Source organism: Leguminivora glycinivorella, chromosome 26 (assembly GCF_023078275.1).
Source record: "Leguminivora glycinivorella isolate SPB_JAAS2020 chromosome 26, LegGlyc_1.1, whole genome shotgun sequence".
Lineage (NCBI taxonomy): Eukaryota > Metazoa > Arthropoda > Insecta > Lepidoptera > Tortricidae > Leguminivora > Leguminivora glycinivorella.
In genome coordinates this window covers 3,501,230-3,573,318 of record NC_062996.1, presented here as the reverse complement: position 1 = coordinate 3,573,318, position 72,089 = coordinate 3,501,230, and the positions used below count along the sequence as shown (strand labels likewise).

Genomic DNA, 72,089 nt, shown 5'->3' with positions numbered 1-72,089 from the left:
GGAAAGAGGGGAAACATTGACAGCTCGGCGTGTTTCTACTTCTATTTTTTCTTATAACCCTATAAGCTACATACATGCCCTATAAGCTACATAAATTTCATGCTTTCTGCCAGACGGGACTGGTTAAGAACTCGTACTAAATCGCATATCAAACACACAGAGCCCGTTTCTTAACCGCAATTGATGTAACATCTATTGCAGGTGTATGGGATTTTTCAAAAAAAGTTACGAAATAAAAAAAACTAACCATGCTATTCTGTTTCCTATAATGGACCTAACCACAGATATAAACCATAGATCAAGCAAACGTATCTACTTAGCGTGTCAAATGAACTCAGTGAAATCCACTGAGTTGTCCGTCTTTACTCGCAGCTTGCAGCTTTCAAGCGTCAATTTTTGTAAGTTGAAGTCAACCAAAACATAAAAAATGCCTTGTTACGTGATATTCAATTGCAACAACACAAAAATTATGAACAATCAAGAGCCTGAGACATATTCAAAATTACAGGCAAGAATCAACTTCAGTACAAAATTTGACACGCTCGGCCCCTATACAAATATATGAATTTGTTTCTTCTATCTAAATTAAGTTCTGTGGACCTAACTATATGCCGAAGTTAACGGAATTCAATAAAAATATGGTGTATAATTATTTACCCACCTTCAAAATTCACACATGCCACCGGGCATGCTACTTTTTGCTCTGGTGTAATGTAAAGTGATGGTCACAAACCTTTTTATATATCTTCCAAGGGTCAGTCTCCTTCAGTTTCTATCCAGCAATTGACAGCCAAATAGCAAATAACTCGACTTTTCTTTCCGGATGAGGAATACCGTGCATGGGTGCACCTGCAACATATGTGGTGGTAAACCGTCTTGTTTAATCTTATAAGAAAAATTATAAATATCCAAAACGCATAGGCCAAGTGTATGCACCACAACGCAATAAATATGAAGAAATAATTACCACGCAAATGGAAAATGTATCAAAAACTACTTTACTTACCCAAATCCGCACAGCTGAAAATGCAATACCGTTTATTTCTGCCGGGTTCACTCATTTTTAACAAGAAATTAACAAAATCACAATTTCGAATTTGAATTGAAAAAAAAAATGGAACATTTAATTTTTATTTAATAAAGTGATAAAAAAGACATCAAAAATAATAAACTAATAAATAAATTATAAAATAATAAACCAAGTAAATTAACCTAAAAAAAATATGACTTTTGTAACGCCATTTTTCCAAACGTTTCGTTTTACGGTGGGCATATTCGGACATTGTTTGTAATAAGTAATAAATGTTAATAATGATAATTCTAAAATACTGATATTTAACTTCTCAGTAAAAAAATAATTTTTCAATAAAAATCTTTGTTACAAAATAACATTAAATGTTCTGTGCTTGAAATGGAATATTTCATATAGAAACTTTTAGAAACGTATTTTAGTGACCCCGCCATCTAGTAGCTATAGTTGAAAGTACCAACTTAAGAAATTTTGGTACCAAAACTTACACGATGTAGCCACTTTCTATGCAAAAAGGGGCCTCTTCTAAGTTTCCTGCCCCTGCACGCAATGACAAGTCTAAAGCGCGCGCGCCCTCTGGTGACAGATAATTCGTTCAGAAACGCTAAAAACGTTCAGAAATCGAATAAAAATATCTGACAATAGGTGAGAAAATACATTGCATCTTCATAAAGCGACGCTGTGCTTTCCTAAGGCACATAATAGAATTCTAGTTTCTTTAAATAAAAATACTAAATCCCGATCAATTCAATGGAGACCGTTCAGTTTCCACAAAAGATACCTACGACACTGTTGCGATTATTGTTTAAAATTACTTTAAAATATCATGCAATTTCTTGTTACTTTAGTGACGAAATATTATTTTAATACATATTTACAAATAACAATGGAGTGTTTTTTTAATGATTTGTTTACAATATGTGGTCATTTCCAAACGCTCCTTATTTATTTATTTTTTTACAAATCGTTGTTGCGATGATTTGCGCTGCACTAGCTAATACCGGTTTTATTAGTCAATTTGCAAAATAATATTTTGATCACGTGAAAAAATTCTGTTAACTTTCTTTAATTACAAAAATTCTTGTGTACACTTCTATTTTACAATACTAGGACGATATTATTTATCTTATGTAGAAAAGGGATACTTGGCGTTCATCTTGGCTATAATGGTACCTCCCTACACAAACTGTTTCCTTTTCTTGTCATTCTTATCTTGTCATGTCAACTGTCGCCACTGTCGGACAGTCTGATCTGATTGTCAACTATTTTTTTTCCGTAAAATAATTTCGCTATTTCATATTTATTCGTAAATTGATTTAGTGTTACAATGAAAATGAGCAATTCGTGTCGTTGTTGCTTGCTGCGGCCTCCTGAAAAGAATTTGAGAACCCCATATACACGATCGGACAAAACAGAAATATATTCGAATATGCTTAAGGAATGTTTTGAGATAAATGTAAGTAACCAGTTTTAATTATTGATTTGATATTTTTGAGCGTCACATTTGATTTGGGCTAACGTGTGGGTGTTGAAAGTAACAACTTAGATGAACTCGGCCGTGGTAGTATACTCTCCCAACGTTAAAGCGTTCGCTGCCTTTAGGCTCGTCTACATTGGCAATTTGCCGTAAATGGGAATTGCCTTGCGACGATGCTCGCTCTGTGTGGCTGTGGACCCGCCTAATATAAATATATTAACATTGTTTGCCCCATTACTAATGTTAAAAAACCTAAAGTATTATCTTAGTGTTATCAGAGCTCAATGGTAAGCATTTACTGAATCATAGCAATGTCACTGAGTCATAGCAAGCTGTTGATGTTTGAATGTTCTCATTTAGGGTGGTCACATTTGTCAGCATCAAGCCACATTTATCTATGAGAAATAATTTGTTTTTTATTTAGTATGAAGACGCTTACACATCAGAAAGCTGAAAGCATGCATACACAATTACACATGTTCATACTAACAAGTGATTTCTCATACACAATATGCGGCTCGGCGCTGATAGATGGGATTCTGCCCTTATCTTTAACCAATTTTTATAATTATGAAATTGGTGACCAAAACTACATTCTATGAGATTTTAATTTGACCTGTATTTTATTGTTTATTAACTTTTTAATGATGGTAGTGATCATCATTGACATTAATATTATTGTATCTATATGTTTGCATGCCAAATTATAATTATCATTATTGGCGATCATAATGTTAATTCATATAGGTTAATGTAGATTAATTTATACTGTAATTTATCATTATGTAATAAATAAACTAAACTATGATTTACGACAACACAAACAAGCTGTAAGCCAAGTTGGAAGACATAGACTAAAAAGTAATTTAATATTCTACCCAATCTTAGTAGTCTTACATTGTCTTAAACCTTATCCACAGTCATCAATACTTGAGTTATAATTGGTATTATTTAATGCTATGTTTATTCCCTTATAGAAGAGAGAAAAACGTAAGCTTAGTGAAAGGAAAATAAAGAAAAAAATGTACCTCAGCACCGTAAAGAAACTGGCGGCACCACACCTTTGGATGATTCTTGATAGATAGTACAGTCAACCAGTTGGAGCCCTGGGCCACTCTACAACCAAGTCAAAATGACAAGCAGTAAGGGATTTCTTACAATCTGATTTATAATGTCACTATGACAGTTCTACAGTGGCCTCGGTTTCCAAATGGTTAACTGTAGCTATTCAGAGCGTATTTTTGATATTTCCTCATATTTAAAGGTTTATAAGGTTTTGCCTGTGTGGTGACGGGTTAAGGATTTCACCACCCCATTTTTCCCGTGGGTGTCGTAGAAGGCGACTATGGGATTTGGGATAAATTGTGGCGTAGGCGAGAGGCTGGCAACCTGTCACTGCAATGCCACAGTTTCGTTTTCTTTCAACCCCTTATTTTGTCAAGAGTGGCACTGAAGCTTTAGTAGTTTCATGTGCTCTGCCTACCCCTTTACGGGATACAGGCGTGATTGTATATATGTTTGTATGTACAATATAATATTTCACTAATTTCACACCTGTTTCATGATTTACATTTTTTTAAATAGAACACTTGACAGGCGTCTATCGTCATGATAGGCGTAATATTAGGTACTTATTGATGATAACTGATTGTATCAGCCCTACTTCATTTTATGCACCTATCTAATGCAATTCATAATACTTACAGATATTATAATGTTTAGTTACATTCACTCATAAATTTAATTATAAATTATGCCTAAATTCGACCTTTTTCTGACTAGAATAAATAATCTGAAACCTACCCTCATTGTTATTACAGAAACATGGCTAAAACCAATTATTCCCGACTCTATGATAAAAATACCAGGCTATGACTTATACAGGGATGACCGGACTAAAAAACGTAGTGGTGGAGTAGCAATATATGCTGCAAATGAACTGGATATTACAATGAGAACGAAACTTAACAGCAAGTATAACACTAAACATACATCTTTGGAATGCCTATTCTTGGACGTAGAAATTGGTAGCTACAAGTTCATATTGTGTGGTATATATAGGGGACAGGACTCAACAATTGATCAGGACAATATCCTACTTAATATGCTGAACGAAGCTTCGGAGTCTAATCTGCTAATCGTAATGGGGGATTTTAACTACAGGGGCGTCAAATGGCCAGTGGAAAGTTCAGGATACCTGACACCTAGAGAGAACAACTTCGTGCAGTGGTACAACAACTCCAACTTCCATCAACTAGTAAATAAAGACACCAGATATCGCCAGGGCAACCAGCCATCCTGCTTAGATCTTATACTAACTAATGATGATATACTCATATCAAATGTAGACCACCAAGCTCCTATTGGTAAAAGTGATCATACCTGCCTGCAAGCTACCATACAGTTCCAAACAAAGATACCTAACGCTACAAGACATTTTCGATACAACTACAATAAAGCAGATTTTAACAAAATAAATGACACACTATTACCTAGGTTACCACACAGAATGGACTCAGTGGAGAATGTCACATCACAATACGATATTTTCCTTGCTGAAGTGAAGAATGCCATGGCCCTACATGTGCCGCAGACTAAAACAAATACTGTTGTACGTGATAAACCGTGGATCTGTAAAGAGACTCGAGATATGATAAAGCAGAAAACAGAACTTTGGGATAAATATGTGCTAACTGGTTTGGAAGAATATCACAAAGATTACCGAAGGCTTAATAACAAGTTAACTAACCGTATAAAAGCGTGCCGAATTAAATATGAAACTAGCTTATTGAAAACTGGCCCAAAGCGATTTTACTCCTACATTCGCCAGCAAATAGCATCGAAAGTGAGCACACCCAGCGTTGTCTGCAACAAACAAGGACTTACTGTAACGTGTGCCCCTGACATTGCTGAGGCCTTTGCGGACCAATTTGAGGATGTCTTTCAGATAGAACCCCAGGGACAGCTACCACAACTAGATCCATCACTCAGAGTTCAGGAGAGCATTACAGATGTTACCTTTTCAGTAGATAAACTTAAACAAGTCATTAAAGATATGAAAACAGATTCTGCACCAGGACCAGATGGCATCCCAGTTATACTACTGCAAAAGTGTGACGCCTTACTCGGCCCATTAGCATTGATAATGCAGACATCATATGACACAGGCATTTTACCAGAGCAATGGAAAACAGCTACTGTCACTCCAATATACAAAAAGGGCAACAAGCTTGAACCATCGAACTACAGGCCGATAAGTCTTACTAGTGTAGCATCCAAAGCTATGGAAAAAATTATAGTTAAACACATGAGAGGATTTCTTGCCCTGCACAGTGTAATAGGTGACCAACAGCATGGTTTCTGCCCTCATCGATCTACAGTATCCAACTTGTTATCTTGCCTCTCTTCCTGGACAAAAAGCTTTGACAACAGAGACCCTACGGATGTAATTTATCTTGATTATGAAAAGGCATTTGACAAAGTTCCCACAGAAAGGCTACTTCTTAAACTAGAACACTTGGGAATCCGTGGGAAACTGTTACTATGGATAAGGGCTTTCCTGCAACAAAGAACCTTTGAAGTTAGAGTTGGTTTGACCAAGTCTCGGCAAAGACGGATCAATAGTGGAGTACCACAAGGTTCAGTCCTAGGCCCGGTGCTTTACATACTGTACACAGTTGACCTTCCACAGCGCATCAAGTGCAGTATTAGTACTTTTGCGGATGATACTAAGATATTTTCTAACCCATTTGTTGACTATAACCAACTACAAAGTGATCTAGATGCCATAGCAAGCTGGTCTAAAGAATGGTTAATCAATCTAAACTCTGCTAAATGTACAGTACTCCATATAGGAAATAGGAATCCCCGTCTGACTTATCACTTGGAAGGCAATCCACTAACGGTTGTACAAACGCAAACTGACCTGGGCGTTAAGATCTCCGAAAACTTGAAATGGGAGGAGCACATATCTACAATCGTCAAAAAAGCCAGAAGTATAATTTATCTGATCAGAAAAGCTTTCAAGACTTTGACACCAGATATGATGCTAAAAATATACAAAACTTATGTCAGACCTATACTGGAGTACGCTTTTCAAGCCTGGAGTCCCTACTTTGCCAAAGATATTGATATGCTAGAGAAAGTCCAACGTAGCTTCACTAAACTGCCAAGACAACTTAAAAACAAGCCATATGAGGAAAGGCTAAAAGAACTAAAGCTCACTACTCTAAAAGACCGCAGAGAACGTGGGGATTTAATAGAGACATTCAAAATACTAACTGGACATTACGACCTCAAGGAATTTCAAGAGATATTCAAGCGTAATAACAACACTCGTTTGAGAGGTCACCTCTTAAAGCTAGAGAGAGATAGATCTCACAGTAACCCTTATAAACACTTTTTGAGCAATCGAGTAGTGAGATCTTGGAACAAACTCCCAGAAGACGTGGTCTCAGCACAAAATGTGAATCAGTTTAAAAATAGACTAGACAAGCACATCACATCTACAACTCGGCTATGATTACTGTCACAATGATCACTGGATACAGGCTATATCAGTTCTTTAACTGCCTGCCTGCTTATTAAATAATAATAATAATAATAAATTGCATTGCATATTAATACTTTTATTGCATTTCATTGTAATACATAGAGACACAATATCGAATATGCTATTAGTAGAGTGGCGAGAGGGTCTCGGAAAAAGTTGATGTGACTGGAGAGTATACTGCTGACAAGTGGTATCGTTGTGATCAGTAGACTTTACTGAGTACGAAATAATGACTTGTCGCATTCTTAGACTGTGGGGGGGTTAACTATGACGTCACAAAGATCCCGGTCCCGGGTTTCAATTTTTTGCCAATTTGTCTAGAACCCCTTAACCAATTTTGAAAAATGAGGTGTCGATTGAAAGCGTATAACATGCTAATTAAGATTTCTTATATGTGAAAAGTATAGTTTTGTTAGTTATTTTTTAATTAACAATAATGCAAGAAATACTTTTTTTTACTCTCTTTTTTTGATTTTTGTGACTCAAAAAGGCAATGAAAACGGCCACTTAGCTAAAAAATATGTTATATAAATCATTTAACTACATTATTAAGCTATCTGTTGCTTTTTAAATTTCTACGATCGGATAATAAATAAGCAAACTACAACCACATACCTGTAGGCGGGGAGTACCGCTTGATACGAGTTCCCATACATTCGGCGTCTACCAAATTACACCTTGCGCAAAATTCGTTTCAAGCAGATATACCTCTAATCTTATTCATCGTAACCTATCAATATTGGTATCATTTGAAAGTACAATTAAAGTACTTTAAGAAACAATGTCAATCATTTTCTTAAAATCCATAATCGCCAGTCTGCGGTGGTTACAAAGGAAAAAAGTGGGTATGCAATTTGTCTGGTTTCCTAGGTTTGATACCCTAGACGAATAATCGATGGAATCAGGCGTTACTTTGCGGAAATCCATGTTAATCGTAAACTAGAACTTTCCTTTGCTAATCCGCGAATAGATAACGTGCAAGTCAATCAGTGCTAACCTGTTATAATTACTTGCGTATTTTTTACATGCAATTAATTTTCCCACCCTCCCACCGCAAAAATAAAAATAAATACGCAAATAAATATAACAACCCACCACCAAAAATACAAAACTCGACACGTGTTTCGCCTCTCTACGAGGCATCCTCAGGAGCTGATGTTGACGGTCCGAAGTCCCGCAACTGACCAGTTAATTTTCCCACCCTCCCACCGCAAAAATAAAAATAAATACGCAAATAAATATAACAACCCACCACCAAAAATACAAAACTCGACACGTGTTTCGCCTCTCTACGAGGCATCCTCAGGAGCTGATGTTGACGGTCCGAAGTCCCGCAACTGACCAGTTGCGGGACTTCGGACCGTCAACATCAGCTCCTGAGGATGCCTCGTAGAGAGGCGAAACACGTGTCGAGTTTTGTATTTTTGGTGGTGGGTTGTTATATTTATTTGCGTATTTATTTTTATTTTTGCGGTGGGAGGGTGGGAAAATTAATTGCATGTAAAAAATACGCAAGTAATTATAACAGGTTAGCACTGATTGACTTGCACGTTATCTATTCGCGGATTAGCAAAGGAAAGTTCTAGTTTACGATTACCCTAGACGAGTTTAAAAGGGGAGGTAAAGGTGACATGTGGGTTTTTCTCTGGCCTAAAAGCTACACAGAGGGTCAGGGGAGAAAAAACTAGGGTTTAAGTTTAGTTTTAAGTTATTTTTTCTTTTATTTGTTGATTTTATTGTGTTTAATTTTTTTGTAATTTTATCAAGGATACACGTTGGTTTCTTTTGCTAAAAATTCCCTTTTTTATGAGAAATGTTATGAATTTCATGGCATTTTCCGATAGAGACTAAAATTAAATTTCAAATAAGGCCACATAGTCGTACTTTTACTTATATAATATTAAGGGTAATAGCCCCGGCGAAGTAGTGCAAGCGGGACAGCAGGTAGCAATCCATAGACCTGACTTCACTGGTTCCGCAGTGCCACACATAGTCTTACGAGGCGGCCTGCGTGCTCTCTAATATGTGGGTCAATACAGCTTCAACACAAACGATTGAGATGTGTGATTTTTTTGACACTGAGTGTATTTGCAGGAGCTGCATGTACTTAACAAGTGTACATCAACAACTATTTCATATTTATAACGCATTATTAATAATAAATATGCTCTTAATGTTATCTTGACTTCTGATGTTGAATAATTATGTTTTGAGAAAAGTGACTAAAAGTGAGGATTATAATTACTTAAACATTATAGGTAACTTCATTTTAGTGATTTAATGTGTATAACGACCGAAGACCAATCGCTTTGATTTTACGATTACTTTTTAATACCTACTGGGTCAAAAAACCGCACCTCTAAGTCGTTTGAGTTCAAGCGGTCAAGCATTACCCTTAATATTATACATATAAGTAAAAGTATGACTATGTGGCCTTATTTGAAAGTTAATTTTAGTCTCTATCGGAAAATGCCATGAAATTCATAACAGTTCTCATAAAAAAGGGAATTTTCAGCAAAAGAAACCAACGTGTATCCTTGATAAAATTACAAAAAAATTAAACACAATAAAATCAACAAATAAAAGAAAAAATAACTTAAAACTAAACTTAAACCCTAGTTTTTTCTCCCCTGACCCTCTGTGTAGCTTTTAGGCCAGAGAAAAACCCACATGTCACCTTTACCTCCTCTTTTAAACTCGTCTAGGGTGTCAAACCTAGGAAACCAGACAAATTGCATACCCACTTTTTTCCTTTGTAACCACCGCAGACTGGCGATTATTGATTTTAAGAATGTAGTTAAATGATTTATATAACATATTTTTTAGCTAAGTGGCCGTTATCATTGCCTTTTTGAGTCACAAAAATCAAAAAAGAGAGTAAAAAAAAAGCATTTCTTGCATTATTGTTAATTAAAAAATAACTAACAAAACTATACTTTTCACATATAAGAAATCTTAATTAGCATGTTATACGCTTTCAATCGACATCTCATTTTTCAAAATTGGATAAGGGGTTCTAGACAAATTGGCAAAAAATTGAAACCCGGGACCGCGATCTTTGTGACGTCATAGTTAACCCCCCCACAGTCTGAGAATGCGACAAGTCATTATTTCGTACTCAGTAAAGTCTACCGATCACAACGATACCACTTGTCAGCAGTATACTCTCCAGTCACATCAACTTCAAAACTAGACGACTTTTTTCAATTCCGCCGCCTTACTATATTGCATATTACAGGATCCGATTAAGTGTCTCGTATCCAAACATTCACTTTATCGTTGTATTATTGATTCTATTTCATTGTGATCAGCTTACTTTCCCGTAGATACTTTATACCAATCGGTCTGACTCAGTCGGTAGTGACCCTTCCTGCTAAGCCGCGGTCCTGGGTCCGAATCGCAGTAAGGCCATTTATTTGTGTGATGAGCACAGATATTTGTTCCTGAGTCATAGATGTTTTCTAAGTATATAAGTATGTATTTATCTATTTAAGTATGTATATCGTCGCTTAGCACCCATAGTACAAGCTTTGCTTAGTTTGGGGCTAAGTTGATCTGTGTAAGGTGTCCCCAATATTTATTATTTATTTATTTATTTATTAGTATAAGCCCTATGGAACAAAGTTTCATATGATTTAATTAAAAAATCTTTTTCCTCGGTTCTTCATAGCTGAGGGTCGCGACCACATGAGGTCGTCATCTTTCGCACTAAAGCTCTCCATTCCGTCCATGGTCTTCTGCAGTCCTAATAGGCTACTTGCCTAGTCAAATCAGCTTCTTTTTAAGAACTGTCATAACGAATTTGAACGACTTGCTGATATGGAATTAATATGAAATTGAATTTAGTGACGTCACGGTCAATTCAGTTACGTTATATATTTCTACCTCACTTATTAAATAGAAATTGGATTTAGAAATAACTTCTGTCCATGTTTTTCTTATAATTATCTGATGCTTTATTTCGTGCAAGGTATACATTATTTTATTTTAAGAACAGTCTAGTTCCCTATGATAGGTGCCTGTGTTCATCCCTGGCAGGCCTTCTTAACGCTGTCCACCCAGCGGGCAATTAAAAAATACTTGTTTTATTTTTTCATACAAAATAATTCAGCACGCAACGAATGCTATTTTCGTTAGCTGACTTGACGTACAAACTGTCAAGCTGTACACAATAAATCGCTGCTCACCGTTTTTTTTTTATTAATTTACAATTTTAGTTAACACTGGCAGTTAGGACCACACTTAAATTACTTGTTGTATAAGTTCTTAGCACTAAAACCTTGATCTGGTTAAAATTAATATAAAAAATACGCCCTGTATTGTATTTTAGTACGGGCGATTTTCCGTAACTCGACGTCTTGCGGCTATTTTGCGTGATAAAATACGCCCTGTATTAATATTTCGAGGGTTTACTGGTGAAACCCGATAAATCGAGATAATTTGTCCTTGAAATAACAATATTGTGGAAATTACACATAGTTCGAATTTCAAAAACCGGTAAAGGTTATGAGTCAAATTCTCAAAACTGTTTTAATCCTGTGTCCAAACCAAAAGATGGCAGTCTATGCACTATGACTACACATTTTCTATATACTTGATTCTCTTTGCTTATAGCTAACCTACCTGCCAAGTGATGATGAGTGTGGGATCTGCGAGGTGTGTGTGAGACGGCTGCGGGACGCCAGTGACTTCAAGGTGCAAGTGCAACGCAGCCAGGAGGTATTGCAGGCGTGGCTAAGGAGGCAGTGCCATGTCAAAGGTATTGTTCAATAGTTATGTTCTGTTTTTATGTGTGTGATCATTTTAGTAAATTAAAGTTAGTTTTAGAATAATTTTATATAAACTTGGTTTGTGTGGTAACAATAACACTGTTTTGATAACTACCCGCTTCCCACTGATGAAGTAGTGGAAAGACGGGGGTTATAACCAGCTGTTGGGAAGGACGAGCGGCAGTTGTTATCGGGCATTTGTCGAGGGCAAGTGCTGCTGGCGAGTGTATTAAAGTTCACCAGTTCTTGTTTAGAAATCCTGTTAAAAGTTCTAGATTAAGTGTCAATATTGTATAATGATATTTCTGTATTTGGGAAGTAATAATTAATGCAAAGAGGATCGAGTATTAAAGAGAGTTACTGTCAAAGTAAAATGTGTAATCACAGTGCATAGACTGCCATCTCTCGACAGCCTTAAAACTTTTGAACCTCAGTTTTGACAATTTGGCCCATATTCTTAGCTTGATATGTTTTAAAATGTCAAATATTAATATTAGCGCCATCTAGCCGAGCGTACCCCAAAGGTGTATCGTCATCTAGCTCACCGTACCTTTTTCTGTATGGTTTTGGGGTACGTTTTTTTCTTAGACTTTATCGGTCTATACGAAGTTATATAGGTCTTTGATTAATGTAAACAAGTTAGCTACAAGACATACGGTCAGATTACGGGTGGTCCGTATGTCATAGCCATTTTATTAAAATAACATAAAGGTTGCTATTGAAATGGAATTGTAAATTAATAGTCATAGTAGTTTGATGTAATAAACTGTATTGAATGTGAATACTGGAGTTTTTATTAAATGTGCTGTGGAAACTTAATGGAAACTCAATTTTAAATATTATGTATTTTATACACACATGACTATGATAGCCATATCTTACTTGCAATCTCATGTTAATAAATAAAATATTATAAGGACATTCTTACACAGATTGCCTGCCAAAAAAAAGTTTTTGAATCTTCGCGAAAATGGCCATTTGCTAACAGCTATCTTGTAGTCAATGACGGGAAAAAAATCAAACATTACACATTTGTTTCAGAAGAAGAAGACTTACCGAAGGTGGAAAAGTCAACAAACGATGTTGATGAGGAGTTAGTGCGTACGTATTTTGCTACCCATTTCTATTTCAAATTAGTTGTAGGTAAAGACGGTTGTAAGGTTGGATAACTTCGTACTCAGGAGGGGGGAGAGTCATGCGGTCCATTTTTTTTATAGGGTTCCGTAGTCGACTAGGAACCCTTATAGTTTCGCCATGTCTGTCCGTCCGTCCGTTCGACCGTCCGCGGATAATCTCAGTGACCGTTAGCACTAGAAAGCTGAAATTTGGTACCGATATGTATATCAATCACGCCGACAAAGTGGTAAAATAAAAAGAAGAAAAAATGTTTTGTTGGGGTACCCCTACCCATGTAAAGTGAGAATTTTTTTCTTTCATTCCGACCCCAACGTGTGATATATTGTTAAATAGGTATTTAAAAATTAATTGGGGTTTACTAAATTGTTTTTTGATATAATTAATATTTTCCGAAATAATCGCTCCTAAAGTAAAAAAAGTGCCCCCCCCCCCCCCTCTAACTTTTGAACCATATGTTTAAAAAATATGAAAAAAATCACAAAAGTAGAACTTTATAAAGACTTTCTAGGAAAATTAAGTTGATCTTGAAAGGTTGAACAGTTTTTGAAAAAAATACGGGAAACTGCAGAACCTACACTTAGCGTGGCCCGACACGCTCTTGGCCGGTTTTTTTTTACGCCGCATGCTCTTGATATAATTTGACCAAGTCTCATACTAACGTCAATCTGATCTGTAGTTGTATAATTTAGTATCGCTTTTCCCATATTCATTACATTATGCCATATTCATCTAAGGGTACACACGGAAATGTTTTTATTTATTGATTGCATTGTTTTCAGATTTTGAGATACCAATAAAGATAGAGATCTCGGATCCCTTGCCGACCCAGGAGGAGGATTTCAAGCTATTTATGACGGGTAAGTGAGAACACCGACGCCTAACACATCTCCGCTTTGCAGACGATATTATTTTATTCGCAGAGTCAGGTCACAAATTGGAATACATGATCAACGATTTAAACGAAGCTTGCCAACGTATAGGACTAGAGATGAACTTCGATAAGACAAAAGTAATGACGAACAGTTTCAAAACGCCGATCAAAGCTTGTCAAATAAATATAGAATATGTAGAGTCATATATTTACCTAGGAAAAAGGATTTCTTTTGACCCAAATAGTGCTGCCGATGAAATCAAGCGTAGAATAAACCTATCGTGGAAAAAGTTTTGGGCCCAAAAGGACATTTTTAAAAGCGATTTGCCCTTATCAATAAAGAAAAAAGTTATGGACAGTTGTATTTTACCACAGAGAACCTCCTATAGAGTAGCAATCTTGTATATTTTGTTCGCGATACGAGTCACCAGTGCCAGGGGTGCGAGGAGCGGGCGGGGAATGTGTTAAGCGCGCTGTGATTGGCCGTTTCAAGGACGGCGGGCAGTCGCGCCAGATGAAAGGGACTGTCCCTCTACTGACGCGTAAGTGGCCAATGTAAGTTGACCTATGCCAGCTCTGAATAAATTATAAATATGACTTTTATGTGGAATGTAATGACGTCTGTTTTTAAATTTGAGCTTTTTGTTACCTTTCCACACCATTTCACACTACAGGTGGACATCTTTAAGACATCAAAATATCCTTTTTCAATTTTTTTACTGCGAAAAACACGCGCTGCTTTCGGGTCTGTTACTTGGTCGCTACTGATCGGGCACGGCGAGCGCCCGCGCTTATATCAGTGCAAATACTAGGAAGGCTGGCGACCGCGAGTCGTCTTGTAATGGATGTCTATAGGGGTTGGTCTGTGTATTTTACCCTGCCTTACATATAGCGCGCAAACATGGCCACTAACAAATTATATGAAGCAGAGCATACGTTCATGTCAATCAGCGATGGAAAGGTCAGTACTAAAAATCAGGAGAATAGACAAGGTGCGCAACGCAAAAATAAGAGAAAAAAACCAAATTCCTAGATTTTTTGGTACAGGCACTCAAGTTGAAATGGAGATGGGCAGGCCACCTGGCACGGCTGCAGGATGGTCGTTGGACAAAAGAAGCTACGGTGTGGACCGGGCCCACGGGTAAGCGCGGCAGAGGCAAGCCGCGCACGCGCTGGTCAGACGACCTCGCCGCCGCCGCCGGCCCCAACTGGATAACGACAGCTTCAGACAGAGAACTCTGGAGATCCTTGGAGGAGGCCTATACCCTATAAAAAGGGGTTCTCACTCAGGAAAAAGACTCCTGAACTTACCTTACTTAGTTACTAATTAGTGTTATTGTGAATTCGTTATAATGTTAATTATTCTGGTGAGAAATAAACGGCTTTTTTATTTTATTTTGTTTATTTATAAGTGAGAACGAAGGACGTACTTTCTCAAGCGGGGCCGGTAGACTCGATTTTTCATTAGATTATAAACTCTGTCAAACAAGTCTGTCAGTAAATAAGAACAAAGAAAACTATAGGTATCCTTCTCTCTAGCACCCTAAAGAAAAGGATACATATATTTATTTATTTATTTATTTTATCAAGGAGATAACACAGAAACATACATGAAAAATAAGTACAGTAAAATGTTGGTTACATGTTTGAATACAGATGTTTCCTTAAAAGTATCTCACTGTGAACACAAAATACCATAATAGAAGTTATACAAGTGCAAGCTTAAGTATGAAATAATTTACACATATGTATGTGTGTATATATAAGGTCCTAATTTATTAGATGCAGATATTTTTACAGCTGATAGTACTCGGTCTCTGGAGTATATTAAACCGTGAAACATTACAGCTTTTACGATGTTTTTTTGGAGAAAACGGAAAAACAAATTTGCTACGTAAAAACACCCTGTTTATGTGATAATTAAATGAAAACTTATTGAACAGATTCTAGTACCTCTTTTACGTACCACTTAACTATAACTGGCCACTTCAATGACATGTGCAGTTTTTCCGCCGAACCTTTACGACATTTACAACAAACAATTGTTGACATGACAGACAGTGTTATTGTGACATGTGATAATGCACATGATGATTTTTTTTAGACGAAATTATGTGTGATACTATACAGCACGACCACGGATGATTTTATTAATTCTGATGCGGTACAAATTCACGAAAAAAAAAGTACTTTTTTGTACTGACGTTTAAAAAAAATGTACCCTTATGATTTTGGAGTTTCGACATAGGGCCCGTGGTCGTGCTAGGTAGGTACTCCCTGGCACGACCACACTATATTTAATGAGATTTTAAATTTCTGTTGCAGTACAAATTCACGAAAAAAAATGTACTTTTTTGTACTTACCTTTTAAAAAAAAATACTCTCATGGTTTCAGAGTTTTGACATGGGGTGTGGTCGTGCTAGATAGGTGGTACTTCCTGGCACGACCACACTATATTTAATGATTTTTTTAATTTCTGTAGTGGTACAAATTCACGAAAAAAAATGTACTTTTCTGTACTTACCTTTTTATAAAAATTACCCTCATGGTTTCGGAGTTTCGACATGGGTTGTGGTCGTGCTCGATAGGTACTCCCTGGCACGACCGCACTAAGTTTTTGAAGTAATTTACATAGTACAATTTCAAAACACTTGTTTAGTATTCATTTGACCATCAAATTAAACATAAGTATAGTGTGGTCGTGCCAGGAAGTACCACCTATCTAGCACGACCACACCCCATGTCAAAACTCCGAAACCATGAGGGTATTTTTTTTTTAAAGGTAAGTACAAAAAAGTACATTTTTTTTCGTGAATTTGTACTGCAACAGAAATTTAAAATTTCATTAAATATAGTGTGGTCGTGCCAGGGAGTACCTACCTAGCACGACCCCGGGCCCTATGTCGAAACTCCAAAATCATAAGGGTACATTTTTTTTAAACGTCAGTACAAAAAAGTACATTTTTTTTCGTGAATTTGTACCGCATCAGAATTAATAAAATCATCCGTGGTCGTGCTGTATAGTATCACACGAAATTATAATTAATTTTTTTGTTAGGAAAATGAAATCAAAAAAGTTACATGAACAGATTTCTTAATTTATATTTAAAGTTAATTATTTTAATGTAAAGTATCATGTGTTAAAATATCTGCAACTAATAAATTAGGACCTTATATATATTTCTTTGTTCTTATTTACTGACAGACTTGTTTGACAGAGTATATTTTAACTAGCTGTTGCTTTCGCTCGCGTTAAATTCGTAAATTGCGGAATGTTTCATACAAACTTCCACCCCCCAGTTTAGGGAAATGGGTGGTTAGAGACAAAAAGTAGCCTATGTCACTCTCCATCCCTTCAACTATATCCACTTAAAATATCACGCCAATTCGTCGCTCCGTTTTGCCGTGAAAGACGGACAAACAAACAGACACACACACTTTCCCATTTATAATATTAGTATAGATACGGTAGATGTTGTATATGTTTACTAAGTACTCTGGTACAGTTTCCAATCTATCTCCTAACATCTCACAATCTCCGAGATATATGCTATATATATAATTAACCTACATGCTACCAAATGCATATGTAACTCCATATAGACAGCTACATTCTAAGAAAAAATGTAACTTAGAACCAAATAGGAAAAGGTATGGTGGCCAAGATGGCGTTACACCTTTGAGGAACGCTCGGCTAGACGGCGCTAATATTAATATTTGACATTTTACAACATACCAAGCTAAGAATATGGGTCAAAACTGAGGTTCAAAAGTTTTAATCTCGTGTCGAGAGATGGCAGTCTATGCACTGTGGTTACACATTTTACTTTGATAGTCTCTATAATACTCGATCCTCTTTCTAGGTTGGTTGGTCTATTTAACCTCCATGCTACTGAGAGACAATCCTTTTTCGCATAGAGAGGTGTTTTATGTATCATATCACTAATACAATACGTTATCTAGTTGTATACTAGCCTATCACAAAGAGGATCGAGTATTATAGAGAGGTACTGTCGAAGTAAAATGTGTAATCACAGTGCATGGACTGCCATCTCTTGACACTGGCTTAAAACTTTTGACCTCAGTTTTGACAATTTGGCCCATATTCTTAGCTTGAAATGTGTTAAAATGTCAAATATTAATATTAGCGCCACCATGCTAAGCGTACCCCAATTTTCTGTATGGTACTGAGGTACGTTTATTTCTTTGTTTTATCTGTCTATACGGAGTTATATATGTCTTTGATATAAGTCAATACATTTCGTGCCCCACGCGGTATGATTTAAATAATTATATGATACGAGTTCTTCACGTTCTATTTTTGGAGTTGGTGACTTCATTACTTTTACGTGGCGACTATAATGTGTGCCCTTTAGGTATTAGCCCTAAGAAATAACAGTAGTAGTCCTGGCCACGCTCAATGTCATCTTTTAGAGGTAACTTAACTCTCTCTCAAGAATGATAAAGCCATGCGCACTGTTTCATCCTCTCAGATAGTAAAAAAGTACCATTTCCAGTTATTTTATTTATTCAACACAAGACTTTTGTTTCAGACCTAGAAAACCAGACACTAGACGAATGCAAGCAAGAACCCCTTGAAATGCCTGTACGAGTAATTGAACAAAGCCCCCATGCGACCTCGGTAAAGAGCTGCATCGATGAGTTTGGTCCCGGCGTGAAGCCGAAAAAGGAACGAAAATATCGCATAAGGAAAAACAAAAACAAAATATACAATTGCGACACTTGCGGAAAGAAATTTGGACGGGAAGTCGGGTTAAACATTCACAAAAAATGTCACATTAGACAAGAATTAGTTTGTGAAATATGCAAAAAACAATTTAAAATAAAATCACGCTTAGACGAGCATAAAAAAACACACGCCGGTGAAAAACCTTTTTGGTGTAAAAAATGTAACACATTTTTTTCAGACAAGTTTAACTTCAACAAACATAAACGTACACATAGGAGAGACAAACCATTCGCTTGCGATATATGCAAGGCAAGATACACTATAAAGGAAAACCTCGTTTCGCATATGTCGTCACATTCGGATTTTGGACATTTTCGCTGCAAATTATGTCCAGTAAAGTTCCCGACTCATAAAAGTTTAAGGGCGCATATTAGAGAAACTCACATAACTCAAACGTATACCTGCGATGTATGTCAGCGAGTATTTTATTATAAAGCTGAATTAATTCAGCATCTGAATACGCATTTCAAGTGGACTATTTATGCTTGCGATATTTGCGGTTTGACGCTTGCGACGAAGAGTAGTTTGCGACGGCATACAATGGTGCACACGGGTGAGAAATCATACGCGTGTAAAATCTGTAATAAACAGTTTAGATACACGCACACACTGAAAACACACATGCGCACACACACTGGGGAGAGGCCTCACTGCTGCGAAGTTTGTGGCAAAAAATTTGCAGAAATGACCAATTTGAAGAAGCATTTAGAAATACACGTGGAAGGAAAAGTATACTCGTGTGAGTTATGTACCAAATCGTATTCTACTTCTGAAGGTTTGAGGCAGCACAGACGAACACACACGAAGAATAAACTTCAAGTCAAACCTAAAGTCAAAAAGGAAAAGAAAAATACGTCATTTCTGTCGTAACGTATTCGCTTACACACTAATTGTTATAGTGAAATATAATTATTATTCATTACATTAATATTGTTTCATTATTCATCCTACTCATATCATTTCTTTTGTTGTAGAAAGGTAATATACTTTTCACCACACCAACTGGTAAAGGCTTTCTTTGCTATTTGAAAACAGATAGCAAAATTGCATTTTATCCACAAGGGGGCAAAGTAATTTCATTCAAATTTTAACTCGATGTCTTAATCTGGCTGCTAGATTTTACCAATAAATGATTATTTTGAATCATAAATATTGAATAAATTGATGGATTTCATATACTTTGATGTTTTATAGGCAGTATTTTGTTCGTGTTGGTGTGGTGAAAAATTTTGTGTTTCACTCGGTGGCAAAGTTTGTTCAATCTTCGTGCCTTGATACCCTCGCAACGCTCAAGGTTCCACTTTTTGAACCACTCGCTACGCTCGCGGTTCAATATTGAAATCTTTCGCTTGCTCGGGTATCAATATTGGCACGTGCGGTTAAACAACAACTTTGCCCCCTAGTAAAACAAATAACTATTTGATAGTCCTGCCTGTGCAAAAGTTAAAAGTAAAGGTCATTCAAAGTGTAACGTTTAAAATAACGTTTGAATTGAAATGGAATAAAATGTATTCCAAACAACACGTTACATCTTGGCAGTTACATCAGTGGTAAATGTACAGATTGTTGTTCCAAAGAGGATGCCACTCAGCGTGTGTCGAAGCACTTAGCGCCACGACGCTGATTTTCAGTGGACCCTCGAACTTATATGATAAAAAATGAAAATAACATATGAAAGTAATAAAAATAACTAAGCACAATCGAATGATAGTCAAACAAAAAAAAACAGAAAAGACATTTAAAATATTGAGACAAAATTAGAATATTAAAATATTATTAAACAGGTAGACTGGGGTGGGGGAAGAGATATAAATGAGTCACAATCAACATTCGGTGTGATACTATACAGCACGACCACGGATGATTTTATTAATTCTGATGCGGTACAAATTCACGAAAAAAAAAGTACTTTTTTGTACTGACGTTTAAAAAAAATGTACCCTTATGATTTTGGAGTTTCGACATAGGGCCCGTGGTCGTGCTAGGTAGGTACTCCCTGGCACGACCACACTATATTTAATGAGATTTTAAATTTCTGTTGCAGTACAAATTCACGAAAAAAAATGTACTTTTTTGTACTTACCTTTTAAAAAAAATACTCTCATGGTTTCAGAGTTTTGACATGGGGTGTGGTCGTGCTAGATAGGTGGTACTTCCTGGCACGACCACACTATATTTAATGATTTTTTTAATTTCTGTAGTGGTACAAATTCACGAAAAAAAATGTACTTTTCTGTACTTACCTTTTTATAAAAATTACCCTCATGGTTTCGGAGTTTCGACATGGGTTGTGGTCGTGCTCGATAGGTACTCCCTGGCACGACCGCACTAAGTTTTTGAAGTAATTTACATAGTACAATTTCAAAACACTTGTTTAGTATTCATTTGACCATCAAATTAAACATAAGTATAGTGTGGTCGTGCCAGGAAGTACCACCTATCTAGCACGACCACACCCCATGTCAAAACTCCGAAACCATGAGGGTATTTTTTTTTTAAAGGTAAGTACAAAAAAGTACATTTTTTTTCGTGAATTTGTACTGCAACAGAAATTTAAAATTTCATTAAATATAGTGTGGTCGTGCCAGGGAGTACCTACCTAGCACGACCCCGGGCCCTATGTCGAAACTCCAAAATCATAAGGGTACATTTTTTTTAAACGTCAGTACAAAAAAGTACATTTTTTTTCGTGAATTTGTACCGCATCAGAATTAATAAAATCATCCGTGGTCGTGCTGTATAGTATCACACAACATTCGCACCCATTCGCTCCCCCCCCCCCTATTATCAACCCTCCTACTTTTGCTGCAGGTATTCAATATAGACGCGCTAGACGGAATTATGTTTATGTGTTGGAACAGTGTTGATTCAAGAGTTGGCTGATTGAGCAAGTTTTTTATGACACAAAAGCATTTTTTGCTAGTTAATAAGATACCTATGTATGTAATGTGAGATAATAAGCTTAGTTATAAAATGGGTAGGTTACCTACCATAATTGTACGCCCTAGCAGGCAACTGTTGATACTTATTGTATAAAAAAAAACACCTATGCATGCACCTAGTTATACAATAAAATTCTATTCTATCACACTTTTTTCACGTGACAACGTCTAATAACTCGTTACGGCTGCATGCATTGCACAAAAAAGATGACGTCATTGTCCCGTTCCGCAAGCGATAGGCTTGTGCCGTTTCGTTCGTTGATCGGAGCGCTCCGATCTCGTTCAATCGCTCCCACGAACTAGTTCGCTCTTTTAGGTCTTTTGCTCATTTAGTTCAGCCAGACCAGCGACCACTGCGGTCGGAATGATCAGAACGAATGGGACCGAATAGTGTCAAAATGATACGAATAGTCCACAGATAGTTACATTCCGGGCCGAAAGGTTGTAAGTAACCGAAGTTTAATATGAAAACTTGACTTTTTTTGTTGCTATGCTAAAGTAGCTCTCGCTCTCGGTCGGCGCAGTCACACATTCGTTCTCGATCCAAACCGCTCGCGCTCGCCGATCCTATAATGAACTAAATGAGCAAAGACCGATTCTCAGACCACGGAAAGATTCAGTTCATTTCGGTCATTGATGGGATTTTATTCCTAACAGTTCATAGTTCGTGAACGACACAAGCCTAGCAAGCGAGAGCGCGGCACGAAACGAACGAGAGAGAAGCGTGATCGGCTCAGTTCGGTTCGTGCTGCATCTATCTCCCTTCCACTCGATTAGCCTAGCGCAAAAGATACACGTGAACTGTTTTCGTTAAATAATATTGTCTTCGGTTACCGCGATAGTTACTCATGAAATAAAACTATGGAAACGGATTAAATCGCGTATAATGAATTTAAAATACATCCCGACGTTTCGAACTCTTTACAGCGTTCGTGGTCAACGGGTGACTGAGGAAAAATTAAAATGTGCAAAAGCTACCCACTTACAAGAAATATTAACGAACCATGACCACAAATAATATAGATTTCTAAGGCAGGTTCACACACTATTAATAAAGCCAGTTATACAATATTAAAAAAATTTACCATTACTCTGTTAAAAAATAATTAACCAATTAATCTACACAAAATTGACAAAGAAACAAACTGCAAATGTCCAACACCATACAACACAAATGCCTCACAGCCTTCGTCGTGCTTGTTCCATTATCAGATGTACTACTGGATCCCAACGCTGGAACGCTGTAAAGAGTTCGAAACGTCGGGATGTATTTTAAATTCATTATACGCGATTTAATCCGTTTCCATAGTTTTATTTCATGTTTTCGTTAAATGTTTATAAAGTGAAGTGAACATAGTAAACTATATTTTTACACGAAAAGAAATACACATGGATAATAACAATTTTCAATGAATTTTCATATGTCGACATTGACATCTATCAATCAAAACATTGCAGCTGAGCGGCCAGAAAGCTAGAAATAGGTTGCACAAGGAGGTTAACTAAAGTGTAGCCTTAGGACTTATTAAGTAACAGTTCTAGTCAGAGAGGACAGTAGTGAAATATTTACGAAAATAATAAGTTTATCTATGCCAATAACAGTGTTGATTTTAGGAAATAAAATAACCTTGCAAATGTTTAATGTTCTAAGAACAAATTAAATTACTTTCATAGAAAATATTTTAACTTGTTATTTTAAGTAGTAACACTACTATTATGTTCTAAACATTAAATAAATGTCATATACAAAGAAAAAGTGATAATAGTAGTGTTACTACTTTAAATAACAAGTTAAAATATTTTCTATGAAAGTAATTTAATTTGTTCTTAGAGTGTTAATGGCAGCGCCATCTCTCTTCGCTAGCTTGTAATCACCTGAGTTGATTCGGCTAGGAGGTCGAACCATACTGTTCTACCTCAGGGATGGCCAGAGGGCGCCACGAGCCTTCGGAAATGTCATATACTTAGAAATTTCGACCCTTGCTTTCGTGGACCGATAGCCGAGTGGTTCTGGCATTCGCCCGGTAAGCGGAGTACGCTGGTTCGATTCCAGCTCGGAGCACTGGAGGCTTTGGTCACTTTTTCTTTGTATATGACATTTATTTAATGTTTAATGTGCTTATCAGAATATTCAAAAAATTGTTAATATTTCAAATAATTTAATTTTACTACGGGATTATTATTTTTTTAATCAAATTTTGCTGACAACGTAAATGACCTAGAATTACCTAGCCTTTTCCATTCCACGTCCATCTTTCATGAAGAGCCGATGCCAAGTGATTGGTTCGCCAATGTGTAAACGGTGACTCTTATCTTGACCAAGGGGTTCCACCAAGGGTTGGTGGAACCGTTGGCCACATGTGTACAGCGGCCATGAAAAAGAAGATTCGCCATCTCATTGTTGGCCTACCTCGGCTTCGGGTAATTGGTGGTGGCCATTTGTTCGCTATATTGGCCCATCTGTCCGGATGCATCCGATACAAAAATAGGTAATGTAACAGCACCAAATATTACACCGACCAATCGTCACATACACTTGCATACACGGACCACTAGCGCCATCTGACGGCAAGACCGCTAACTAGCACACTATCCATAGCGCATATGCTGCAAGCATCAGCGGCCTCCAACGCCGAGCGGCGACGCCGATTTAGTTCCATAGAACTGTAGGTCGCGGTGTTAAGATTTTTTCCGATTTGGTTAGGCTCGCCGCTTGAAAGTTGCAACGGATCGAAGCATAGGTGCAGACAATTTTTACCTATAGTCCCCTGCTTCCCATGTGGAACTACCTACTATAGCTAATTAGCGTTTGTCAGAACGTGCTCCCGCTGGTGGCTTTCCACCGGCAGGGCGTGAATGCCAAGTTTTAGTGGAAAAGGGTCACGCCCTGCCGGTGGAAAACCACTCTTGTCGGTTGGGGAACGCGTCAGCTTCGTCATCACTGTTTATTAAAGTTCACGTACACATCACTGAGGCTTTCCCTTTTCTCCCCGCACGCACCCTCGCTACAGTAACTTAAAAGAAACATTTGTTTTTTTTAAGTGAAACTTCTAATACGTCATCCAACTAACAGCGCATAACACTGTCATTGTTACGTTGCGTGAAATGCCGCTCACTCAGCGCGAAACATTCTGTCAGTGTCGTTGCGCTCAACGCGACTCACTCATTCCATTCATTTACTTAATAGCTATTATCCGCGGCTTCGCTCGCGTTAAATTCTAAAATTGCAGAATGCTCCGTATAAAGTTCTACCCCCCATTTTAGGGAAGTTGGAGGTTAGAAAGAGACAAAAGTAGCCTATGTCACTCTCCTTTCCTTCTACTACCTCTTCTAAAAAAAGCACGTCAATTCGTCTCTCCGTTTTGCCCTGAAAGACGGACAAACAAACGGACACACACACTTTGCCATATATAATATTAGTATGTATTTACTCAGTGACAGAACACAATGCACAGAATGGTGGAATGGTTGGTTGGAATGTGTGTGTTTTATATTTATTTTATTTTATTTATTATTCAAATAAGTGGTACAGCATAATTTAGATAGAGGTAACTAAACGCGAAAACGCGATGGTCACCTGACAAAATGTTTTTAAGATTGTGTCACACCTCGGAACTGGCGATCAAATATATGAAAGAGGCGCGTTCCTAGAGTAATATGAGTAGAGAAGTATGAGTGAAATATGACAAGTCAACTGTTCGTGTTTTTGACAGGCTGTAACTGTGAGGTAACCGACGGGGGTGGGCGGCACTTTAAGCGGGGAGCGGGAGTGGTCCACGAGGTGGGACTCCACGCATTGTTCATTTTGTATCTCCTTTTGAGTATTTAAGTCACAGACCAATACAACAAGACGGCCCTTACAGGGCGACTCGCGGTCACCAAGCATACGACAAATCAGGTTTATAAAAGTTTGAACGCGTGCGACACCGATCAGTAGCGCCCAAGTATACGACCCGCTAACAGTGTTCGTGTCCGCTCGGGAAAAAATCTTAAATAATCAAATTTGGTTGCAAACAATGGTCTCTTGCAGCATAAAGTGGTGTGGCAAGTCTTCTAACACTTCTACATATAAAAAAGATGGAATAACATTCCACAGTTAAGTCAAATTAATTATTTTGTTGAATATTGTTTATTATCCGCGGAGTTCATTTATACTGGTCAATATGGTTGTACTGAGCGGCGCCGAGGCGCGTCCATCCCTTTTTGCCTAGTTAACAATGCGATATGCTATCCCTTTCACGTAAACGACTAGGGATGGGGCCATGTTAGTTTATGTCTGTTGCGGGAACTTCGTACTACCGTTCGTACCATGTGCTACCATTTTATGAAATATAAAAGAAAGCAGATTTGTAATTGTGAATAATTATCTAGAATCTGTAGTGTTATTTAGTTGATTGATTAGTTTAGAATATTTAGTTGGTAATTTAACTTAGTAAACGTAAGTAAAAATGCACAGTTTAGTTGTTAGTTACTAGAATGATTTTTATTGAGGTGCTATCACAATCATCATCCACCTTGCGTTATCCCGGCATCGGCATTCGCCACGGCTCATGGGAGCCTGGGGTCCGCTTTGGAAACTAATCCCAAGATTTGGCGAAGGCACTAGTTTTATGAAAGCGACTGCCATCTGACCTTCCAACCCGAAGGGTAACTAGGCCTTATTATAATTTAATTATAATATTATAATTTAATTATAATATTATAATTTGTTGCAAAACAAATTCACCACAGTACTGGTACCGGTACCATTGTCTATAATAGACATGTCCCATTCCCATCCCTGCTGCTAATCGTAAAGGCGCGCCATTATTTGAAACGACCAATGGCAGCACCGTGCGCGCCCGCCTCACCCCGCAAGGATTGGTGATTTGCGTCTCGAACAATATCGCTTGCATTAGGCTTCTAGTGGGGTGTTCTGTGATTTAAGTAAATAATATTACGTAACATACTAGAGACTTATTATTATTTTTTAATTATGGATCATTAGTGATTGTATTGTTAATAAAAGGATTTTTGAAATCATACAACCAGGGCCGGATAAATTAGATCCACCCAGAGCATCAATATAAATATCCCTCATTAGCGATCACTGGGATGAAGGCCAGGTACTATTTTCTAACAATTCCAATTTCCCTTAAAATCACTACTGGGAATCCAACTCTGTTGTCATGAATGTGGCCAAACCAAGTAATCATTTTTTTATCAATACTTTTTGCTTTTTTTTTCTTGGTGCCAAATTTTTCCTTGACTACTATGAGCTTCCCTGACTTTCCAGAAAGTGGACAGTTGGACACCCTGTTAGTAGGTAAATAGGAAGAAAAATAAAACAACTGTAATGTTACTAAATTTCGCTATATTAATATGTAAACAACCGATTAAGACTCCAATGACTTATGTTTCTTTTCCTTTTTGATTTTAGGTTTCACTTGCAGTTTGTTCTTCGTGTGCGTGCGTCTGTGCTGCCTTAAACCTTCAGAAGTCGAATACGACTTGGTACAAAATTCGCACGCGTATATTTTTCCTTCCACATGTATTTCTAAATGCTTCTTTAAATTACTCATTTTTCCAAATTTTTTCCCACATACTTCGCAGCAGTGTGGTTTTTCACCGGTGTGTGTTAGTATGTGATCGTTCAGGGAGTGCTTGTGCCTAAACTGTTTGTTACATATTTCACAGGTGTATGGTCTATCACCCGTGTGCACCAATTTATGCCTTTGCAAACTATTCTTTGTCGAGAGTGTCAAACCGCAAATATCGCAAGGATGCATAGACCACTTAAAATGTACATTCAAATGCTGAGTTAATTCGCTTCTAGTATAGAACACTCGCTGACATACATCACAAGTATACTTTAGACCAATGTGGTTTCCTTTAACATGTATCCTTAATTTTTTTCGATCCGTGAACTTTACTGGACATAATTTGCAACGATAATGTGTAACCACACCCATATGTAACGCCATATGAGACGCGAGGTATTGTTTTGAAGCATATCTTGCCTTGCATATATCGCAACCGAATGGTTTTTCACCATTATGTGTGAGTTTATGTTTCAATAAATTTGAGTTGTCTGAAAAACATTTCTTGCATTGTTCACACCAAAAAGGTTTCTCTCCAGTATGTATTTTTTTATGCACTTCTAAGCGAGATCTAAATCTAAATTGTTTGTTGCATATTTCACAAGCAACAGCTCCTTTAGTGTGAGTTTTTTTGTGAATGTTCAACCCGACTTCCCGCTTAAACTGTCTTCCGCAAGTATCGCAGTTGTATGTTTGGTTTTTGTTTTTCGCGTTCATCCGGAATTTTCGTTCCTTTTTCAGCGCCACGCCAGGACCAAACTCATCGATGCAGCTCTTTGCACGGGGACTGTGTTCAATTATGGACATTTTAATCGATTCTTGCTTGCACACATCTAGTGTGTGGTTTTCGAGGTCTGAAACAAAATACTGCTTTATTGTAGATGTCAGGAATAGCACGATGAAAAGATTGAAAAGTAGGCATGATTTTATATCTTGTAATTGAGAGTTACTCAAAGATGACATAGAGCGTGGCCAAGACATGTTCTGTTGCCTTTTTAGAACTTGTGAAGGGCACACGACACGTCACCTTAACATTTTCGTAGGTGATTCAATGAAGTGTGCGTTATCAACTTTAAAAATGCACGTAGACAACTCGTGTAACGTATTTCAATAGCGTGAGGGGCACGATTATAAATATATACATTTTAAAGTCAAGCAGCCGCCTTGTCAATTAAACATACATACATACATACAATCACGCCTGTGTCCCATGAAGGGGTAGGCAGAGCACATGAAACTACTCAGGTTTCAGTGCCACTCTTGGCAAATAAGGAGTTGAAAGGAAACGAAAGTGACATTGCAGTGACAGGTTGCTAGCCTCTCGCCTGCGCCACAATTTAACCCAATCAATTTATTTGTCAATTAAAATTTTGAAAAAACCCCCGACCGCGACATAATAGACCGATTTTCATGAAACATGGCTAAGAACACTCCCGACTTACTCAGCTTTCAGACAAAAAAACCACACACACACAGACAGACACGTCAAACTTATAACACCCCGTCGTTTTTGCGTCGGGGGTTAAAACACAAAACGCGCGCGATATGGCCGTACTTTGTTTTCTTAGCGGCCAGGGGCCCATATCTCAAAACTGAAAGTTACAAGCGGAAGTCTCTTTTCAACTTGTCATATTAGACATTGACAACCACTTGTAAATTGTAAAGAACAATTGAGCTAAGCTCCTTTTATAAAGAAACTAGCGACCCGCCCCGGCTTCGCACGGGTACTATACCTACATGTAAACCTTCCTCTAGAATCACTCTATCTATTAAAAAAACTGCATCAAAATGCGTTGCGTAGTTTTAAAGATTTAAGCATACATAGGGACATAGGGACAGAGAAAGCGACTTTGTTTTATACTATGTAGTGATGCGAAAGCCCTGCCTTAGGTAACAACCACAGATGTCATATATACCATAGATCAAGCAAACGTATCTACTTAGCGTGTCAAATGAACTCAGTGAAATCCACTGAGTTGTCCGTCTTTAATCGCAGCTTGCAGCTTTCGGGCGTCAATTTTTGTAAGTTGAAGTCAATCAAAACATAAAAAATGCCTCGTTACGTGATATTCAATTGCAACAACACAAAAATTATGAACAATCAAGAGCCTGAGACATATTAAAAATTACAGGCAAGAAACAACTTCAGTACAAAATTTGACACGCTCGGCTCCTATACAAATAGATGAACTTGTTTCTTCTATATAAATAAAGTTCTGTGGTAACAACATATACCTTTCGTTCTCACTTACCCCTTATTGATAGCTTGAACTCCTCTTCCTCTGTGGGTAAGGGATCTGAGACCTCTATCTTGATTGGTTGATCCAATTCTGAAAACAATTACATCAATTAAGGGCCGGTTGCATCAAATCGTCTGTCACCGTTAAAGCGTTAGTTAAATTTTATTGTATGGGAAGTTACATAGACATCTGCTGCGTGACGATGATGTGTCTGTCAAATGTGGTTGATGCAACACACTGAACACGCACGCACTCACGCACGCACGCACGCACGCACGCACGCACACACACATACGGAAACGATCTCAGAAAACCTCCTCTTCGTTTCAAATTAATGAGTATTGGCGATTAAAGATTTTGGGAAAAGCATACACATCAGAGTGTGAGAAATGAGAAATTGTACTTGAAAAATTTTTTTATTGCCAATTTTATTGATCCAAGCTTGTCTTGGTTTGTCTTGATAAAAAAAGAACAAAAAACATCGGTCTTGTCTGGTAATGTAATAAACTTTTATATTTTTGTATTTCAGGATTTTTAATTTTTGTAACAGGTATGGAGTATAGTGTGCACTGAGCACTATAATAATATTAAAATAATATAAGATCCACAAGTAACTTTCCAATAACCACAAAATTAAAATGTTGAAAAATCCCCCGACCGCGACATAGTGGACCAATTTATGAAACATGGCTAAGAATAATCCAGACTAACTCAGCTTTCAAACAAAAAAATACTAAATCTAAATCGGTTCATCCGTTCGGGAGCTACGATGCCACAAACAGACACACACACACACACACACACAGACAGACACGTCAAACTTATAACACCCCGTCGTTTTTGCGTAGTGGGTTAAAAAGTAGCCAAATACGAACGCAGTAATTCCTCGTCAGTGGGGTTATCGGGATTTTCCGCCTTCAGTGAGTTTTCTTCTTCTGAAACAAATGTATAATGTTAGAATACGTGAATTAAGTTTCTGCAAAATGAAAACAGAACATCAGGGCCCGTAACTTTCATGCCGATGACGTTAATTTGACGTCACGGGATGTCAATAGGATGATTCAAATATTTTTATTGTAATAATTAATCATTATTCATCAATCATTTTAATCATGGCTTCAAAACTAATCTATTCATACGTGAAATAATTAATACCTACTTGATACGTGAAAATTAAATTAAATTACTTGTTTACTTATTTAAATCCATTTTATTAAATATGTTTGTTACCATATTATTATTTGTAAAGCAGGCAGGCAGTTGTAGTAACTGATAAAGCCTGTATCCAGTTGTCGGTAGAGGTTTCAGGTGTTATGTGGAATTAGCACTGTGCTTGTCTAACTTATTCTTGAATTCGTTTACACTTTGGGCCGATATTACATCCTCCGGGAGCTGATTCCAAGCTTTTACCACTCTATTACTAAAGAAATGTCTATGAGGATTGTTGTATGACCTGCGAGAGACCAGTTTATACTGATGACCTCTCAGACGGGTGTTGTTATTACGTTCTAGCATTTTATGAAAATCTTTGAGGTCAAAATGTTGGGTTAGTATTTTGTATGTCTCGATCAGGTCTCCACGCTCTCAATCAATCAATCAATCAAAATATTCTTTATTCAAATAGGCTTACAATAAGCACTTTTAAATTGTCAACAGTGTACAATATTCATCTTATTCTAAATATCAGAGCAATTTATTGGTGCAATAAACAATATTGTTTTAAAACTACATTGATTTAATAAAATGATATCAATCTAAATTGTATAAAAAAATACTAGTATAAAAACTTCTAGAATAAATTCTAAATGTCAAAAAAATTGTATAAAAATACATTGAATTATCAACAATTATCATCATTAATAAGCTATATAATTAATGGTTTTCAACAATACTTGTATCCCACGGTGTTTCATCATTCATGTAGTCTTGTGTGCTGTAGTAGGCTTTAGAGATCAGTATACGCTTTACATAATGTTTAAATCGATTAAAAGACAGTTCAGTGATGGCATTAGGAAGTTTGTTATAAAATCTTACACAATTACCCATGAATGATTTTTTAATTTTATGGAGCCGAGTGAAGGGCACTGCAAGCTTATGCTTTTTTCTAGTGTTTATATTATACATCACAGTTTTTCTTAAATTTACAAATGTTTTTATGTACATACATAATATTCTCATAAATATATTGACAATGCACTGTCATTATATTAATGTCCTTAAACTTATCTCTAAGTGAGTCTCTATGGTTCATTTTGTATATTGCTCGAATAGCCCTCTTCTGCAGAACAAATATGGTATTTATCTCTGAAGCACTGCCCCATAGTAAAATACCATATGACATAATGCTGTGAAAGTAACTAAAATAAACTAATCGAGCTGTTTCCACGTCTGTTAACTGACGGATCTTGCTCACTGCAAATGCTGCAGAGCTCAGTCTATTCGAGAGGGTAGCAATATGGGGACCCCACTGAAGTTTAGAATCTAAAGTTATGCCAAGAAAAACTGTACTATCTACCAGTTCCAATTCCTCATCCTTCACAACGACACTTGCTTGTTCATTTTTAGCATTACTCGTTACAAACTTAATACATTTAGTCTTTTTCTCATTTAACAATAAGTTATTAACACTAAACCAATTAACTACTTCGGAAATAGCATTGTTTACATTTTCACAAGTTTGTTGCTGACGTTTGACTTTGAAAATAAGGGAAGTATCATCTGCAAACAATACTATATCATGGTGGGTCTTTACAAGATATGGCAGGTCATTAATGTAGATAAGGAACAGGAAAGGCCCCAATATTGATCCCTGCGGTACACCCATAGAGACTAGTGACCCCGGTGAGCGCTGTCCATTCACGTCGACCCTTTGTATTCTATCGTGTAAGTAAGATTTGACTAAATTCAGTGCCGATCCTCGCACTCCATAGTAGTGCAATTTCCTGATCAGTGTTTCATGACAGACGCAATCGAAAGCCTTAGATAAATCACAGAAGATACCCAAGGCATCCTGTGACTCCTCCCAGGCATCGAAAATCTGTTTGATTAGCTCAACACCAGCGTCGGTTGTTGAGCGACCCCGTGTAAAACCAAATTGTTTATTGTGCATTAGATTATTGATGTTAAAATGTTGCAATAGCTGAAATAACACTAACTTTTCAAAAATTTTGCTGAATGTCGGTAACACTGATATCGGTCTAAAATTAGTGGGGTCGGATGTGCTACCAGATTTAAATAATGGAATGACTTTACTGTGTTTCTTAAGATCAGGAAACTCACCACAATCAACACTGTTATTAAAGATAACTACCAAGTCAGGCGCTACAATTTCTATTAAAGATTTAACACCATGGACAGAGACTCCCCAGAGGTCACAAGTTTTTTTAACATTAATTGATTGAAATGCCTTAATTATATCTGAGGTACTAACATGTTCAAATACAAGGTCTCTACTACATTCTGTGACATTATCTTCTAACAATGTAACGGCAGATGCGGGTGATGAATTTAAGTGCCTAGTTGTGGAAACTGGTATATCAGTGAAGAACTTTTCAAATTCTGTTGCTACTTCTAAATTGGAATCTACAATTTTGCCATCAATTTTTAATTTCAGTTCATTTGTTCTTTGCTTTGACCGACCAGTCTCCACGTTAATTACTTTCCACGTTGCTTTAATTATATCGGAACTACTTTTAATTTTCTTGCTTAAATAATTACGTTTAGCGGTATGACAATCTAATTTAAACTGTTTCGAAAATTGTTTGACATGTTCTTTAAATTCATCACTCGTATTAAACCGCCGTTCCTCATACAAGGCATACAATGCACGTCTTCGTTGATGTAACTCTGCAGTTGCCCACTCACTAAAAACTGATGCATCACTAACCGTGACCGTTTTTGTTGTAAATATCGTATTATAATTTTCCATATATGTGTGAAAGAATGAATTATACATATCATTAGGACTCATGTTTGGAGACAGAACGGGTAGCGCCTGAACTAAACTCTGTTTCATTCTTTCCACGCGGTCCGAGGTTACTGGTACAAAAGTTATCTGTTTTTTCCAGGTATTTTTCCTAGCAGCTTCAAATACCATTAATTGACCTAAATGGTCGGACTCTAAATTGCTGATTACATTTTTTGTAATAGGAAAAATATCTGTGAAAATATTATCTATACAGGTTGCACTAGTAGCAGTCACTCTAGTAGGCTCCATAAAAATGTGGTTCAGATTACATGATTTGAAAAAATTCAACAGCCTACAACTTAATGTCGAATTTTCTAAAATATTTACATTAAAGTCGCCGCAAAAAAGTAATTTCTTGCTGGAAGGCGATATTTTCAGTAGCACAGATTCCATTATGCTTTCAAATAATTCAAAATTACTTAATGGCGGCCTATACTCTCTCTACGCTCCTTCAGGCTTGTAAGCTTTAGGAACTCCAATCTTTCCTCATAGGACTTTTTTTAAGTTTCTTCGGTATTTTGGTGAACTTGCGTTGAACTTTCTCCAACAAATCGATGTCCTTGATAAAATAAGGGCTCCACACTTAAAACGCGTATTCCAATATAGGCCTAACATAGGTTTTGTGAATCATATTTCAATAAATTATTAAAATAAAACAAATTGCTTACTTTTGAAGTGATTTGTACATGATAAAAATTGATTAATGAATAATGATTAATTATTACAATAAAAATATTTGAATCACCTATATGCAGCGTGACGTCAAATTGATGTCATCGGCATGAAAGTTACGGGCCCTGCAGAACATAATAATTGAGCAATACCTTTGACATTGCACCCTCGCCATAGCCACGCCTGCAACTGCTCCTGGCTGCGCTGCACTTGCAGCTTGAAGTCACTTGCATCCCGCAGCCGTCCCACACACACCTCGCAGATCCCATATTCATCATCATTTGGCAGGTAGGTTAACTGAAAGGAAATAATAAATTAAATGATGGTTGACTAGTGGGGAATGCCTCAGGCCTTAAGTCCGCCATTTGTACTCTTTTATTTTTGTAAATTTGTGCAATAAAGTTTAACCCCCTTATTCATAAACACTCACTAAAGTTATCAAGCCGATAAAGTTTGTTTGTCCCTTTTATTTTTTTAGACATATTGATGTGATAGAAAGGGACAAACAAACTTTGTCAGCTTGATAACTTTAGTGAATGTTTATAAATAAGGGGGTAAATAAATATATAAAAATTACTTTTACATCTAGGTATATAGAGATAAAATACAATTTATATTAACACATTCACTACCAGACCAAAAATGGCGCATTACGTCAGAAACCGGTTGTTATCTATAACCGCCTGCTTGTATGGCGACAACCCGTATAGCGGGTTCTCCAGCTTCTGGGCAAAGCTCACGAGTGCCCACCACGCAGGTTCTTGGTTGCTAAACTAGTATATGCTTTGCCCCTGAAAAAGCTGAATAGGTTTTCAGTTGAATTATAGAACTGGTTAGATGTTTTTGTGGCAGTTTTTTTTGACTAAATTAAGTAATGCTTCATAAGAAGGGACGTCGACTTACATGTATCTCGAAACATTCCTTGAGAATATTCGAATATATTTCTATTTTCCCCGATCGTGTGTAAGGAGACTTCAATTTCTTTTCAGGAGGCCGCTGCAAGCAACAACGACACAAATTGCTCATTTGCATTCTAACGCCAATTTAAACCGATAAATTTGAAATATAAACGTATTAAATAACAATAAATAGATTATTAGGTGCCGAGAGAAAACAAAGCAGCATTGAAGAAGCGATGTTATCGCAGCCATTGTCAGTCAGATATCTTTGTTCGATTTTCGAACGATTATAAAGATCCTGAACGAAACTGTCAAATGATGTTTGCCGGCAAGAATATTATATACCATATATGGTATATAATATTCTTGTTTGCCGGTTTGTTACTTCACTTTTTAACCGACTTCAAAAAAGGAGGAGGTTCTCAATTCGACTGAATGTTTTTTTTTTTGTATGTATGTTACTCGATATCTCCGAGAATCGTGGACCGATTTTCAAAATTTTTTTTTTGATCGAACGGGTATACCTCCGAGATGGTCCCATTGGCACCAAGTCGGGGTTTGATGATGGGATCTTGGAGAAATCGAGGGAACTCTTCAAATGTTATAGGCACATGTAATGTTTTTAGTGTATTTTTCAAAGGTACACCAGTATTTACGCCTGATGGTAATAATTTTATGTGGCTGAGCTGATGCTGATGGAAGGTCAACTCCTCAATGGTTAGGAGTTAAAGGATAATTCTTTCACTACTGTACATATATTCGGACTGATACATATGTGATACATGATTTGTTTATAATTTGGATGTTTAGATTATTGCAATCCGATAAGAAATCAGAATTCGAAGGTTTATTATTTTTGGCTTTTTAGTTTCTCCGTGTTTTGTAACACGCTTTTTTTTAAGGCGGTTTTATTTTTTGTTAAAAAGTTAATTTTTGTCTATGCCGAAACTTGGCAAATATAAAACCGGTACAATAAGCCAAGAACATGAGGACATCCTTTCATATTGTTGCATATAAAACACATTGCATTAGTCTATGGTGTTGTATAATGTTGCCAGACATAAAGATTTAACTGTATTTATCTTATTTTTCAGTACAGATGGTTTTTTTTTTACGCGCTAGTGCTAGAAGTGGTTCATTATATGCCAGGTCGAAACTTCGTAGGCTCATCTGTACTGAAAAACTTAGTACGATACACATGCAAAAACGTAACGCGTGTCGACTTAAAACACTCCCTTCGGTCGGTTTTTAACTTATCGCCACTCGTTTCGAACTTCCTCTTTTACGCTCTTGTATCGTAATGTACTATTTCGATAATCTAATCGTGCTGTCAGCGCAACAGCATCCTTAAAATTTCTTAACAGTATTGACTATGTTAATTTATATCATATTGAATCTCACATTTATGACGAGGATCTCTTTCACAAGAACCAATTCACATGCAAATTCTCGTACATTATAATCTTGTCTCGCAAGATAGTAAACGAACTGTTTGATTAATATTAAGTTGTATTTGAGTTGAACTTTAAATTTACGTATGTTAAGTGTAGTATTGAAGTTAAATACTCTGTGTTACAGGCTTTTTTGGTTAATCATATGGTAACACTGCATGCCAACGCCATCTTCTGGATCAGCTGTCATATTATTTTGTAAATAATAATCTAAAAAAGCTAACACAAAACAAATAACATTAATATAATTAAATGTTTTCAATCTAAAAGTCAATCATGGAAGATTACGATAGTGATGCAATGATTGACGCCCTAGAGGCGTTGCATTCGTGTCGCTGCTGCCTTCGTCGCCCTCCAGACAAGGGCTTGAAGACTTTATATACTCATGTCGGGAAAACGGAAATATATTTGGACATGATTGAAGAATGCTTTAATATACAAGTAAGGCCGCCTTTCAGTTATTGTACATTGTGTACAACGTTTTATGGTAAATTAACTTAATTATATGCTTCTTCTTCTTCTTCCTCCTACCCTTATCCCACGTTATGTGGGGTCGGTACAACATGTCTTCCTCTTCCATTCTCCCCTATCTTTCGTCATCTCAACACTCACATCTTTCTTTCTCATGTCCTCTTTCACACAATCCATCCATCGTTGTTTGGGTTTACCCCTCCCTCTCCATCCATCAACATTCATCTCCAACATTCTTTTGCCTATATGACACTCATCCCTCCTCATTACATGACCGTACCACGCCAACCTGCCACTCCTCATCTTTTCCGTTATAGGCGCAACTTTCAAACTTCCCCTAATATACTCATTCCTGATCCGATCCATTCTGGTCACTCCACACATCCATCTCAACATTCTCATTTCCGCTACGTGCACTCTCCTTTCATCCTCCACCTTTGTCGCCCAGCATTCAGATCCATACAATACAACAGGCCTTACAATCGTCTTATAGATTTTCCCCTTAAGTTTAAGGGGCATCCGTCGATCGCATGTTGTCCCTGAGACCTGTCACCATTTCATCCATCCTGCATTTATTCTATTTTTCACGTCACGGTCGATGCTTCCGTCATTTTGGAATAATGACCCAAGGTACCGGAAGTCGGAGCAGCAATTAGCAAGCTATAATTATATGCAACTGCATATAATTATAGCTTGCTAAATTAGGTCGATCAAATTTTTGTTAGTCGTTGCCACAGTTACGTTTATTAATCACTAACTAGCTTTTGCCCGCGGATTCGCTCGCGTTAGAAAGAGACAAAAAGTAGCCTATGTCACTCTCCGTCCCTTCAACTATCTCCACTTAAAAAATCACGTCAATTTGTCGCTTCATGTACAAACTGTAAATAATTTGCATGTTGATGTTATGTCGACGGGATACTGTGACTAAATATTTTACGTATAAGATCTTATTGTAACGTATTCATGCAAATAAATATTTCTATTCTATTCTATTCGTTTTGCCGTGAAAGACAGACAAACAAACAGACACACACACTTTCCCATTTATATAATTAAGTATGGATTTATTATTCTTTAAAACCGATTGTATTAATTAAAAAAAAGGCATTTTATATTGTAATACCATACATAGATAAAAACTGCTTTTGAAATTGCGATAGTGACTGGAGATTGAGATCAAAGGTGCAGAAGTATGATAACGATACTCGCGCGAAAAAATTACCGTTTCGCGTTGTGTGAACTCTGCTAATGACCATCTAAAGCTGAGTATACACCTGCAAGCTATTGCTGCAAGTTTTGAACTAGGGTATATGCAAGAAAGAGATGCAAATATTTGCCACTCCCTCTTACCCATGGTTGCGTCGCGTTGCAGCAATAACTTGCAGGTGTTTTTCAGCTAAACTCACACTGACGACTTCAGTAGTGCATCCTACGCTATTTGTGCAACTTCAATACAACCTTTTTTTATTGAATTCCGTTAACTTTAAGGGAAGGTTCTTTAGATCAAATACAATTAATTTCTCTAAGAAACTAGCGTGTTAAATCTTACGGTTATCTAGTTATTAAAAAAATAAAGATAATCACTGAACATGTGTGTGACAACATTTACAAATTCCTAATGTTATTTCTTTTGACATGTGCCGTCAATCACTTGACACAAACTTGAATGTTATTCTTAAGGGTCTCTCACACTAATACATTCATTTATTATGTATGAAAGTGATGAGAATTTTTTTTTTGCGAATTTAACTAAAAGTCATATACAGGGTGGTTCCTGATAACGAACCTAGCTACGTGTCGAATTTAACGGAGACCAAAAAAAAAAAAAAAAAAAAAAAACACGGTGTATAATTGTTAACAGCTAAATTGCATTGCAGGTTGTAATGCGTAGTGACGACGAGAGCGGGATCTGCGAGGCGTGCGTGGGGCGCCTGCGCGACGCGAGCCAGTTCAAGCAGCTGGTGCAGCGCAGCCAGGCCGAGCTGCAGCGACTGCAGTTCATACACTTCCTTGGTACACTTTGATACTTATACAAGTATACAGTCATCAGCAGCAGCAGGCAGAGTGATGGCAGGTGGACCAAAATGTTGACCGAATGGTGGCCGCCATCGGATGTAACAAGTGCCTGGCATCTGTTGGCTCGTTGGTTCGACAACATTCAAAAAACTTTGACGACCGGTCTGGTGCAGTCTGTAGTAACTCTGCCTGCTGCGCCGCGGTTCCGGGTTCGAATCCCGGTAAGGGCATTTACTTGTGTGATGAGCACAGATATTTGTTCCTGAGTCATGGATGTTTTCTATGTATATAAGTATTTATTTATTATATATATCGTTGTCTGAGTACCCACAACACAAGTCGTCTTGAGCTTATCGTGGGCCTCAGTCAATCTGTGTAAGAATGTCCTGTCCTATAATATTTAATTATGGGGCACTTCTGTATGAGATTAGCCCAGGACCGGGATAAGTGGCGTACACGAAGGGAGGCCTTATGCTCAGCAGTGAGCGATTAATGGTTGAAATGATGATGATGACGACAGTCATCTCATAGGAAGAAACTTCCTGCACACGGCTAAACTTTTTCTTCGCACAGCTAAACTGTGGAATGAACTGTCGCCTGCGGTATTTCCCAACTTATATGACCTTCATAAGGAAAAAAAAGATAAAAGACAACCATCTTAAAGGCTGGCATTGCACCTCCAAAACTTTTGCTGTTTTGGGTGCCCTTGGGCGGCTGTGATTGCTTACCATCAGGCGACTTGTCTGCTCGTTTGCTGACAGCATTAAAAGAAGTTGACAAACATACAACATACATAAACACAAGTGCAGTGATATACACGCATCAGCTCGAAGAGCTGTTAGTGTATCAAAATAAATAATAATAATAAATACATACAATCACGCCTGTATCCTATAAAGGGGTAGGCAGAGCATATGAACTACTCGAGTTTCAGTGCCACTCTTGGCAAAAAGGGGTTGAAATAAAACGAAATTGTGACATTGCAGTGACAGGTTGCCAGGCTCTCGCCTACGCTACAATTTAACTCATATTCCACAGTCGACTTCTACGACACTCACTCACGGTAAGAAAGGGGGTGGTGAAATTCTTAACCCATCACCACACGGGCCACTAACAGGGTAAAGTTGACACTTATACTCTGTCAACCAAGTCTGTCAGTAAATAAGAACAAAGAAAACTATATGCATCCTTTTCTTTAGGGTGCTAGAGAAAAGGATACCTATAGTTTTCTTAGTTCTTATTTACTGACAGACTTGTTTGACAGAATATATAATAAATTTCCAGTTATTAGTGCTCCTTCATTGAATAGTGAAATAAGACAGGATAAACATTTAAAATTAAAATATGAGGATTAATAATTAAAAAAAAAAAAAACAAGTTCAGTGATTTGTATACGCATTAGCCATCAGCTGCGAGTGTTTTAAATAATATAATAATTTCACCACCCCTTTCCCCTTGTGGGTGTCATAGCAGTCGACTGTGGGATATGGGTTCAACTGTGCTGTGACTTGAAATCAATTTTGTTATCTATTAATCCCTTAAGGCCCACTTGCACCCAACCACTTAACTCAGGGTTAGTGGGCTGTCATCTGTCAAATTCCATATAAAATGGTGGGTTAACCCTCGGCAGGGAGTAAAAGCCAAAGCAGAAAAAAAACCCTCGGGTTAACCCTCCATTTTCGTTGGTGCAAGTGGCCCTAAGTGGTAAATTTTGCATTGAAACCTCAAACAGAGTCATGTGCTCTGCCACCCCTTTTAGGAATACAGGCTTAAGTTTATGTTTGTTATTATTTAGAAATTGCAGAGTAATGCAAATACATTTGTTGTTTCAGACGAGAAACCTGCCATAAAGGATGAGAGTGTGGAGGGAACCACGAACGACGGTTTTACACTACGTAAGTAGTTCTAAATCAGATTATTCAGATCTTAATTATATCCCATCAAAAACATAAATGTGAAATGAGAGCCAAGTTCAATAATATGATATATGCCTTGGTTGTTGACTTCAAAGAAAAATCTATATATCTAAATGGGTGCCAAATTCAATGGTCAGTCCTGAAATTTATTTATAACAACAAATACTTTTACTATGGGACCAATGGCGAAATCGCGAAAAAAAATTGGCTTTTCCATAGAAATGAACAATATCATGACAGTCGGAATGTATGAAACAGCCAAAATTTTTTTTGCGAGTCACTTTTAGAAAATGACAAAGTTTACTAATTTCTGATTTTCTTCTGTGTATTCACGTAATTACCTAGTTTCATGCCAAATTTGATCTTTCTGGATGTTTTGCAACTGGGTTAGAGTTTATGTCTATAGGTATGTACCTGATAAAAATGACGATTTTTGGACGTTACTATCTAAACAACTGTTTGAGATGTGTATATGAAATTTGGAGCACATATGTATCTCGCAAGTGTCAATATATGAACCAAATTTGACACGTTTATGTAAAATAGTTTTTGAGTTATGAGGGGGTCAAAGGTGGCTCCAAATGGTTTGTGGAATATTACACAGGGTGCTGCTCGCCAGTTCTTTTATTACTTGAACTTGGCTTGACACGCTACCGCGTGTCTAGATTAATGATGTCAATGCGTTAGTAACTCTGTCTGTTTATCTGTCGTCACGCTCATACTTCAGACACGATTTGTATCTGGTATGAATATAATTTAAGACAAAGTAGATATATTGTGCCTGAGCTGTAAGTTCACATTTTTGACACATTTGTTTTGAAGTATGTTGCGATGTGGCTAAGACGTATCGTTTGCCAAATCTAGCGATTATTTACGAATTCATAGAATCCATTAGGCCCTTTTACAAGGAGGCGCTTAAACAAATATACGATTTCTATCAACTTATTGAAATGTCATTTGAATCGAAATGACAGACTCTGCCGCACCACAACACTAGTTTAAAAATAAAAATGAATGATAAATGAGTTAAATGACATAATAAGTAAATCCTGTGTGATAAATTAATATCGTAAAATACTCATTAACGAAGATCCGCAAAAATGTAACATGCGTTAGATTATGTTTAAAGTAAGCGATATATTGTTTTTAAGTACTTGATTTTTTTAAATATTATAGCATTTTATTTAAAATTTCATTAGGTCGCGCCAGTTTACGTTTTGTGGACGCTCTCATGTCAAAAATGTGAACTTACAGCTCCGGAACAATAAGATATTTGAATTCATCATCATCAGAGTTACAATACACTAAGTAAGTACAGGCAATAAATGCAAGCCCATGGCAAGGTGTGCATTATTACTTTTAGCTTTCTGTATTTGAGCCATTAATATTTTAAATATTCTATTTAATTTTATATCAAACCAGGAATTACATCGAACAAAAATGATAAAATTTGCTCTGAACCCTGTTTAGTGAAGTAACTTTGAATTTCTCCGATATTTATTTATTTAAACTTTATTGCACATAAGTAAAAAAAAGTGTACAAATGGCGGACTTAATGCCCAATGGCATTCTATACCATCGGGCCAAACAGAGACAAGTAAAAATGGAGCAAAGAGAATGAAAAATAACAAAGATTAGAATTAATCGAATATCTGTGTGTAAAGCAGCTTTTGTTTCAGGCGAAGTGCACCCGGTCAAGTTGGAGGCGAAGATGCTGGAAGGAGAAACGAACAACAGCGAAGAATTGGTACAAGCACGTAAGTACTATTTTTATAGCTATTGAATAGGGCCAGGTAACATAGGCCAAAGACAATAAATGCGTTTTCACATTATCCGATCGGATATCGGATGTCGGGTCGATATCACATACATTACAGGCGCCATCTTGGATTTTTTCTATTGAAATCCTTCCGACATCCGATATCGGATCGGATAATGTGAAAACGGCTTAAATATGCGAGGTTTATTATTGTCAAAGTAAAATTTGTGATTCAAGTGATATTTGACAGGTTTTCAATAAATTACCCATATGTGTGAAAATTGTTTGTCGACCAGTCATATTTCACTCATACAAGCATAGTACGCGTTCACCTACACGAGCTTAGACTGTGTGTTAGGAACGCGCCTCTTTCATATATTTGATCGCCAGTGTTCGAGGTGTAGTAACTTTCATTTTGTTTTGTTCATTTTCAAATAAAAAATATATTCAACTGACCCACGCTGGCCGAGAATTCCTGGGCATTTTCGCGAGAACAATCACCAAAAATATTTTTTCTAAGCTAGGTAAATTTTATGTTTTTCCTACTCAGAATCACGAGCCCTTTCGATCCAGGACAAAAAACAAGAGACAAAGAAATGGTCCCAAAATGTTTCTATTATTTTGCATACTTTCCACTTTGTAACCACCGTTACAGTGTTTGAAAAATAGTGACGAAGAGGAAAAATTAAATTTGGGACGCTGTTTTTACCTAGTGGGATCGAAAAGGCTCGTGATTCTGAGTAGTAAAAACATTAAATTTTACCTATTTTGAAAAAAAGAAAGGTTTTGAATATTTTTTCCCGAAAATGCCATCCTCAAAACGTCCGTTCGCGTGCGCGCATGTTTGCTTCACCCGAGCCCTTTGCTCGGCCGAATGGCGGCCCACAGTCAGCTGTTCAAAATAGTTCTGATTAAGGTGTGCCTTACACGAAATCGTGACATAAAGTACCGGCAGACGCGACAATCGCGACATATCGTAACTACTTTTAAAAAATCTCGTATCTCACGCTGCTCCTCAAAGTTAAAACGCAGTAAGTCTATATGCATTCCATACATACTTACTACAATTTTCTTTTCATTGACAGACGAAGATACAAGTTTTTTTAAAGTAGTGACGATATGTACGTTTGTAGATTGCATAATAACCAGTAATTTTGTACAAAATCTTGATGAATTATGCAATTAAATATAGTGATTTACGATATGAGATACAACATATCACTCAAAAATTACTATGGAATTTATTTAAAAAGCCAATTTAGAAGTACTTCATCGCTAGCACAAAAACCTACAACTAGACTACCTAAAGTAGTGAGGTGGAAACCATGAAAAAAAAAGTTCTATGGAAAAAATATGAACGTAACACTCATAATATTATTTGATTTTTATGTTCCTGACACATAACTGTCAGGATAAAGTTAATGTTCTGATGAAATACTGTAAATATATTTTCTTTCTAGTGCCATTGGCCATCCCGACACCTGCTCCGGTTGAGTCAGACGATGCTTCCGACCACGCGTCAGAACTCGAAAAGGTGGCCGACATCGAGGACCTCACAGAGTCAGCTGCGTCAGCCATCGCCAGGAAACAGATAGAAAAGCTCATCCACCTACCCCCCGCCCCACCCTTAGACGCCCCACCCACCGGCCCTGTGCCCCGCTCTAAAGGACCCCCCATACCTGTCTCCTGCGATATTTGCAAGAAGAAATTCCAATACAAAAGCCTCCTCGTGAAACATATGCCGCGACACACTGGCGCTAAACCGTACACCTGCGAAGTATGTAACAAACAATATTCACTTAAATCAGTTTTGAAGAATCATCTTAAAAGTCACACGGACAAGTTCTCGTGCAAGATATGCCAAAAACAATTCGCTTACAGGCACAACTTGAAATCTCACATGCGTGTACATACAGGTGAAAAACCATTTTCGTGTGAAGTTTGCTTTAAAGAGTTCTCAAAAAAGCTTACTTTAAAAACTCATTTGACGAGCTCCGGCCACTTACTTCCAATATGTTGCAAATTTTGTAAGAAGAGATTTGCAAATGAAACTGGATTAAATGAACACATTGTAAGTTTACACGGAATTAAAGATACAAAACAAGTGCCCACAAAGAAACGACATAAGAAACAGCAACAACCAAATGAAACCGCAAACGACGCTCAAACAAAACAAACTAACACATAACAAAACAGTAAATCCTTCGGACAAATTATTCTGCTGCGAAATATGCGGAAAGCAATATAGACTTAAGAAATTATTTGAAGCTCCATATGAACAGTCACATGGGAGTGAAACTAGAGTACTGTAATTTGTGCGACAAACCATTCGCAGACAAAAACACTTTGAGAGGCCACATGCTAATACACACGGGAGAGAAGCCTTATCCCTGTGAGATTTGCCACAGGCGATTCAGACAGAGCTCAGCTTTACAAGACCACATTATGATACACAAAGGAATTAAACCATATTCTTGCGAAGTGTGTAATAAAGAGTTTAGACATAAATCTGCATTAAAAGTTCACAGCCAACGACATACAGGGCAGAAGGCGCATTCGTGTGATATATGTAAAAAGGAATTTATAGTTTTGGCCTCGTTAAAAATGCATTATCGTGTGCACACTGGTGAAAAACCGTATGCCTGTAAAGTATGTACTAAACAATTTCGACTCCCTAGTACAGTCAGGAGGCATCTTAGGCGCGTTCACAACGAGTCACCTTCTAGGTATATTGTAATAAAATAGTACCAAATGTGATAAAATAATGTTTATTTCTATTCTGTCAAAGATACATCTTGTATATACTTAGACTAGACATTTCTGTTAGTAGAGGTAAACCAGTTTTAAAATGGACTCCCTTATTTTACAGGGCATCTACGCATATTCGTATAATAAACAGGAGAACCCGACTTTCGGGTCACTGGTACAGAATGTGTTAACAACATTTCAGTGTAGTTATTTCTCTGGAAAGGCATGATGCCATGTACGTCAACTAAATGTAATGGCGTTTTTTTGTTTGTAATATCTGAGTTAAATGATAATAAGATCTCTGTTACATCACAATGCTTCGATTATATTAAATTATTTATTTAATGAAATGGAGTAGTAGTTTTTACAATTGTTCTGTTTATATTTTATGTATTAAAATTGTACAATTAATTTAATTTTTGTATTATTTCATATCATCTTTTCAGATAAGGTGCCTGTAAGTACATTCAGAATAAATGTTGATAAAAATATAACTACAACCGGTCCGACGGCCAATGTATACATATACGCGTTTTGATTAACTTCCACCCAGTGCCTTCATCGCACAGACGCGTACATAGTGGTTTTCGGCGGTTCCGGGGCAACTGCCAAATCCTACAGCGCGGCGGGGCAAACGACGCAACGGATCCACGCTGTTACGTCATCGCCCAAATTATTTATTATTTTATTTATTTATTTAGGCAATTACAAACAAAAATCTCTAATTAATTACACAGTATCGTTAAACCTATAAGGTTTGTCTCGATCAATTGTTTATTTCAATATTGTTCTCTTTTTGGTTATGTCAGTTGCCACGGCGACCCATACCTTGAGTCGTGTCTATAACTTCAGGCATATATATATTATTTATATTTTTGAAATGTGGATTCATCCATTTGCTTGGAATACGTATGTATCTCGAATTTTTAAGTTTCGGGACGCACATGTACATTTGGGGCACACATCAAAGTGTTTATGGCCGGGAAAAGAGGGTGGCAGCAGTGAATGCGTTAAACTCATAGATTTAGAATTATTAAACTAGATTGTGGAATCACATTTTTTGCCATACTATATTGAACCTTATCACTGAGACAGAAAAGTGATCGTATCAGACTAGCGAAAACGGTCCACATGAGAGGGCATTGCTTGGGCTGGTGTCCCTCTCGCACGTGTGGCAGTGTTAATGAGGTAGTACCATAGTAGTAGTATTTTTATCTGTATATTACCTGACTTTATAAGTTCTTATATTATTTTAGTGTTATATTCAAACTAGGGTTTCGATATATTTCAAAGAATTGGAAAATAATTATAATGTAATTATTTTGATACCAATAAATCAAGATTTGTATAATTAAAAAATATGTTCAAATGGGTATTAGTAGATTTGGTAGTAACTTTAAAAATTGACTGGTATCCCCAATGTATGACAGTGATGACGTCACTGAATAATGCACAGAATTATAATTAAACCAGAATGAGTAGTTAGGCCAAAAAGTGTGTCCACATGAGAGGTTAAAGTTGGGGCTGGTGTCCCTCTCGCACTTATTACCACTATCAAAATCATTTGAATGACGTCATCACTGTCATCATTTGAGGATACCAGTCAATATTCAAAGTTACTACCAAATCTACTAATACCCAATTAAAGGTTTTTAATAATTGCGCAATTTGTTGGTTTTATGGCTTCATAATAATGACTTACCAATTCGTTACAAGGTATTAATACCCTTGCCTCGATATAATACGAAAATAATTTAAGAAGTTTATAAACTTAGTTATCCTACAGGTAAAAATACTACTACTATAGTAATTTTTTAACACTGGTCACACGTGCGAGAGGGACACCAGCCCCAACTTTGACCCTCTCATGTGGACACACTTTTGCTAGTCTGTCAAGAACGCCTTTATGCGCCGGTGATAAGGTTCAATTTAGTATGGCAAAAAAAGTGTGAGCTCAGTCCCTATTGTAAGTCGATGGAATAATGTTGACATTGTCAGTAAGTGCGAGAGGGACACCAGCCCAAACAATGACCTCTCATGTGGGCACACTTTTTGACCTAACTACTCATTCTGGTTTAACTGTAATTCTGTGGTTAAACTTAAGTATCATTGTTAAGTAGCAAATAAGTTATTTTTATCTGTAAGTGGTATCTAAAGACGTTACTTTTGCATAATATATTTGCTTGCTATGGTGCACATACCTACAAATCAACTGTCCCCTGTTGTGTACTTTTGTTAATTGTACTATTGGTGCCTAAAGGCAAATAATTTAATACAGATGTAGTGCGACAAGGTTTTCCTTCGTATTTTTCAGGAAACGTCGTATTTGTCATACTAGTTCAGTTCAACGTCAGTACATCTTGTACGGAGACTGACTGAAATAGTTCGTTCCTTAATAGTACGTACGTCTCCGTAATAATACGAAGGAAAACATTTCGTACTACATCTGTACATTGCAGTGACGCAAACGAATAATTATAGAGGAGTGACAGAAGGAAACTTTAATAAAAAACATGTTACTTCATAATAATCACATTTATTCATCCAAGATACTTATTATAATCGTACATGGGTATAAGGATAAGCGCATACATAGATAGAGTAAAATATGTGGTGCATAGATTTGTTAACAAACGTGTATAGGTATATTTTTAGTAATTTCACATTAGGGTAAATAGTATACCTAATATATATTACTTCCCCTTTCGACTTACATTCGGAATATAAAAGAGACAAAGAAAAACACATGAGTACTATTAATTAATTAACAATAGGTACATTAATTATAAGCGATATAATTCTTTACAATTGACATTATTGTAACTTAATTATTAAGTTATTACGTCTTTTTTGGGCTTCAGCATTTTGAATGAATTTCGATATTTCTTCTATCTTCGTCCACACCATATCCCAGGCTGGTCTTTCATCAAGTAGAGTCAATATTTCAGGCTTTTCTTTAGCTTTTTCTGAACATTTTGTCGCCATATTGATTACTTCTTTAGCCAACTTTTCACGTTGTTCCGTTGAGGTAGCTTGACTTCCGTTGAATGTCATCAGAGGTTCATCATGCATATCGTCGTAGTCATCATCAGAATCATTAAGATCCATTACGTTGTCGCCAGTCCTAAGTTTCGGTTCAGTCCTCTTCCACCTGTCCTCCAGTTCAGTATCCATTCGCTGTAAGAAAGCAGCTGCTGCTGGGATACCGCGTTGTCTACTTGAATACCACTTGCCTCGAACTACATCTGAAAAATGACTCATTATGTCAACAATCAGATCTTCGTCGGCGATTTTCCTTGTAAGCAACTTCGCTTGAGCTTCCAGGCGAGAAAAGTGTTCCGCCATAGTCTCTTGCTTAATATCCCAAACACCACAAACAATTTCTCTTCTCAGCAAACTCTGTTCGGCGTGGCCCCAGTATTGTTCAAGGAAGTCTTTCTTAAAATCTTCAATAGTCGACCAGCGTTCTTTGAATATCATCGCCCAGCTGTAAGCATCTCCTTGAAAACAATCAATGATGGTTTCGACTGTGCGATATTCTGCAGGTATCCCGTTCAAGTAATCGGTGAGATCTTCGAGAAAATTTATCGGATGACGAAATTTGGGTGATGTGAATTCTGGCCTTTTAATATTATTCAAGTCTGCCTTCATCTGTGCTTCTAGTTCATTTAGTTTTGTTTGTATGCTTTCCACTTTTGTTATCGTTGCAAGGATCTTTTCGTTCTGTATGGTAATCGCGCATTGTCTCTCTTGTGGTGATAAACACATCTTAGATAACGTGTGTTCTGCGACTTTGAGGCCTTCTCTCACGTGCATGGCTCGTTCGAGTGCAGTTTTCAATTCTAGTATTTTCGCTTTCATCGCCATTGTCGTGAAATCTGAAAAGATAAAAAAATAATTAGGTACTTGTCTCCATATTCTTCGCGTGGTAATTAAGATGTATTTTTCAAACTATCCAAATTATCATTATTATTATATCTGAGCTATCGCTAAAACATCGTGGTATTTAAACATACATAAATTACATTGCATTGCCAGGGAATGGATATCTAACTTAGATGTAAATGTAAAATTATAGATTTAAACATGCATGAAACCTTTTTTTTTGTAAATCCTTTGTTTAATAAAGCCATACGATAATAATAATACTGCAGGTACATTAAAAAACCGGCCAAGTGCGAGTCGGGCTCGCGCACAAAGGGTTCCGTAGCAGCAAATATAATAAACCAATAACCAAAATTACAGTTAAATCAACCTATCTCAAAAACTATAAGAGATACTTTGATCAAACCAAAAATCGTTGAAAGAGTTAATTAGCATGCATCACCTCTATTTTTTTTAGAATTTTATACCCCGTAGTTATAAAAATAGAGGGGGGGACATACTTTTTACGACTTTGAGAGCTGATATCTCAAAAACCGTTCACTTTAAGAAAAATGTTTTTAGAAAACTTTATATCATTTTAAAAGACCTTTCCATTGATACCCCACACGGGTATGTACATCGAAAAAAAATTTTCATCCCTCAGTTACATGTATGGGGGCCCCACCCCCAATTCTTTTTTTTACTATTTAGTGTCATAATTTTGTAGCGGTTCATACAACACATATTCCCATCAAATTTCATCACTGTAGTACTTATAGTTTCCGAGTAAATCGGCTGTGACAGACGGACAGACGGACAGACGGACAGACGGACAGACGGACATGACGAAACTATAAGGGTTCCGTTTTTGCCATTTTGGCTACGGAACCCTAAAAAGTTACATACAAAGAGCTATATTAAAGAAGCTACATTAAAAAGTTGTACCTACAAAGATACAGATATTACTGGTATCTACTATTACGCCTCAAAACAGAAATTGATAAAATGAATGACAATAGGTATAGTACATTACGATACAAGTGCGAAAAAGAGGAAGTTAGAAACGAGTGGCGATAAATTAAAACATGACCTACACGAGTTACGAATTTCCTTTTCGTACGTGTATCATACGACGGTTTTCAGTACAGATGGCCCTCCGAAGTTTCGACTTGACAAGAAATAAACCACGTTCTCGCACTAGTGCATAAAAAAATCGCGCTAAGTATCTGTACTGAAAAGTATTAAAATACTCATATTTTATTAAAATATGACTCATATTTTATTAAAATATGAGTATTTCAATAAATCAGTTAAAGTGGATAGTGACTCTAGATAACTTAGTAGGTATTTGTATACATATTAGTGCGTTTTCACATTATCCGATCCGGTATCGCATGTAGGAAGGATTTAAAAAAAACCGGCCAAGAGCGTGTCGGGCCACGCTCAGTGTAGGGTTCCGTAGTTTTCCGTATTTTTCTCAAAAAGTACTGAACCTATCAAGTTCAAAACAATTTTCCTAGAAAGTCTTTATAAAGTTCTACATTTGTGATTTTTTTCATATTTTTTAAACATATGGTTCAAAAGTTAGAGGGGGGGGACGCACTTTTTTTTCCTTTAGGAGCGATTATTTCCGAAAATATTAATATTATCAATAAACGATCTTAGGAAACCCTTATTCATTTTTAAATACCTATCCAACAATATATCACACGTTGGGGTTAGAATGAAAAAAATATCAGCCCCCACTTTACATGTAGGGGGTACCCTAATAAAACATTTTTTTCCATTTTTTATTTTTGCACTTTGTTGGCGTGATTAATATACATATTGGTACCAAATTTCAGCTTTCTAGTGCTAACGGTTACTGAGATTATCCGCGGACGGACGGACGGACGGACGGACGGACAGACAGACATGGCGAAACTATAAGGGTTCCTAGTTGACTACGGAACCCTAAAAAGCAAAAATCAAAGATGTATGGGATCGCCGATATCGGATCGGTCGGACAATGTGAAAACGCACTTAATCGTAATTAAATAAGACTATGGATTGCTTTATTGCATATATGTAGTGAATTTATATTACTTCCCGACATTTCGAACTCTTAGCCACTCAATTGATCTAAAAGTTTCAATAGACTATTTATTATCAAGTAAAATAAAGGTGACAGCTGGTAACTAGAGCTACCAAAAGCATCTGAGCGTTCGTAGTCCACAGATGAACGGGATGTATTATAAAATTTATAAATGAATTAGGTAAATAATGCAATCTTTCCATAGTTTTATTCTATGGGTATCGCATTATTCGAAGACATTAATTAAATTTAAAAACAACTTACCAGAAACAATTATTTCGTAGTTCGTATATATACACCAAAAGAGCTCCCTCAGTAGAAAATATTCACTGATACACTTAGAGTGTAATAAAATACAAAACACTTGATGTTTAATTGAAATGCTTAAGTATGTCCTTCACGTGTTCAACTGACCGCTGTCTAAATTGTACTGTTAATAAATGGACAAAATCATGGTATTTATGCTATTCTTCCTTATCTATCTCTTTTCATTGATAGTGGCACTAGAGCGCCGAAAGGATGGGATAGAAAGAGATAGCGATACTTTCATTGTTTATTTATTTTAAGTTAAAAATTTGAGTGTTTCTCTGTAACTTCATTTCATTAGTAAGAGACAAAAATAATTAATTCTGATTAAGTAGAGCTGGGTAGAGTTAATATCGAGAAAATATTCAGTATTTTACTTAAAATATCCGTATTTACTTGTTTTTACTCAAACTAATATAAACACAACTAATTAGTTACTTAAATATCATTTTTTAGGGTTCCGTAGTCAACTAGGAACCCTTATAGTTTCGCCATGTCTGTCTGTCCGTCCGTCCGTCCGTCCGTCCGCGGATAATCTCAGTAACCGTAAGCACTAGAAAGCTGAAATTTGGTACCAATATGTATATCAATCACGCCAACAAAGTGCAAAAATAAAAAATAGAAAAAAATGTTTTATTAGGGTACCCCCCCTACACGTGAAGTGGGGGCTGATATTTTTTTTCATTCCAACCCCAACGTGTGATATATTGTTGGATAGGTATTTAAAAATGAATAAGGGTTTACTAAGATCGTTTTTTGATAATATTAATATTTTCGGAAATAATCGCTCCCAAAGGAAAAAAAGTGCGTCCCCCCCCTCTAACTTTTGAACCATATGTTTAAAAAATATGAAAAAAATCACAAAAGTAGAACTTTATAAAGACTTTCTAGGAAAATTGTTTTGAACTTGATAGGTTCAGTAGTTTTTGAGAAAAATACGAAAAACTACGGAACCCTACACTGAGCGTGGCCCGACACGCTCTTGGCCGGTTTTTATATTATACTAGCTTTTGTCCGCGGCTTCGCTCGCGTTAGAAATAGACAAAACGTAGCCTATGTCACTCTCCATCCCTTCAACTACTTATCTCCACCTAAAAAATCACGTCAACTCGTCGTTCCGTTTTGCCGTGAAAGACGAACAAACATCAGACAGACACACACACTTTCCCATTTATAATATATTAGTATGGATATGTGGTTAATATAGTTTCTACTCACCCAAATGAGTAAATACGAGTATTTACTCGGCGCTTTGAGTAAATTCCAGATGGTAGAGCGACATAGGCTACTTGTTGTCTTGTCTATTTCTAACGCGAGCGAGCTGAGTAAATACTCACCCTTACCCATCTCTAAATTCCGATAGGTAGGTACATGCCTTACCCCGAGTACATTTTTATTTGCAACGAGTTATGTTAAATTACAACACGATCGAAGGGAGTGTTTGAAACACAGATGTCATATATACCATAGATCAAGCAAACGTATCTACTTAGCGTGTCAAATGAACTCAGTGAAATCCACTGAGTTGTCCGTCTTTACTCGCAGCTTGCAGCTTTCGGGCGTCAATTTTTGTAAGTTGAAGTCAACCAAAACATAAAAAATGCCTCGTTACGTGATATTCAATTGCAACAACACAAAAATTATGAACAATCAAGAGCCTGAGACATATTTAAAATTACAGGCAAGAATCAACTTCAGTACAAAATTTGACACGCTCGGCCCCTATACAAATATATGAATTTGTTTCTTCTATCTAAATTAAGTTCTGTGGTTTGAAATCTACACGAGGTGCGAATTACCTATTCACACGTGTACTGCATGACGTTTTACTTATGGCTAGAAGTGACACTGGAACTTTCAGTGTTCATGGGTTCTGCCTACCACTTTTGGATATACAGGCATGAGATTAGTACATAGATATGTATATGGCCCGTTAAGTTTCCTACACAGGCAATAAGTAGGTACTAAAATAGCTTATTCCTTCACTAGTGAGTTATTGTTGCTTTCGAATGCCAATAAACGGGCATTTGTTTGTGTGATGAACACATATATTTTTCCTGAATTATGGTCGTTTTCTACTATAATATCCGATCCGATATAGGAAGGATTTCAAAGGCAAAAATCCAAGATGGCGGCTTAAATGTATACTGTATAGGGATATCGGTCCTACATCCGATATCGGATCGGGTAATGTGAAAACGCACTTACTTAGTGTTAGATGTGGCCTAATATTAAATTGATTTAAGTAGGTAGCACCATGTTGATACGTATGGAGGTAAGAACGGAACCTCTAATCTCCATCCATAGTGATACGTTTTAGAATATACCACGTGGTGATTGTATTTCGGGAATCCTCTTTATATTCTAGCAATTAAGTAAAATGAATGTTAATGTGTAATAACACTCACAGGCGGATTTAATTTTTAGATTAGCAGATCCATATCATTTTATTTTAAATAACTTTATATCTAGATGGGAATGGGATGGTCATTTTAAATAAATAACTTTATTACGTTGTATCTAGATGATAATTGACGAACCGTGATTACTTCCTGATTTGGTGCGACCTACTAAGACATTTGCAGTTATATACCTACCTATTCCATTTAATTCACATATTTAAACTGAGACTTGACTAAAATCTATAAAACATTTTAGTTACCTACGCATGTGTTAATATTTTTTTGATTTATTTTGTTCATAAAAAAAATGCCGATTTATTCAAAAGTAAATCAGCTGTATATTTCTTATTAAATACTAAAATGTATTATGTTATTGTGGTCAAATATAAATATGGCAAATGTCTAAGTGGCAAAATATGTATAAGATATCTTATCTACTATTTATGCAACCAAACTATGGAAACCACATGGAAACGTATAATCGAAACCTACGTCACCCGCTGACCACGAACGCTATAAAGTGTTCAAAATGTCGGGATGCAGGAATTGTAAATTCATTAATATAATCTATTTCCATACTTAGTTTCATTTCATGAGTAACTATCGCGCTAACCGAAGACAATATTAAAGTATACTAAGTTTGTAAGTACAAACTGTGGTCCATTTCTCGAAAGGTTACTGAATCGGTGAGCTCCATCTTAGACTCTGTCTTCACTTCCCATCAGGTGTGACTAGGGTCAATCGCCGATCAGTCCATAATAAAAAAAAAAAAAAAAAAAAAAAAGGTACAAGCCTTGTATTACAAGTGTGTTTCCATGACAACTCATACGATTTGACAGTTCGCGCACTTAGTACTACAAGGCTTGTACCTTTCGAGAAACGGCCCCCTGATATCTAGGTAATACATATTTAAATAGTCACAGCTCCACGGACTTGACCTTTTGTCGTTATTTTAGGTAAGGAAGTTATTATGACAGGTGCAGAGTGTAATGAAACCAAATTAAGTATATATAATGACATATCTTTACTTATTTACATAACAAACTAAGACTAAACTTAAAAGCTAGCTGATATTTATGCATATCCTACTTTATATTATTTAATAAATTTTACACAAAAGCGTTTAGGTTACAATACAACTTATCACTAACATTAAACTGTGGGCCTAGTGAAAAAGGATATAACTCAAATTGACTAGGTAAAAAAGGGCACAAGTCCGAGGTGGAACTTATGCCCTTCTTCACCGAGTCAATTTGAGTTATACCCTTTTTCACTAGGCCCATAGTAATACCTAAATACTAACATACATGCAACAAATTAATTCTACAAATCAGTTCTCATTTTCTTATTAACAGGTTCATAGTTAACTAAATCACCACCTGTAGTTTTACTACCACTTGCCACATTCTCTTTTACACGTACCCGATACTTGCAGTTTATATTCATATTCTGCTGATTTTCTTTCAAGTCTGATAACATTTCTATTTCATCCAGTTTCCTTAAATACTCCACCGCTTCTAAAACTGTACTCTTTTGACTGGCATTCCATCCAACATCTTTTGAACTTTCTTTATCCGCTATAAGGAAAATGATTCATTATATATGTAGACCCTGCCCCGTTTTTTGCACTACTATCTAAGCATTCGTACGCCGCGTTTGATTGCTCTTCCTCTGGTACTTGTTTCAGGTAAGTATTCAATTTGTCTAGAAAATTCAGCGGATGTTGATGTTCACAATCGTGAAACACAGGTTTCTTTGCCTCTAAGAAACTTGTACTCGCTCTGACTTCTAGCTTGGTTAGTTCATCACATTTTTCTGTGGCTTTCTTGATGGCGCTTCTGAGCTTTTTCTTGTTGTTGTAAAAGGGATCATTTCTTCGGTTTATCAACCTGGCCTGTCTGTTTGCCTGGAGTTGGTTGATCTGTGCTAGATAGAGTTCGTACGTGGCCGGTAGTTCATCCATTTGCGGTCGCGTCGTCGCAGGCTGAACTCCAGAGATAGACTTCGCTTGCTCTTTTTCCAAGATTTATCTGAAATAGAAAGAAATAATTAATTACAATAGAGAAATCTATGTGATACAAATCTACACATTAAATAAAAAACACGGAAAATCTTAATTCATTCTTCGACGGCGGCGGTGAACCAGAATATTTGTGAGTGTACTCGGGAAAACGTCCCATTTTGTCGATTGCTATAAAGCCGCTTTGTCAGTTTATTCTTATACAGATACAAGTAAATCTCGCATTAATGGGGACAAAGTGGGACGTTTTACTGAATACATTCACATTTAAAACTATAGGTATGTAAGAAAAAAACGATAAAGAGCAATATGTTAAAAAATTATAGTTAAAACTTACCCTATAAACGCAATCGATGCAAATCAAATTATGTAGTTAAAAATTTGAAACTGTAACTGAATAAGTAGCAACTTAGCAAGATTGGGGTGTTGTCAGAACCAGTACTGGAATGAAACTAGTAAAATAAATCGTACCTGCTCTTTAGAGACCATCTTTATCGGCAAACGTTTGTAAACAATGGTATTTTCTCTCTCTTTCTAACACTCGAGTAAGATAAGGAAAAAATATTTCAGCGATAAGCGATAACAAAGACGTCCTATAGGATTATCCTTTTACCGAACCAGTATAGCTCGTGGTATTTTATGATAAATTATATCTTGAAACGCTAATATTGTAATATTATTTGTATAACTATTTTTTGGTGGCGACACGGCCTTAATTTTGTTTTCTATTATATGTGGTATTTTTCCGTACATTTTATTATGCTTTAATGTAACGTAACTCCTATTTTTTATGAGCTAAGTGTTCCTTATAATGTTTGTTTTGAAATAGTGTAAATTTAAAATAGACGGAAACATGAAATGGATCGGAAGGAATTTTAGAAAAATAACACAATACTGTGAATTAAAACACACATTTTTGACATACATTTTACAAATGAAATAGCGCTTAATCAAACACAATTGAAACGTTGCTGTTTACCAGACAAACATGTACAATTAAAACATATCGATCAGGGCCTGTAGCCGAATGGCATTTCTGCGAGAAATGAAAACGAAACGCCGCGAAAGATATATTAGTCTGACTCTGTCGCGCCAATACGCAAGAGCGATAGATATCTACGAGCGTTTCGTTTCGTGAGCGTTTGTGCCATTCGGCTACGCACCCAGTATATGAAACTGGCTGTTGCAATGTTGTGTTGACCATGGTACAGTCAGATGCAAAGATAAGTAGACGCCCTTGGGTCTCCTTTCCTATGCAGTTGCCTGTACAACCACACCTTAGACAATGGCGATCAAATATATGAAAGAGGCGCGTTTCTCCGCACACAGTCTAAGCTCGTGTAGGTAGGGTGCTTTCAAAAAAAACGTCAAAAGATTGTAAAATTGATAGTTTTAGTCGGTGAAATACTTACTACACTTTCCGTTATCCAATAGATTTATTTAATTCAAGTTTCAGTTAGAGCATCTTCTTATCTTGATTTTTATAAGACTGGATTTGTGAAAACTAACTCACAAAATTAATTATGAATTTTTCTCTAATGCACATTTAGAAAAACTCACGTAGAGCTGAATTAGTCGATCTTATTTGTAAAATTTGGACAATTTTGAATACTAAAACAGGTAAATTTATAATTCGTATATCCTGTACTACAATCATCTCAGACTATATTTTTATTATAAGGTTTTGAAAAAGAGTAAACGAGGCTAAGACGAATTAATTTTTTTTCAGAAATTACCTAAAATTGAGTGACAATTTCTTTGAAAATCAACATCACATCGAAGTAGTTTTTGTACCTAATTAATCTGCAACGTTTACTTAAATTGCTGTTATGCCTTAGTGATTATAAATTGCTATTATTTATTTTTGGCAATTTTTTGAAAACGAGCCCTCACCGGTACAATTATTACTTACCACTTTTGGACATTTTCTTATATTTTGTTAGACCAAGTAGAAAAAGTCCTATAATGTGATATATTTGTAAACTACTCGCAAAACCCTTTAATTTGATACCACACACGGTATGATCAAGCGCTCGGTTGCGATTTCACTGTTTTTCACACGAAAGCCCTCTTAAAGCGCACCAAGCGTTTCTGACAGGCGGTAACTGCGACGAAACCGAGACCAATCGCGGCACTTGCAGTGGAGAGCGAATACTGTACGATAGTACTCTTTAGAATAGAATAGAATAAACGTTTATTCGTGAACACAGGTAAGACAAAATACACATAATAACAACAAGACAGAAAGGAATGAAGTGCCACGAAATGGCCTCATCTCAGCGTGTTGCTGGTGACTTCCAGCGCTGATCTTCCGATGAGACCATCAAGTGAGAAAGATTCACGGAGGGTAACAGACAGAAGAAATACAAAACACATACAAGAACGTGGTCAAACCTCAGACGAAGGATACTATAGACTTGACGCAAGGGTACACCCGTAAGGGACAGATATAGAATAATAGAGCGAATTTAAGAATCACTTTAAAAATGGCTGACAGTTTACCATACACAACCTACGTAATTTGGGCGGATAATAAGCTTGACAAGTCACGTCCTTATTGTTTGCCACAAACTCGTTTGTGGCAGCGGCGGAAAAGTGAAACTATGACAAAGACAAAAAATAACATTTTGCTCTCTGTCACTCTTATTATAATTTGTATGTGACCATCTCGTTCGGTAGTGGTATTATTATTTGGCTGTCTAGTCTATAGTATTCTTTGTTTAAGGGTCAAACAGTTAAGAAAGTGAAAACGTTACAAGAAAAATAACAACAGACTGTGATCGAAACATAGAATAAAAAGAATAATTATAAACAGAAAAAAACAAATGAATTAAAAAGAAGAAAGAAGAAGAAGAAAGAAGAAGAAAGAAAGAAATTTATTTGCTAGAATACTTATAACTAAGGTACCATCGATCTAAACTACCTAGATGCACCATCACGGCTTAGAATGTGTCCGCAGCAAATTGTGCTTGAAAATGTTCTAAGCACAATTGGGCGGTCAGTAGCGCTTCATCCGCCGTGTCGGCAACATGCCTAAGTGCTCCGTAAAAAAGTGCAAAAATAACACCTTATATACGTTGAAAAAGGATGACGTATCGTATTTCCGGTAAGTAATTGTTAATAATTTTATAATGTTATGCATTTGTGGTCAAAATGGCTTCCTAACTTACAAAAAACATTTATTTTCTAGAATAATTAAAGTAAATTCCTTGATTTGGTCTTACGCACTTTGTCTCTTTCTCTCGCGCTATACTAGTAATGAGCGGACGGCGACAAAAGATGGATGAAGTGGAACATAGTTAAAAATGGAATGATGGAGTCGCTAATTTATATTTTTTGTAAAAGAAGCCTATTTCATATTAATAATGTATGTATTTATTTATTATTATGGACCAATAAGTCTGAAATAAATGATTTCAATTCAATAATATTAATACATATCTTATAAATTACTTTAATTATAAAAAGAAACAACCCGGGAATAGCAAATTCGTTTTTAAGTAATAAAAAAGCTTTTTATTCCAGATTCCCAAAACAAGACGTTGAAAGGGAAAAATGGCGCAAGATTATAGCTGAGGAGCGGAGAGAAGATTTACCCAAACAAAGCTTTGAAAGAAATTATACGTAGAATAATAAATTAATGTCATCGTTCAATTCTTCTTTGTTTTAATAGCTACTTAATTCATATTCTCCAAGTGCACCCTCACACACACCACATACAATCCCTCAACTGTTTACCTTCACATAATCGCTACACATACACTCACTACACGCACACACACACACACACACATATGATATATATATATACATACCTACACACACACACACACACACATATATATATATCCTCAGTTGACTCTATTTAATAATGCAAACATTGCAAAACGTGGAGATATTAATCAGTTCAGTTGCAATTGTCCCCCAGTCCAAATTGTCCCGCCGTACCTTATATATTTTTTTGTTTGAGATAATATCAATAAAAATATCGTACAGTAAAAACTCATTTTTTTTCGCTTAAAATACGCAACACCTCGAAAAATGTTATACCAAACGTTTTGTTCCTTAAGAAATTTTCTATCTAATAGGATTTTTTAAAACAGTTTTTCGCAAAAATACCGCAAATTTCCTCATTCTCGCCTTTCATCTCATAGCGCGACTCCCATGATGCCTCTGTCCATCCTCGTTCCCAATGTAAAAATGGCGTTTAGATTGTTGCAGCGCAAACGAAATTAAACTTAAGTTGGTTGCAATAAGACGTAGATTTTTTTAAAAATATGCACACCTGCGATCTGCGGTAATAAAATTTTATGGCTTTCGCGATGATCACATTCATTAATGTCATAACCGCCAATTGCTTGCATTTGAAATTGAACTTTAAGTACTAAGAAATAACGTTGTTTTTGTAAAAAAATGAAAGTAGTTTTTACTACATTGCGAAGTTTTCGTTTGTCAACTGGACGCACACATTTGCAACTAAGCGATCGGACACTTTTGAGTGCCGAATTTGTAGGCGATAGTGTATCTAGAGAAGTTTAAATCGATGTAAGGTACAGATGTTCGTGTAAGTAGACAAGTAAAAGTATTCAGTCATCGTCATGACGACATGCAAATGTTTCTTAAAACTAAGTATTAAATTTATTAATTATACAAAATATATAACTAATATTAAAAAAATTACAAAATTAAAATCTACACATTCAACAATAATAATTAACTTCATTCCATTGTTATATAAATAAAAAAGTATGTCAACGACTAAATATAATTAAAAGAGTTATTGTCACGTAAATCACAAATTCACAATTATTATTATTCAATGTTACAATATGTTTTAAAATTACAATTAAAAAAATTAAAATTAATTTATAAAATTCAATATATCATTACTAGGAATGTAAAAATAAAAATTATAAAATAAAACAATATTCCATTCAGTCACTTCCGTTCATTCGTTTATGCTTCCTTCCCGTTCCACTACCATCCATCCCTCATTCATTCCACGATATTGGCGGTAGCCACACATACCTTTGAAGTTGGCTCCTTCTTCATTTTTATCCTCCATTTTGTAAAATTATCTTAAAATTAAAAATTAATTTTAACTGACAAATCGAGATTTTGTGAACCCAGAGATGGCTGATCGTGCTACAAAAGACTGTCTTCAAGTGTTCGTCGAGACTACAGGGTAAGTCATAAATCTTTTTTACTTTATAACGATACTTTGATCTTTGTAGAATTTAAAAGATGAGAGTACCCGTTGATAACCAAAAAATAATTAAATATGTGAAATAAATGAAATTAACTATGTATTCCCTTGTTACAGAACGAGAAACCGGGTGAAATAGACCGCCAACATGTACCCCTGCCGGACCAGAAGATGCACGAGGGTGATTTTATTGCGCCATTCGCTTACTAAAGTCAGTATATTCTTGTACACTATAGAAACAGTGCTCCAAGAGAAAACTAGTCAAGTTCTTTTTAAATTGCGTACCATTCAAAAGTTTTACACTATTTGGCAAGGCATTATATAGAGTTATGCACATATTATATGCATTCTTTTTGTAAATGGCTAAGTGGCATCGAGGTTGGTGTAAAAGATTTAGATATTGTGATCTCTGGGTTCCAAAAAATTCTGACCTCATTTTAAATAAATCTGGGCGGGTTTTTACAAGTATACATGCTTTTTTTATATACATGCATGGCAGTGGCAATATATTTGATCTCTTAAAGAGCGGCTGACAATGATCATCAAACCACGCATTCATGATTGCACGGACACAACTTTTTTGTAATATTAAGGCTCTGTCGACATCCACCGAATTACCCCACAGTAATAGCCCGTAATTGAGCACAGACGACACAACACCATGATATGCAGTGAGTGCTGCTTCCATGCTAACAGTATTTCTCAGTTTTCTTAATGCAAATACAAATCTGGCCAATCTACTGCAAACGTTATTGATATGTTCCTTCCAATTTAGATGCTCATCTATAATTAATCCTAAAAACTTTATATTTTCACATATTGATATAGGTACACTATTATAATCTATATTTAATTGAATTGGCACACTGTTATACGAATGAAATTGAATATAGAATGTCTTAGTCATATTAATATCTAGATTATTGTTACATGTCCAATTTTTTATGTCAGCTAACGCATTGTTTACAGTATTTTCGTAGGAATCAGCGTCTTCACCCCTTATTAATAAAGTTGTGTCGTCCGCGAAAAGTAAACACTTATGTGAGATGGCTAGAGGAAGGTCATTAATGTATATTAAGAATAAAAGAGGCCCTAAGATGCTCCCCTGAGGGACACCTGATTTAACTTCACGAACTGTTGAACGGTAATTAATTTTTGTAAAGGTTTTCCCGACCTTTTCAATTTTTAGTATTTCTGTACATTGTTTTCTATGTGACAAATAGCTTTTTATCCAATTATTCGCCAATCCTCTAATACCATAATACTCAAGTTTGGCTAGTAGTATACTATGATCAACGCAGTCGAACGCTTTGCTTAAGTCCAGAAATATTGACAATACAGGTAATTTGTTGTTTAGACTTTCAGTAACATATCTGACAAAATCAAAGCACGCCAGTTTAGTTGAAAGACCTTTTCTAAAACCGTATTGTTCTGGTCGCAATAACTTGTTTCTTTCGAGAAATCCCGTTAGCCGTTCACACATTGCCTTCTCAATTATTTTAGAAATAACTGGAACAATTGTTATGGGCCTATAATTATTGGGATCTTTGCGGTCACCTTTCTTGAATAAGGGCTTTACCACAGACAGTTTTAACTGTGCGGGAAAAACCGCTTGGTCTAATGATAGGTTGATTATATGGGCTATAGGGTGACATATCCATAGAGCGCTTAGCTTGAGAATGTATGTTGTAATGTCATCATATCCGGACGTCTTACTATTGTTAAGGGACATTATGATTTTGAAAGCTTCTTGGGCATCAGCAGGTCTTAAAAATATTGTAGAAGGAAAGTTATTTATATTATTTGTTACATTATTCACATTGCCATTTGGATTCGATTTTGATAAAGTTATGTCAATAAAATAATCATTCATTAAATTACAAATATCTTCGGGCTTACTAAATGTCATATTATTATAATTTAAATAATCAATTTCATTATAACTGTTAATGCTTGCAAATTTTTTTGTGATAATGTCCCATGTAGCTTTAGACTGATTTTTACTACAAGATATATGGTTTGAATTGTAAATTTTTTGCGATTTGTAAATACATTTTCTTAAAATTTTATTGTAATTTATTAGTTGATTTTTATAAATTGATTTATTTGTCTTAGAAAATTTATATTTTAAATACAGTTTTCGTTTAGTGTGACATGACTTTCGTAGTCCTTTTGTTAACCATGCAGTTCTTCTGAAGAGATTATTCATCTTGACCTTTACGATTGGAAAGCATAAGTTATAAAACAAACACACTATGTCATAAAACGAATTAAATGCTTCCGTTAGGTCAGTTGAAGACATAACATCGTAGAACGATAACGCAGATATACACTGTATGAACTTATCAATATTCTCTTTATTGAAATCTCTCTTGTATTCAAACCATGTTTGACATATATTTTTTTGCTTTACCCTAAAAGTGATAGTTTGAGCCATATCGTGATCAGATAAGCATAATTGATGTGTAGCTACCTTAACTTTCTCTATGTTACTAGCTATCTGGTCGATACATGTATTTATTCTAGTGGGCGAATTAATGTGCAATGTAAAATTATAATTATGGCATGTACTTTTTAAATCTTTTGCGTGAGGACTATCTTTTAACACATCTATATTCCAGTCTCCACAAATTACAATTTTCTTTTTCTTGTATTTGGAGGTTAGCTGAAATAATAATTTGTTTAGCTTGTGAAAAAATATTCCGACATGGGATTTTGTTTGTACTGGTATTCTGTAAATTACTATGACTATTACATCCAAACCAATAATTTCTATACCGCAGGATTCAAAATAATAATCTGACACCAATTTTGGCTCAAACACAATTTGTTTGAACTGTAAATTTTTGTTCACAAGAATAGCAGTTCCACCCCTACATTTGTGTCTACTATAAAAGGCTCCTTGTGCGTAGTTTTCTATGTTGACATTTTTTTCTGAACCTTTTTTTAGAAACGTTTCACTAAGACAAATTATATCTATCTCTTGGTTTTTTGTGTGGAAATCGCTCATTACAATTTGAAGCTGATCTAGCTTACTTAATAGTCCCCCTATATTTTGATGAAAAATTGTCAGTTTATTAGAACCATTCATGTCAGAAATTATGTAATCATTATTCACGAAAAAACTCCAATTCTTTTAGGCTGCTTTGACACGAACAATGGTCATGTAATGAGATGTTATTATTATCATTCTGAATTAAATGTATAAGGGTCATTAGATCATTAAAAATTATATTAATACCGTACTTGTTGATGCGACCCGACTTAAAGTAAAACATTTCGTGATCATAGGCTAAGTTACGATTACTATCTAATAAATATACATAATTATACTTTGAATTGTCATTGTACAATAGTTGGTTGAACAATTCTATTCTAGAATTAAACATATTATTAAAATAACCAATATTGTAAGTAGGATAACATACAATAACATTTGTGTGCGTTAATGCGGTAGTTATCTTCCTTATATAGAGCACTAAATTGTCATAACATTGGGAATATTTGAAATCCTCTTCACCAATAAAAATTATACAGTAGTCTTCTTTTGTGTAGTTTACCAACTTCTTTTCCAGGTCACAAAAAAGTGTACGAACCCCAACACCCGGATAGAGATAGTGGCACATATTATAGTTTTCACCTAGGTGACAAGTGGCAACTTCTAAGGTTCTATTGTACTTGTGAGAACTAATCATACATATTTTATTGGCCTTCTTTCTGCTAATTTCTATGTTATTAGGGTCCTCCTGTACAGCATCATCATTTGTCAGTGATTTTTTACCGGGGTCGTTCATTCCTTTTAACTCATTAGCTGTGTGAGCGTCCTCTTGCGGCAACAGCTTAGACATATCTTCACCATTTTGTGGTACCGATGATTTTTCCCTCTGTTCTAGGTCGTTGACCATATCAGTAACAGTTCGAGGTTTATCGACCGGAATCAGCTCATCTATACTATCATTTTGCCTAGTCGCGTTTGCATTTGGCTTAAAGATCAGGGTCGACTTATTTTGATTTTTCTTGCTTTTTTTCGTGCTGGACTTGCAAATAACTTCTAAGTTTGTGACCTTGCTTTTTAAATTATCAATAGTATTTTTTAGGGATTTATTTTCAGCAAGCAGATTCTCTATCTCATGATCAGCTATCACTAGTTTTTCTTGAAGGTCATCGACTTTGGTTTGTAGAACTTCAATTTTGTCCCTAAGACCTTCGCCAATCTCTGGGCAGCTCCTATTTATCTTGCTGCAATCTTCGGCAGAGTTTGATGATGAGTTTAGATCATCTTCATCTGGCAGAGACTCAAAGGAGTTCTTAGTTGATATTGTAATGTCATATTTTTTGTTCTTATTATCTTTCTTAGAAAGTGGAGAAGGTGACTGCGATGTACTAGAGCTACTTTTTTTTGACCTTTCCATGATTTCTTTAGCTTTGGTGCAAGGAGTGCATAGCCAGAGCTCTTTACTTTCCTTAGACATACTTCGAAATTGAGTTTCATTGACCTTTGTGGCAAGTTACATCATAAACATTTTTACATGATAAGCATTTTAAGAACTGCCTAGTCTTAATTGTGTTTTTACATTGTGTGCAAACAATAGGGATTTTTTTCGGTGGCATTTTTTAAGTTCCCTTGTAATCGTTATTTCTTGTCGATTCAATATTATAATTAAGTAGTTGTAAGATTTCTGTTTTTATTTCAATGTTATTACGTTAAGTACTCTGAATAAACAATGTTGAACTGATTGTTGTTAAATTTTCTTGACAAGTATCCTTTATGTATCCAGTTTCCGAACGTACTTATCTAATCTTGCCGTCGTGCGAAACGGAACGCAAATGTCAGATGTCATTCATTCAATACGTCACGATACAGTAGGTGAAATACCTCACTTCTAATCCTTATTTTTTCAATTTATTGCTGTTATTTTGAAAGTTATCTATGTGTGAGTGATGGAAGGAATGGTTCCTATTCTAAGTTTTCCAAAAAATAGTGTACTGTGGCTCACCGGTGTAAAATTTCTGTGTAATTCCAAAATGCCCCATCCTGGTCCATGTTTCGACAGCACTAAGGTAAAGATGTACTAGGTTTTTCTATTTTTACTGATAATATATGTTTCAGACGTTCAATATCTTCTGTTTACATTCCGAAGTACAAAAGAAAAAGAGTCGTACACCAGATCGCGCACGCCGCGTTTTAACGTTTGGTCGAACCATACTATGGGTGTACATTAAAGCGGCAATTGCTAGTTGCAACTAGCGCCAGCGGTAGCTACACTAACTAAAAGACAGGTTTGTCACAACAAGACAATAACAAACGTGATTTTGTGTGAAACCATAACTAAATTACTAAACCTCAAATATACAGTATCTTTATTATACTGTGATACAACTGTATAGCATACATCTTTAGTTAAAATTATGTTTTATGAATACGATAGGTTTCTCCAACATGAACACGTATGATATGCCTCCTGACGGCGTTGGGTTGAGTAAATTTCATTTGACAAATTTCACAAATATTTGGTTTTTCACCAGTGTGCGTTCTATAATGATATTTTAGTTCAAACGATCGAGTAAATCTTTTAAAACATACATCGCAAGCATATGGTTTTATAGCAGTGTGCAATCGTTGCACGTGGTTTTTTAATGCAGTTTTTAGTCTAAATTGCTTATTGCAAATATTACAAGAATGTGGCTTCAGTCCACTATGAATAAGCTTGTGCATTTTCAATACATGTGTGCGTCCGAATCGTTTATGACATATATCACAGGAATAAGGTTTGTCGCCTGTGTGTGTACGGATATGATTTGTTAAAACGGTTTTTTGTGTAAAGCACATAGAACAAAAATTGCAATAGTACTCCTTTTTACATTTATGGTTCAGGAATTCCTCCTTTTCAGTGAATTGTATTTTACAAGTATGGCAAAAGTATTGAGTTGCTTGACTTTTCGGACGAGAATCAGAGATTTCTTTACATTTATATTCTTTTTTGGATAAATACTGAATTGATACGTCAGACGGCTGCTTCAGTAAATTCATCACGGCAAGCTTTTCTGAAAATCGTTTTTCAGACACGTGTGTGTTCATGTGTTCTTTACTTTTGAATTCTTCATGACGTCTGCTGAAGTGCCCCGGTGTGAGGAGATGAATATGAAATTGAGTTTTATATCGGAACTCTTTATTACATACTTCACAAGCATAAGATTTCCTTTTTGCGTGTGTTAGCAAATGTTTTGACAACATCGGTTTATTGATGAAACCTTTATGACATGAACCACAAAAGTATTTCTTCATGTTTCTGGGGTCTTTCTGACATATTTCACAAGTCTTTATACCCATGTGAAGGGACATATGATGTATCAACTTGTGTTTAGTTTGGAAGCCGCGTTTGCAGAAATCGCAAAAGTATTCAAAGCAATCAAACAGTAAATGATTGTCCAAAGCTTCTTTTTGTGCAAACCGTTTAAGGCAGGTATTACATTTAAGAAATTTTCTTTTCAAGTTCAGTTTAGATGTGTATTCTTTTTCCCATTTATCGAATACAGAGTGATATGTCTCGTCAACGTTAGGGGCAGATTTCTGTTCGTTCACCGTATGCGTTAGACTGTGTGTTATCAAATTATTTTTGTCTGAAAATTGATTTTCACGAAATCGTTGTTTTTTTTTCTTATTCAACTTTTGATTTGGCGAGATACGCTCAGCGTTGGTGTTCCGCGTTCTATTTTTCTCCTGCGGAGTTTCGTTAGGACAAAAATCTGGGTTATTGTGGAGATCCTTGATATCGGAGAGGCTCTCGTGGTTCATGTTGTAAGCCATTGTGAGCAGCTCCCTGGCGCCGGCGGACAGAGGCAGCCGTGGGCCCGCCTGCGAATCAGCTGCGCTGTCCCATGCCGCTAGAAAGACAATAAAACTATTTAGCTGTTCAAAAACTATGGAAACGAATTATATCGCATGTAATGAATTATATAATATCTACTAATGCTATAAATGGGAAAGTGACTTTCGATCCGGAGGTCGCGGGTTCGAACCCGGCTCGTACCAGGCTCGTACCAATGAGTTTTTCTGAACTTATATGTATACGAAATGTCATTTGAATTCATTTGATATTTGCCAGTCTCTTTTCGGTGAAGGAAAACATTGTGAGGAAACCGGACTAATTCCAATAAGGTCTAGTTACACTTCGGGTTGGAAGGTCAGATGGCAGTCGCTTTCGTAAGACTAGGGCCTATGCCAAATTTTGGGATTAGTTGTCAAAGCGGACCCCAGGCTCCCATGAGCCGTGGCAAATGCCGGGATAACGCAAGGAGGATGAATGAGGATGATGCTATAAATGAGAAAGTGTGTATGCCTGTTTGCTTATCCGTCTTTCGCGGCAAAATGGAGTGACGAATTGACGAGATTTTTTTAGTAGGAGGTGAGAGATGGTTGAAGGGGTGGAGAGTGACATAGACTATTTTTGTCCCTTTCTAACCCCCCCACTTCCCTAAAATGGTGGACGTTAGTATAGAGCGAAGCCGCGGGCAAAAGCTAGTAATATAATTAATACATTCCGACATTACGTACCTTTTACTGCGTTCGTGGTCAACGGGTTAGTAACAAGCATCAGGAAGAAACAAGTTTGCCCCTTTGTAAAACAAATAACTATTTTAATATTGAAATAGAAGTATGTATGGGTGTCTACATACGCTTTGCTGCATCTTCGTCGCTGAACGCGCCAGCCGGCATCTCTGTCTCTGACGCGGCTGATTCTCCACCTGAAGGAAAAAACATTATCAATTAATTGTAAACCTGCCTCGTCGAATCTTCTTTTTGAAGTTTCTCGGAACTTTCTGATGAGATTATCAGTATGTATGTTATTTCAAACACATGTTAAACTTTATAAAACAGATTATATTATCAATTTCATTTATCAAGCAAAGGTGAAATACGTATATGTTGCTTCGGCAAACCACACTATTTTCAATGAATGGTGGCATTTTTTTTCCTTAAGCAAAAAGAAATAGGTTTCAGAATGAGAATGCACAGTTGCACACACATACTTACTTATCAATATGACGTCATCATCTACTGTAACTTTTGCTTCTTTTTGAGTCAACTTCGCTTTAGCCTCTGGTACTTGATCTGAAAAAAAAAATGAAAACACACATTTTTTACATGCAGTTAGTAAAATCTAAGTTGCAGATTTTTTTTTAATTTATTGAAAACAAAGATTACTTATACAGTTTCCAAACTTACGTTTAACGGCGAAATGAAGCAAACATTTTCAAAGTTACTACCTTAAATTAAATTGAAAATTGCACAGACTAGTCATGTCATGGCTTAAGTGTAACAGTTTAAAGCCTAAGGAATATATTAACATTGTCAAGAGGGTGCTGGTAATGTCATGTTTATAATAAATAATTTTCAGTACAGATGGTGTTTTTTTACGCACTAGTGCGAGAAGTGGTTCATTATATGGCAGGTCGAAACTTCGGAGGCTCATCTGTACTGAAAAACGTCGTACGATACACGTGCGAAAAGGAAATTCGTAACTCGTGTTTTAATTTATCGCCACTCGTTTCGACCTTCCTTTTTTACGCACTTGTATCGTAATGTAATATTAACTATGAACAGCTCTGTTGAAATTCCGCAACATGACGCAAAGTAATTTATTTCTAGTCTGGGTACGTAGCCGAAATGGCACAAACACTCACGAAACGAAACGCTCATAGACATCTATCTCTATCGCTCTTGCGTATTGGCGCGACAGAGCCAGACTCCCTTTGGCGGCGTTTCGTTTTCGTTTCGCGTCGCAGAAATACCATTCGGCTACGGGGCCAGGCTTTAAACGAAATGTAAATATCTGTGTGATATATGTTTACCATATTATCATATTGTCTCTTTCAGTCTGTCTATGATTTTACTTGTTTGTCTATGATCAAGAACAACGTCTTTGAAAAGTAAAACATACCCATGGCTCGCAGCACCTTACGTAGCTGTGCCTTCAGCTCGGCCTGGCTGCGCTGCACTTGCAGCTTGAAGTCGCTCGCGTCCCGCAGCCGTCCCACGCACACCTCGCAGATCCCACACTCATCATCGTCATCCAGCGGTAGCTTTAACATAATTAATTAACATACAAACTCATTCCTGTATTTCCAAATGGAGTAAACAGAGCACATGAAACTGTAAGCTTCAGTGCCCCTCTTAGCAATTAAGTGGTTGAAATTGTGATACGGGTCAATCCGGGGCAAGAGTAACATAAGTCATGATTTTATAAATAAAATAAAATAAAAAGCCTTTTTATTCCATAAACACTTTACAATTTTTTTCCTTATAAACTAAATTTAAATATAAGTTATTCTTTATTAGTGGTTAGGACCCCTTCCGGGTATAGGCCTCCTCCAACTTTTTCCACCGTTCTCAGTCTTGTGCCTCTGTGAGCCAGTTGCTCGACACTGCCTCAATGTCGTCTGCCCAGCGAGTGCATGATTTTATAGCATCAAAATCAAAATAATTTATTGAGCAAATAGGCCACAGGGGCAATTTTATACATATGTACATATTTAGAAAACATTTAAAATAGAATTGAAATTACAAATGATAATGCGATAAACTGCGTCCTGTAACACAGGGTTTCCTAGCTCAGTCGCGATCTAATTGTTAATTTATATAATAAACTTTTTTCATTTTCATTTTCAATAATAATTTTAAGTTCTAACTAAAGTATAACTCTACTACAATTACTTAGAGATGTATAAGGTCTCTAAATGCCGAATTACAACAAAACTACACTTAAAATAAGAAGTACAAATACAAAAAAAAAGAAGTCTAAAATTACTTTAGAGGTGCAAATTAATCTAAATGTCACAACTAAAGATAAAATGTATCTATTCATTCAAGATGCAAGTTCAAGTAATACTACATACATACAACATACATACAATCACGCCTGTATCCCATAAAGGGGTAGGCAGAACACATGAAACTACTAAAGCATCAGTGCCACTCTTGGCAAATAAGGGGTTGAAAGAAAACGAAACTGTGGCATTGCAGTGACAGGTTGCCAGCCTCTCGCCTACGCCACAATTTAACCTATATCCCATAGTCGCCTTCTAAAACACCCACGGGAAGAAAGGGGATGGTGAAATTCTTAACCCGTCACCACACAGGCTCTAATAATCTATCAGAATAATCATGGCAGTAATAATCTATCTCTAAATAAGTGTTACTTTCCCGAAATATGCATAGATCCTTTGATTTGCTGCTGTAGTTCAAGTAAACACTCAATGAAATCGTCACTCACGTTACTTTTACGTGGATTGACCCATACAGTGATAGGTTGCGAGCCATTGCCAACATAATGGGATCCATATCCTACAGTCCCAATGCTTCATTGGGTGTGGCAAAAAAGTGGAAAACGCTGAGATGATGAGAGTTCATTTTCAAATTAAATATGTGTATAGGTTATGCCATAGAAGTGTTTCACGATAACTACAAGAATACTTACACGTATATCGAAGCATTTAGTCAACATCTCTGCAAATATTTCTGATTTACCAAGAAATGTGTAAGGCTTCATCAAATCCTTGTCTGGGGGGCGCCATAAGCAGCACCGGCACAAATACAGTGATTCTATTACATCGATTTCAGTCATTTTGAGAGAAAAGATGGGTCAGGGCTAACATAAGACTCCTTATGTCGAAAAGGGTTATTATTTTCTTAAGAATTTATGAATAAACAATACATATTTACTTGATAATTCGTAGTCGTAGACCCTTTTGACATAAACATAACATAGACAAGACATTGTTTTCTTTGTTTTTTCTACAAATTTTGACGGACGCCACGGGCACTGATTATGTTTTACGATTCCGGTTCTACTACCAAAACTTGGCCAACTCAATTACGTGGTCAAGTTACGGTTAAAAGTATACAAAACAGTCAGCTATGGAAATTTACCCTGAGAATTTGTAACTTTTCACGTAAGTGAGAGCGAGAA

General features: G+C 36.3%; 5 protein-coding genes across 9 annotated transcripts; 2 read left to right on the top strand and 3 right to left on the bottom strand.

The window, feature by feature from the left end:
- Positions 1-2,260: 2,260 nt before the first annotated feature.
- On the top strand, positions 2,261-19,511 carry LOC125239744 (zinc finger protein OZF-like). Its single transcript, XM_048147400.1, has 5 exons — positions 2,261-2,486; positions 11,674-11,818; positions 12,870-12,929; positions 13,745-13,822; positions 18,391-19,511. The coding sequence occupies exons 1-5, from the start codon at positions 2,358-2,360 to the stop codon at positions 19,455-19,457; spliced, it is 1,479 nt and encodes a 492-aa protein (XP_048003357.1). The 5' UTR covers positions 2,261-2,357; the 3' UTR covers positions 19,458-19,511.
- A 7,360-nt stretch (positions 19,512-26,871) lies between these two features.
- LOC125239745 (zinc finger protein 391-like) lies at positions 26,872-35,116 on the bottom strand. 2 transcript variants are annotated; one of them, XM_048147402.1, is made up of 5 exons: positions 34,891-35,116; positions 34,140-34,284; positions 30,224-30,283; positions 29,361-29,438; positions 26,872-27,962 (listed from the first exon to the last, which is right to left on the bottom strand). In XM_048147402.1, the coding sequence occupies exons 1-5, from the start codon at positions 35,017-35,019 to the stop codon at positions 26,905-26,907; spliced, it is 1,470 nt and encodes a 489-aa protein (XP_048003359.1). In that variant the 5' UTR covers positions 35,020-35,116; the 3' UTR covers positions 26,872-26,904. The 2 variants fall into 2 exon arrangements, with proteins under 2 accessions (XP_048003359.1, XP_048003360.1); XM_048147403.1 differs by having other exon boundaries at positions 30,224-30,280.
- A 1,398-nt stretch (positions 35,117-36,514) lies between these two features.
- On the top strand, positions 36,515-45,006 carry LOC125239747 (zinc finger and BTB domain-containing protein 24-like). The gene is made up of 5 exons (XM_048147405.1): positions 36,515-36,778; positions 38,686-38,821; positions 40,657-40,719; positions 42,420-42,497; positions 43,960-45,006. Exons 1-5 carry the CDS (start codon positions 36,614-36,616, stop codon positions 44,685-44,687), a joined length of 1,170 nt encoding a protein of 389 aa, XP_048003362.1. The 5' UTR covers positions 36,515-36,613; the 3' UTR covers positions 44,688-45,006.
- A 3,055-nt stretch (positions 45,007-48,061) lies between these two features.
- LOC125240089 lies at positions 48,062-51,630 on the bottom strand. The gene is made up of 2 exons (XM_048147935.1): positions 51,450-51,630; positions 48,062-49,125 (listed from the first exon to the last, which is right to left on the bottom strand). The coding sequence occupies exon 2, from the start codon at positions 49,112-49,114 to the stop codon at positions 48,062-48,064; it is 1,053 nt and encodes a 350-aa protein (XP_048003892.1). The 5' UTR covers positions 49,115-49,125; positions 51,450-51,630.
- A 3,922-nt stretch (positions 51,631-55,552) lies between these two features.
- On the bottom strand, positions 55,553-71,860 carry LOC125239741 (zinc finger protein 271-like). 4 transcript variants are annotated; one of them, XM_048147391.1, is made up of 5 exons: positions 71,598-71,860; positions 70,062-70,203; positions 69,155-69,232; positions 68,797-68,865; positions 55,553-55,923 (listed from the first exon to the last, which is right to left on the bottom strand). In XM_048147391.1, exons 1-5 carry the CDS (start codon positions 71,742-71,744, stop codon positions 55,820-55,822), a joined length of 540 nt encoding a protein of 179 aa, XP_048003348.1. In that variant the 5' UTR covers positions 71,745-71,860; the 3' UTR covers positions 55,553-55,819. The 4 variants fall into 4 exon arrangements, with proteins under 4 accessions (XP_048003348.1, XP_048003350.1, XP_048003346.1 ...); XM_048147393.1 differs by lacking the exon at positions 55,553-55,923 and adding an exon at positions 66,464-68,004 and having other exon boundaries at positions 68,793-68,865; XM_048147389.1 differs by lacking the exon at positions 55,553-55,923 and adding an exon at positions 66,464-68,004.
- Between the last annotated feature and the right edge of the window lie 229 nt (positions 71,861-72,089).

Excerpts from the sequence above, each read along its gene's own strand:
- LOC125239744 (XM_048147400.1), top strand. The coding sequence starts at position 2,358 with ATGAAAATGAGCAATTCGTGTCGTTGTTGCTTGCTGCGGCCTCCTGAA. Across the intron at positions 11,819-12,869 it reads GAGGCAGTGCCATGTCAAAG|AAGAAGAAGACTTACCGAAG; the intron begins GTATTGTTCAAT and ends CATTTGTTTCAG. Across the intron at positions 12,930-13,744 it reads TGTTGATGAGGAGTTAGTGC|ATTTTGAGATACCAATAAAG; the intron begins GTACGTATTTTG and ends CATTGTTTTCAG.
- LOC125239745 (XM_048147402.1), bottom strand. The coding sequence starts at position 35,019 with ATGCAAATGAGCAATTTGTGTCGTTGTTGCTTGCAGCGGCCTCCTGAA. Across the intron at positions 34,285-34,890 it reads AGGAATGTTTCGAGATACAT|TTAACCTACCTGCCAAATGA; the intron begins GTAAGTCGACGT and ends ATTTCCTTTCAG. Across the intron at positions 27,963-29,360 it reads GTTCAAGCTATCAATAAGGG|ACCTCGAAAACCACACACTA; the intron begins GTAAGTGAGAAC and ends ATTTTGTTTCAG.
- LOC125239747 (XM_048147405.1), top strand. The coding sequence starts at position 36,614 with ATGGAAGATTACGATAGTGATGCAATGATTGACGCCCTAGAGGCGTTG. Across the intron at positions 36,779-38,685 it reads AAGAATGCTTTAATATACAA|GTTGTAATGCGTAGTGACGA; the intron begins GTAAGGCCGCCT and ends ATTGCATTGCAG. Across the intron at positions 40,720-42,419 it reads GAACGACGGTTTTACACTAC|GCGAAGTGCACCCGGTCAAG; the intron begins GTAAGTAGTTCT and ends CTTTTGTTTCAG.
- LOC125240089 (XM_048147935.1), bottom strand. The coding sequence starts at position 49,114 with ATGGCGATGAAAGCGAAAATACTAGAATTGAAAACTGCACTCGAACGA.
- LOC125239741 (XM_048147389.1), bottom strand. The coding sequence starts at position 71,744 with ATGACTGAAATCGATGTAATAGAATCACTGTATTTGTGCCGGTGCTGC. Across the intron at positions 69,233-70,061 it reads TAAGGTGCTGCGAGCCATGG|ATCAAGTACCAGAGGCTAAA; the intron begins GTATGTTTTACT and ends TTTTTTTTTCAG. Across the intron at positions 68,005-68,796 it reads CGACGAAGATGCAGCAAAGC|CGGCATGGGACAGCGCAGCT; the intron begins GTATGTAGACAC and ends TTGTCTTTCTAG.